Here is a 72,089-nt window from a genome sequence, read left to right on the forward strand (position 1 = left end):
ACGCAAGATTCTAATCTAGAGAGACAGAGGGTGCATGTGCTCAGTTTTTTAGGTACACCTATGCTGCTTGCAATGAAGATTGGCTTGTGTGTGACTGTGCATTGTAAGTTCTGTGATACTCTTTCATAGGCACTAGCAGAGATCTTTCATTACAGGCATTAACAATGAAGTTATGGTGTCTTCTAAACTCAATTCGGTGTAAACGTCCTAACATGTGCATGGTGTTCGTAAGTGAATTAATCAACATATCACATTGATTGACTCTGCATCTTCAGTGAGCACTGACATGTTCTTTTCTCAGCAACATCCTTTAAGTGAATCAGTAACTTATACAGCCACACCGTTTCTTCTGCTTATAGCAGAGGACAATGTCGGGAAGATGAATGTTTCACCCAATTTGCACTCAGTGTTACATATTCCAGGACTGCACTGTGATAGGAAGCTGTCTGTAAAAGGAGTCTGTTAGGGTATGTCTATACAACAACTAGACACCCTTGTCTGGCCTGTACCAGCTGACTCAGGCTCACAGGGTTCAGGGTGTGGGGCTATTTCATTGCTGTGTAGATGTCCAAGCTCAGGCTGGAGACCAAGCTCTAGAACCATGCAGGATAGGAGGGTCCCAGAGACTGGGTTCTAGGCCAAGCTGGGAAGTCTAAGCAGCAATGAAACATCCCCGCAGCCCAAGCCGCCTGACCCCAATTTGGCTACACAGGCCAGCCATGGGTTTTTCTTTGCTGTGTAGACATACCCTGAAGCATCTTCATTCTGGGCTACATTTTGCAAACTTACTCAATGAACACATAGGTTGCACTTTGTATGATCAGAGTAAGGCCATGGGGAATTGCAGATCCTGTTCTCTGCCTTAGACAAATCCTCAACGTTAGATAGCCAGAAAATATTAGAAGCAAAGTGCTTTGAAAGAAGAAACAGAAACTGATAGAACAGGAAATCACAGAATGAACATTAAAATGGCTAGAACACACATGGAGAAAAGACCCAAACAACATAACAAATTGGACATTGGACTGGTATCCCTATGGTAGGAGGTGACGAGGTAGAACAAAGACAACATAGAAATACCCAACAGAAGCAGAACTGAGAACCATCAAAAAGACATGGGAAAAATCTAAAACTGTAGCAAGAGACTGTCCAAGATGGAAGGCCGTGGCGCAGGCTCTATTCTCCACATGGAATAAAAAGGCATAAGTCAAGTAAGTACAGGAAGCACTGTTCCCTCCCTACTATTCTGTAGGTCCTTAGTACCCTCTGCCCAAAAAAACCTGCGGAGTACAATGGGGTGGAAAGGAGGCAGAGTCATGGATCTGGCCTGCTACATACCAGCCAGCTACATCCTCCCCACCTGCACAGCTTGGAGCTCTGGGAAGTATTCTGCTTCTTCAAGGCAGAACTGGGTCAGGTTCTGCATCACCCCTTGCTATGGGTTGTGTCTAAATAACACAATAAGGCCTCTCATAGCAGGTTTCTGTATTATGTTTCTCAACTAAAGTAGGACCAATTTATTACTTAGAATAAGACAGACCCCTATACTGTATATAGTGATACGTTTGGTGTTTGTTCTTTCCATGCTGTCACCCCATATTAAAAGAGAAAAAAAAACACATTTCAAATATTCCATAAAATGGATTACACATTTGAAGTATTGTGAAATTGGCACATTTCCATTATCATTAAAATATATCATGACAACATATTTGCATGGTAAGACACTAACTATATATTTTAGGAATCATGTGATCTGTCTACTTTCACCAATATATATTTTGCAAGAGACGATGATGAGAACTATCCACTTTTATGAGAGTTGTTTTACTCCCTTCCTCCATCCTATATAGCTATGGGGAAAGTGTTGCGTCTTCATTCTGAAGCTGATGCTGTTTTCTGCTTATTCTGCATGATCTCATCCACATACCTTTACAGCATTTAATCCTTTCAACTGGGAGAGGTGAAGATTGTGTCAGTTCTGAGATCGGTATTAATGCAGTTCTATTAATCAGCCAATAGAGGGAACTCCCAAACCTGGGTCTCCCACAGGATAACGTGAGGGATAATGGGCTGGTGCCAAGACACTTAGACAGTCAGTTCTTTCTTTCCAGTTTATTGTTACTGTAACTATTATGAATGACCTAGTTACAATCTGTATCCTCTCAAGTAATGTAGGAAAGTATCAGATCCAAAGAAGCTGCCAATTTAGTCTGTAATTTCCAATTTAGAAAGCAGCTGTATCCCTAAGGAAAAAATGTGGATCAGTTCCCTTCTCTAGTAGCATAACATAAGATAACTGGGACTGAAACATTATAAAAAAGACTTGAAAACTAACAGGTCATTTCCAACATAAGCATGAATGCTCTAACTTTTACATGGCTTCTTTGCCTACAAAAATGAAGCTTAACTACCATAACTTAAAAGGACTTATACAGAAAACATGGAGGTCTATTTCAAAACCCACACATAGACAATACTTACTGTGTGGAAATATTTCATTGAATTGACTTACAAGAGTCATTTATATGTACAGGTGGTGCACAATACTCCAGGGCTTGAGTTTCCTTTCCCCAGAACAAAACTTGGATAAGCAAAAGCATTTAATTCCTATTCATCTCTGTTTCCGACTGCCTGCAGCATCACTGATGTTCAGAGGGATTGAAACTTTCCACATTTTCCATCAGATGTCTCAAGTGGTGCAATATATCCCAGAAGTTTTCCTCCAGTGATTTTGGGACTGGCATTCAATAGCTTTCTGAATGAAGTGTTACATAAGCTGGATGAGCCCTGTTGTAGATGGTCAGGAACTAGTAAAACAGAACAGGTTTAAGAGTCATAAGGAAACACATAGAGAGTTCACATAGAAGACTGGAATTTTATATCTGGCTGAGAATATAAGGACAATTAAAATGGTGGGAGGATAGAGGAAATGTTAAGAGAGGCAATTTATATAAGGTGAGATGCTAAAGAGAGACATACAAAATGACAAACACCACAGAATTCATATCCTGATTTCAAATCCTCCAGCATCAGGGGCATTTCGATCTGAGATTTAATCCAGGATTTTGGTTCGGACCCATCTCTAGCAGACAGCAATAACAGAAAGCAGCTAATCTAGGAACACTTTAACCCATTGACAACTATATAGTTTTCTGTCTTCAGTTCTCATGTGTTTAATATTTTTACTGGGTGCTAAAGTTTAACTTCATAAATTGTTTTCCTGTGCCTGATATCTTCCCTTTCCATTAGAGCTGCGTGAAGTTTTTTCAACCTTTTTTTTTTTCAGGAAAAAACCTGCAGATTCTGTTCAACTGAAATATTTCATGAATTTATGTCAAATTTACCAGATTGCTGCAGTTGAAAAAGTTTCATTTCAGTATTTTCAAAATGGAACATTTATATTTTTCAATTAAAAATACATTTTTGCTTAGAACTTTATTTCACTTTCATTTTTTAAAGGGTAAAAAGATCAAGAACTAAATGAAATGTTTCAATCCAAAACATTTTCTACTTTTTCAGTTTGCTAAAAAGTTCCAAAAAATTCATTTCTGGTTGCCTTAAAATGAAAAATATTTTTGACTGTTGGTTGGCACAATGAATCAAAACAAACAAACAAACAAACAAACAAAACCACAGTAATTGCACTGCTTTACTTTCTATGCTTTTAGAAATCAGTTAGGAGATGAATCATTTTACTCCTTCTGGGGAAATCCTAACTCTGCATGCCTAGACAATAAGAAAAAGTACTAATACTTAGCTTAAAGTTATGAACAGGATAAGAGTATGCAAATTAATTTATAGAGTCTTATTTATTACAAGACTAATAATGACGTAAATGACAATTTATAGACTCTCATGCTTAAGGGTAATTTTTGCTGTGTGAGAGGTCACAAGATAAGAAAAAAAGATATCACCTTCAGCTCAAACAACACAAAAGGGTAGAAGTGAGTGTTGCCCATTACTGTACTTCCTCACCATATGTATTTAGTCCCACCTAACTTTGGGAAATCTAGCTCAGATGGTGGATCTGTGATCTCTTCATCCTCCACACCAGTGTTCAGAAAGCATAGGGACTTAGTCCATAACTGCCTCTCCTGAAGGTGCACAAGTTTAAGGAGGGGAGGGGTAAGGATTCTTGTAACGACTCTTCTCCCTGTTTTCAGACAAGGATTTACCAGGGCATAGGAAAAGACTTGATACTTGACATAACTTTTTCCTGGTAAAGCCAAATATTCCAAATCTCCAGCAAAAGAAGAAGAAATGAAATGAGTGCAGTCATTACCAGGTTACATCCTCTGCACTTCCTCATTCTTGTGTCTTTTATTATTATTCCAAGATCTGTTATTATCACTACTAGTGACTGCAGAAACACATGAAAGTTCCTGGAACACTTGCCCACATTCAGCTATGCAAGAAAACAAAACAAAACCCACACACCTTCTGCTTCAACTGGTCACTGAATGAAATAATGTGTTGAGAATTCTACAGAGTGCAGGGCTCATGGTAATCTTCATCTGGAAGTAGATATCCTTCAATATATTATGTACATTGGAATCAGAGAGGTCGCTGCTCCTAATTTTGTTCAATGAACCAAACTGGAAAAAATGCCAATTTGATGGAACCCCTTTTTGAATTTTATCAAAGAACTAATTTCTGCAAAGCATCATTAAGTCAAGTTATCACACTCAGCTATGTGGTATCCCCTCCTTTCTCCTCTTCCCTAAATAACTGACATATTCCAAATTACAATCATATGTTTTTGGTGGATGGTAGGATTGTATCTTAGTTGTTTTGTTTCAGCTAAGATTTTGAAAAGCATATAAACTATGAGGAACTTTAATGTACATGTCTGTCTCATCTTACGCTGGGGCTACGTTCTGCAGTCAGCGCCTAAAGCGAAAATCGCGTATAGTCAAAATTACATTGAGTGTAATGGCGGGCAGAATCGCCCGCACTACAGAAACAGTATTTAAATTGTTATTTTTCTCTTTTTGTGTTGTTTTTTTTGTTTTTGCTGACCGCATAAAGCTGAAATCGCACATGTTAAATGCGTCTAAGATGCGACAGACCTGTATCAAACTTCCAAACCTTTTCAGCTTTTTCCCTTTACAGTGTGCTACAGAAGGATAAACTCTGTGTAAGAGTTCATAGCTCTGGGAGCTTATACTTGAGATAACTGCTATCTAAACATGGGTACAGGGCATGTATTTAAAAGGATATACCAATTTCTTTCACATTATACCATGTTGAGAAATGTTCCCTCTGTAGATAATGTGTATAAACATGTTGGCTGTCTCAATCAAGCTGTTGTTTATCTATTATACTAGAACAACGAGGAAGGATTCAGTTATTCATAATCCAGGGGGGAAAATCAAACAAATCTGCTCACAGAGAATGATGAAACACTCTTTGTGTCCAAGCACAATACTCTTTTTTCAACACAAGGCATTGGTTCTCATGTTTCATCATCTTCTGAAATTAATTTCAAATATGCATTCACTTCAACCTTATTCCCAAAGTGCTGACAATGTCAAGTTGGAGAAAATACCTGCATACATCTTTCACTCCTTCAACAAATATGTTTATTTACACAGTGCATTTGTTGAATCTTCTTTTCTTTTGTTATATAGTAAGAATTACAGTTGATGGAGTTGGAGTACACCCGCAGTAAATAGCTCTACAGGAGACATAAACTGTCAGCATTCCCTTTGGCATTTAAAATCTCTCAAAAGCTTGATTTATGCCTTGTTCACTGCTCCATTACAAACAGGAGGCCAGATCCTCAGTGCTGTTAATCGGTATATTTCCACTGACATCAATGGAGCTATAATAACTTACACCAGCTGAGGACCTGGCTCAAAAGTATCAAGAGTATTAAAAATCCACATCTAAAATAACACGAGAGCAGTTTGCCTACACAGAGTAGAGTTGATGAATTTAGTTCAGTTTACACATACTTTCCAAGGTGTATATATATATATAGGGAAATCTTTGACAAAGCACACCATTCTGGAAGAAGAAACCCATCAAAATTGTGAAAGGAAGGACATAGCTATTAATCATTTCAATGGAAAAGAGATGAAAAATGTGCAAATTAATATGAAGCAGAGAGTTAATAAAATTGCCTAAAAATCAGGCCAAATTTAGATCAGTCTTTACAATGGATTGAATTATGTGGACAACAGAACATTTCAATCAGAGAGTAAAGTAATTTACGTACTTATCTGGCCCTACTACAATTTTGAGAAGACCCTAAGGAACCGGATTCTGGACACAGTTACCCTGATGTAAATCCAGAGTAGCTCTATTCAACCCATCAAAGTTATTGTTCATTTACACCAATATAAGTGAGATCAGACACTGGCTTCACACTTAAAGAAGATTTTTGACATTGTCCCAGAGTTCTCAACTCTATTGAAGTAAAGTAATTCGGGATAAATTCATACTTTGTATAGCAGTCTCCACAGTATTAGAGTATGAGACTTAAATTACATATATAATTGAAATTCACAAAATGTGTTGGGTGTGGTGAACTATGTAAACTAGTCCATTCCAACTCAGCCCATGGAGGTTGCACACAGGCAACAGAACATCCAAGATTTCAGGATTTACTCTTTAGTTACCAGGCTTATACTTCTGCATCTTAAATTGCAAGGAAAGGGTAGTTTTAGAATTTTAAGTCAATGGAAGGCAGCAAGAGGTATGAATCTCTATCTTCTGCAGCTGAACTCAGTACCAACGTCCAGGAGAATAAAAAACCCAATGCATGAAAGCAATTTCTCTGGGATTGCATATACTAGGGCTATTTTTCAGTCCTGAAAACTAAGCTTTTTTGCTGTGTTTTTTTCACAGCTTGGTGCTAATTTTAAAGTGCAGGTGGGTGTGATGAGGGACCAAACAAATACATTATGCCCATCAGGAAATGTCACCACACCTAGCAGTTTTTTGGGCATGGTATGTACAAATTAAAGAGTTTTACATCCATTCTGCCTGGACAGCCTATAATCCTATAATTAGATCTTGTGAATCTATTCTCTAGATCCTCTATCTCTTTAGGGATGCCTGTCATGAGATCTATCATAGAACCTCTTATTTCTTTCTGCTCTAGCCTCTTCCTCCTTTAATCTACTTTTATAACACATCTATTTGAGCATCTAGTTTCTTAATGAATATTTCGAGTTCTTGTACGGCTTGTGTATTACTCACTTTCAATTCTTTAAATCACACATTGGAGAAGAAACTATGATTCCAGAACTCCACTAAATGGCTTGTAGATAGTTGCTATATGTCTGAGGAATCATGACGCTCTCATAAAATTGAGTAACCTTTGATATACAGTACATGGTGCTTTTTTCTTATAATATTTTCCTCCTCATGCTAGCTGAAAAAGAAAGCAGATAACATTTCACTGTCAATACCTTCAGATATAAATCCCCATTAAGGAGGAAGATAAGCAAGAGTTTACCTAAAAAGTGTCCTAACTTTGTAGGTGGCACATCAGTGTTTCCCCACAGTCTACACGTACACTGAAAAAGAGATGTTCAGTTGTAATATAGAACTGACACACAAGGGTGCTCGTAAAACAGTGATCTTTATTTCCTGAGCCCAGCCACCAGACCCAGACAATACTTACTAAAGGTTAACATGTAATGGGTCAGTATCCTCTAACTAGTGGTTATTGTCATATCAATATATTAAGAAATCAGGTTTCTTTCTTTTTTCTGTAAACGAAGTTAATGTATTTCAGAAACAATTACTAAATTAACATCATGGAGATAAATGAAGAGTGCAGCACATTTAGGAAGAGCACCAGTTCAAATCCCAACAGGGACATAATTTGTCTGTAACTGGCCAGGTGAGAATTCCCCTAATGAAAGGGAATTCTCAGCTTTTGTAAAGCTAGAGGAGACAGCTCCTGGTGTATATTCCCTTAGAGACCACAGACATCTGACTTTATGTTAGAACATTTTCAGTCAAACTTATGTCAAGGTCTGGGCATCCTGAACGTCAAAGAGCCATAACCAGCTGCCTGATAGCCCTCCTCTTTTTCTTGTAACAAGATTTGTTCATTGTGTGAGTGACTCTGGGACTTGGGCAACAAACTGTATTTTCTGTAAGCAGACACAGATAGATAAAATAAGAACTCACCTAAAAAAACCAACAACAATTCTGAGGATTGAGATAGCTCAGTTAACATTTTGTTTAGTTTTATCTGTTCTTTAAACAAAATACACCTCTACCGCGATATAACGCGACCCGATATAACACGAATTTGGATATAATGCGGTAAAGCAGCGCTCCGGGGGGGGGGGGGGGGGGGGAGTGCGCTGTGCACTCCGGTGGATCAAAACAAGTTCGATATAACGCGGTTTCACCTATAATGCGGTAAGATTTTTTGGCTCCCGAGGACAGCGTTACATAGGGGTAGAGGTGTATACTGGTGTCTGTCCACGCCCTGGTTTTGGCCAGGACCAGAAGCGGCAATGAATTATCACAAGGAAAGCTATTTCCATTATATTCCAAGTTGTCTGAAACTACTATAAGATATTCTTGAGACTTCAATGAGTAAGTTTACTATTATGATTATTTTACTTTAATATGTGTGAGATTTCTATCCCAATTCACAAATTAAAAAGTGATTATGTTTGGATAAGTTTCAGATAAACATCTGAGCTTTTAGATGCATATCTCAGCCAAACTTATGAATTTCAACTTTCACTATCTTTAGATTCACTACAGGAATTCATTGACTCCAAAATGCTCACTACAGGGCCTGCAAAGAAATAATATTTTTCTGGAGTATACAATGTACTATGATAATTGAACAATGAAACATTTTTTTTCTTTACTGTGTGCTATGGAATCATAGAATCACTAAGAATACTTTTTAAAAAATAACTACAGAAGCCTTTTCCTATTTTTATTCATGTCTGTCTATTTACTGCAGGCAAATCTTTCACCAGGGTTATGCAAATTCAGTATTTTCCTTGTAGAATTTGCTATACTTCTTAGGATCTGTTCCAACCATATGAGAACCTGGGTATGACTTAAAAGCAATGAAAACATTACAAAACAAAAACAAGAAGAAATGGCTAAAATGAGAACATTATTCATAGACTTTTTAAGAAGCAAATATTACACACACCAATTTGACTTCTCACGATTTTAACTTGTGTGACCAGTGTTGACTCAAATAAAGAACCCACGTTTGACTAATCTTATCAGATTTGCAAGGATCATGTTTTCCTAGATAAGAAGTCTCAAAACATTTGTCCAGTGGATACATAATAGATATTTTGCCCTCTGGTAGCAGGTGTTATTCCTTCTGGGAAAGGATTAAGTGGTTTCTGCCTATTCACTGAGACAGTTGGCTTGTTATCATTACCTGATATAAGGAAGTAGTTCTCTTGGATGTATTCTGGACAGTCCTGAGTTAAGAATCCTATGAGCAGCCAAGCCTCAGGAGAAGGCTTGAGTTCAACTTTATTATCTCACTGTTAATTTCCTTTTTGATAAAGCCAAACCCAAGAACAGGGTGAGCTTTTCACTCTACACTTTTATTTAAAGGCAGGTTGAGAAAGACTTCTGCTCACAATACAAAGCCAAAATAAACATAGTGAGACATATGGAGGTCATTTCTTTCCATGACCTGCACATATGCAGGAAAACCCCAGTCTGGTAACTTTTGAGATCAACTTTGTTATTTTTATAGCAAAAATAAACGTAAAATTTTAATTAATTTTTATTTGCAATTATAAACTACGGTTTCAAACTTTGCTTCTTAGAGGAATATATAGTGTTTTCCTGTCTTTTCTCACTATATTTCACTACTCTGTGTTAGGAGATGCATTTAAAGTAGTGGAGAATGAATTTCAAAGTGTCCAAAGGTACAGTTCAGATGAGTATTTCAATCTGAAACTTATCAGAACCTGCAGCCTGTCATGCACACTGCATACACACAGAGAAGTTAGATAAAAAAACATAAATACTCTTCCTGGAAGATAGCAATGTAACACTACTTTATTGCTTAGAATTCAGAACAATAACACACAGGAACCAAAAAGCAGAGAGTGAAAGTAGACTGCTCCCTTAAAGTGAGAGACAACTCACCCCACCTTACTCTAGGCTGGCTGGCTGCAGTCTGCTACTCTTGGCCAAGATTGTACACTTCACTACAGAGCCCCTGGTCCAGAACACGCCCCCTACTATGAAACTGATAGCTTGCAATTCCTGTACAGTCCTCAATACACCACACAAACCTTCTGAGTCACCACCCTCCAATCCTGGCACTGGCCAAGGACATACTAAAATTATGCTATAAACCAGGGGTAGGCAACCTATGGTATGCGTGCCAAAGGCGGCATGTGACCTGATTTTCAGTGGCACTCACACTGCCCGGGTCCTGGCCACCGGTCCGGGGAGCTCTGCATTTTAATTTAATTTTAAATGAAGCTTCTTAAACATTTTAAAAACCTTATTTACTTTACATACAACAATAGTTTAGTTATATATTATAGACCTATAGAAAGAGACCTTCTAAAAATGTTAAAATGTATTACTGGCACGTGAAACCTTAAATTAGAGTGAATAAATGAAGACTCGGCACACCACTTCTGAAAGGTTGCCGACCCCTGCTATAAACACATCTCATCACACACTAGCTGCCAATCCCCACCTCACCTTTAAAGGGGAAGAAAAAAATCAGGGATGAATGTGTTAACTTCTGTTCTGCTATGATCATTATTGACCAATGTCATCAAATTTGATAATCTGTAGACTGAACCTTTGCTATTCATAGCAATACCAAATGGAGCAAAGCAAGGGTATATTTTAGCTCCTGGTTTCTTTACACTCATTTTTGCAATGACAATTGATTATGCCACCAATCATTTGATGCCAGGAGTTTATTAATGAATTGCAAAGTTTTGGCAAGTTTTTAACCTGAGCAGATTAAAAATATCCACATAAGTAAATGTGGTGGTTATACAAGCTACTATATGTATAGGACTGTGCTCTTATTACACATACACCAGTCATCTCCAGCTCACTACCAGAAGGAAGTATGATGACACATTGTTCTGAAGTAAATCAAGGTAACACTCAACCCAAACCTGGAAAATCATATGTAAGATACCATCATAATCAATTGAGGCTGAGTCAATGCAATAGCAGATATCAAGTTTTGTCAAATATCAAACAAATTACTGAGAAATCATTACACTTTTTGTTTTTAAGGGCTGCAGATAGCAGACTGTATCATCATGTCTGGAAGGACCACAGTATCAAAAAAGGTCAAAGTTCATATGTACTATGCCACTGTTATATCTTGCTCTACAGTTGTGAAACATGGACAAATTATCACTGCATATTAAAGAGCTGGAAACATTTCATAAATAGAACTTCTTAATCCATTCTTTAGACCAAATGGATGCTAAAACCAGTAATAATGAACTTGCAAAATCAGCATTGAAGCCATGCATACAAAAATACTATCATACTTGGACTGGTCCTCTCCCCCATAAGGAGGATACCAGGCTGCCAAAGAAAATGTTGTGCTGTGAACTTTTAACAGAAGGGGAAAGAAAGAGATCAAGGGCCACATAGAGGAAATGATAAGAGATGTCTGGAAAAAAAACAACTGTCACCCTTTTTGTCATAGATAGCAAAATATAGAAAGCTACAATGACAAGCAAATCCATTTGACAAGCCAAAGTAACATCTGTTGCAGAAAGTTTAGAAACAATATACAGTCTTGGGAACAAGAGGAGAGGACATTTCATAAATAGGGAGAGTCAGTGCTACAGACATAGTTAATATGTTTTCTCTGACCAAAAGTTTGTAGATCAAGAACTGGGTCCTTTATCTATAAATTCACGAAATGTCTAAACTGCTTAACTTCCAAAGTACAGAAATTACCCCTAACATCACTTGTCTGTTCTCAGGAATCTTTCTTTAGTGTAGAGTGAAAAAAATGAGTTTTAAATTCACTATTTCCTTTCCTTAACTTCATACATGTCACAGTTATATTAGTTATGTAGCTTGAAGTAATGATGATTCCTTGAATCAACTTAAAGAACATAATATTATTTACCATTAGGGTATTCACTATCTCTGGTAAGAAGGGATATGTGCCTGTTGTTGCAGGTATCAATTATGTCCATTTTTGTACACATCAGAGAGGGAGATTTCATTTTTAGGGCCAGATTGTACCACCATTATTTGCAATGGATACCGTTCTGTGCAAGTAGCCCCGCTGAAACCAGCAAGGAGGCACTAAACATGAATAAGGGTGGCACAATTTGGCCTTAAATGTCTTATTATTTTACTTTTATCATTTTGTCTTAATTTCTATAAAATAGTTACATCTGCAGGATGATGTAAGAAGAATTAAGATTTTTGGAAAGTCTTTTGCCAATTTCAGGTTCTTTAAAAGAACTGGTGGATTTAAAAGTGAAATAAGGTGGTAGGAACTGAGCATTTTCCCCTTGTTGTGCGAAACTTAGGCTTTGTCTTCACTACCCGCCGATCCAGCGGGTAGCAATCGGTCTATCGGGGATCGACTTACCGCATCTAGTGAAGACGCGATAAAATCGATTCCTGATCGCTCTGCCGTCGACTCCGGAAATCCACCACGGCAAGAGGCGGCAGCGGAGTCGGCGGCAGCGCGGCAGCGGTCGACTTTCCCCCGTCCTCACAGCCAGGTAAGCCGACCTAAAATACGCAACTTCAGCTACGGTATTCACGTAGCTGAAGTTGCGTATCTTAGGTCGGACCCCCGCTGTAGTGTAGACCTAGCCATAGGCCCTCTTGTGCTGATGTGGAAGCACTTTGCAGAGCACAGAACTCCTCTTGCATTTACACTGTATTAACACTGGGGAAAAGAATGCACGTTAATGCCCTTGATCAAGGTGTAACATCAGATTTTTCAACTTATTTACCTGAACCAAAAGTTAAATGTTAATATCTAGTGATGCTTTCTCTTATTTAATTATTTAGTGACTTTGCTCTGGCCTAGCATTGCTGATTTATTTAAGACAATTTTTAAATCAGCTGTTTTCTCATTGCTGACAGTGGCTTCAACCAGAGTCATGGATACTTCAAAGACAAAGAGAAGCTGAAGCTGAAATTGAAAATGCAGTTTCCTGTTGAAAGCACACAGTAAGTTTTAGTATATTCAAGTTCCTAAGGCCTCTAGTCCAAGGCTTCTTAAATTAAAATAAATTAATTAAAAAGAAGATAGAAAAAAAACAATCTGTTTTTGTTTCCTTGGCTCTGGGGAAGTTGATATGACTAAGAAGTTCTAACCTATGACATTATGACCTCATCCTGACATAAAATGGTTAGCTAGTATGGTATCAATCAGATCACACCTTTTAAAAATATTTATATTAAAATAATAAATTACAGATGGAAGAGCTATCTTAAATCACCAGTGAAGGACTGTTCCCTAAAACATAAGTCTTAGTGACAAGTTTATGTCTAACTATGTCCAGATTAGCTTTATATATTTCAAACAACGAGACCTCTACCTTTGAGAAATAGTTCCACAGTCAAAATGACTTAACTGTTAGGGTATTTATTTAGAATATTTAATTGTATATATCTTCAGTTATTCTTAATTTTCAACCATTATTTCTAAGGATCATGGTCTAATGGTTAGAGCTCTGAGATTTGGTTCAATTCCTGTCTCAGCTATAGACTTTCTGCAAAATCTTGGCCGAATCACTATTATTTTTTTAATCTATTTTGTGCCATATTACCCATCTGCACAGTAAGGATCCCTATTTCACTGGGTTATAGTGAAAATGAAATCAAATGTTTGTGAGGTGCTTATATACTACAGTGATGAGGGCCATATGAGTACCTACATAGACAGATACCCTGAACATTTCTCATAACTGATGTTTGTGCTCTTGAGATACAGTATATCCTTCTATTCATCGTTTGTCTAAGTTATACATAAATGGGGCCCGATCCTAAATGTATGAACAGAGGACCTAATTCATCATTGTTTTGCACCCATTATGGTCATTTACACTCATGCAAAGTAAGTAGAATAGTAGATAGAAAACAATACCAATGTAAACCTTGTTTTGCAGCATTTTACATTTTGTCACATTTACTTGGCAAAGGTGTAAATAAGCATATAAGGTATAAGATAGTGGAGACTCGGGGCCTATGCCTAAAAGCTAGCAAAAGCTGTTCAATACCACCTTTCAGTGACCAGTATCCTGCATGTCTCAGCCAGGGTATGGTGCAGAGGCAGAAATTGTTGCTCTGGTGGATGATCTCCTTTCTATCTACATACAAAGAAAATGCATTCATATGCATCTTACTGGGCCTCTCTGGAGCATCTGATACCTTTTTGTATTAAATACTCCTGTCCCATCTCCTACAGACTTTATGTTGAACTGAAACGACTAAAGTTATTCCTCTCAGACCAAAGCCACAAGGCCATTTTGGGCAACTGTTCCTCCAGCTCGAGAGCCCCCACCTCAGCTTTGGAATCCCATAAGGTTCAATTTTCTCTACTATATTATTCAACATTTTATATGAAACTATTCTGAGTTGCTGCTGAGATAATGCAGGTTGAAGTGCCAGCAGTGCATAGCTAGCACTTAGCTCTACATTTCCATCTTCCAGCTTGCTCAGTGCCTACCTGGTTGAAGAGCACCTACTTAAAGCTGAGGCCTGCATGACTGAGGTGATGGTGATGGGAAGAGGGAAGCACTTCAGGGAATTTACTTCCTGTATAATATCCCTCACTATTAAAGGCTTCTGTCCTGCTCTGTGGGTCTTTTGAACTCCTTAGTGCAACTGGACACCCAAAGAGCTGGGGAGCAGAAAATGCACATACTGATCTGTGAATGGCTGTAAGATATTGCCCATTCTGCAGACACATATTTGGCTATGATAATTCACGCATTTGTGATTTTCAGGCTTAATTATTGCCACTCCTATTTAGAAATGAAGACATGTGCATCCTGAAAAAAACTCATACTGGCACAAAATACAGCAGCCTCTATTCCCAGCAATTCAGAGCTCCACAGACGTTTGACCCTGGTTGACTTTGCACTGAGTGCCCATTAAATACAGAGTTTTATTAATGTCTCTGTCCTGATATTCACAGCCCTTCATGGAACTGGTAAATTAGCAAGATGAGAGATTGCCTCAACGTCTTCAACCATGACCTCCTATGGCAGCTACATTCCACTGGATCTCTAAAGCTGTTGATAAATAGACGAGACTTGCAAGTGCAGGAGACAAAATTTCAACAGGATCTGAAATAAGACTGTGGAATTCACTAACCAGATAAGTGTGTGTACTAACCTCACCACAGTCTGAATTAAATATACAATTCATCTCTTTGAATTTTGCTTTCCCTCAGTAAGGTCTTCTTAGTCACATACACAAATGATTAAAATCTAATCAGGCTTCTTACTCCTACCTAATGGGGAGGAGGGGCTCGGGGAGAGAGATAGAGAGATTTTTTTTTTCTTTTTAATTTGGGAGAGTTGCTTTGATACTATGGTTCCAGTAGTTTAGATAGGTCCCAAGTTTTGACTTTCAAATTAAAGCCATTGTTCATAGCTTTTTAAAAATATATAAATTAATGAATGAATAAAGTGGGTATAATTTTTTGAAATGGAAATAGAGTGTTTCTCTCACTCCCCTATAACACATAAGCCTCCGAAGAAATTTTGTTCCAAACTTTAAAAACAACAAAACAAAAACCCAACCACCACGATGGAAAATTTCAGCCCAAAGAATTAATGTTTTAGATACATACTATGAGATTAAATGGAGCACTATATTGGCAAGGGTTTTTGAACTTTATAGGAGTTGCTACAGGTGTGACTGCTATAATTTTGAATTATTCTATTGTCAGCTCTTTCAAGACTTTGGAGTTTTACACCATACGGAACTAATTTAGGTTTTTAAAAAACCCTGTATAGTGACATGTTTTCCTAATTTGAATTTTGGCATGCACTCGCATACCTATCCTTCAGTTCTTTACTATTGTTTGGTTTACATATGTTCTTTACGATAGTGAAGTTCAATAACAATTATTAAGCTGTCTTCCCTAGTTAAATATCAAATTTCCTGATACCAGTAACACATGGGAGTTATTAGGTATTATGATCAAACTACTTATTTTCATCGATGCTCTGTTATTTATCTTCTCTTCTCAGTATATTTAAGGTAAGGATGAATGTATTTTTCAGTTTTGTATTAGCCTGACCCTAAAAGGGTTTCCGAAATACCAGTGCCTGGCAATTTATCTTTCAGTTTATCATCTACAGAAGTGTTGGAGTTCAACAGGTTTCAGTGAGTCTCTTTGTAGCATGTCCCAAAACCTCATATTTTTGACTTGTTCTGTCTCAGATGGTGAATTTGAAAATATTCCATAACTGCAGGTTTTTGATTTCAGATGCTCTTTCATTGCTGCTTTATTAACTATATTTTACTTGGCTTTGTAGCATGGATTTCTCATTTGTGTATCAGATTAACTACAGAGAGATGTTGAACCTATTTTAAAGTAATCTACAATAAAAGCCTTTTGAGCCTTCCACCAACCAAGTGTCCCAACGAAAAGCTTTAGCTAGTAGAGAATGCAATTGCCTAACTCTTAAATGAGTTAGTAAGCTCTAAGCAAGTAACAACCCTACTTACATCTCTGCACTGGCTTCCTAGTCAATGCTGGGTGCAATTTAAGGAGAAAGAACTGAATAATCTGGGATCCAGTTATTTTACTAATTGCCTTTGGCCTTATAGCCTATCTTGACATTTAAGTTGAGATGGGATGGTCATGATATCAGTTACCTAGGTAAGACTCTCTGGGGCCAAAGGCAGGGCTTCACCAGCTGAAAGCCTTCATCTTTGTAATTTGTTCCCCTTGGTGGTTCACCAGAGACAAATCTGGTGAGTCTCAGGGTATCATAAAAGGCCCATTTATCTTGTTTAACCTTTAGTTGATTGATCTGAATTAGTTTGGATTTTGTGTGTGTTTGTAGCTTTGTTTGGTTTCTGTTCTGGTTTGCTTACTAATTTAGACTGGTTTACATTTTTTTTGTTTATTTTAATTTAGTTTTAGAATTTAATTCAATAAGTAAAATTGATATTTCTATATACACACGTATGAGGCCTAAATCTGGGGTGACTTACACTCTGTGCAAATCCTGAAAGAGAGAGTTACAGGTGGTATAAATCAGTGCAGATTGTGACCTTCTGGGCCTGATTCTCCATTTGTTACACCAAATTCACACCATTGAGCACTCACACATCCTATTGATGACAATGGAAGCTGCAGGTGTTCCGTATCTTTGAAAATCAAGCAACTTTGACTTAACTGGGTTTATGACCCTAACTTTATGTACTCTGGTGGCCTTATGCATTCTAACATTTCTTAAATTTACACTGAAGCCCCTTTCATTTCTAATAAAAGGAAAAGGATTTGTTTATTCCCAACACCCTTATCAGATACAGTAACCTCTTCAAGGCACCTGACTCCTGTTTCAATAACTTCAGTGTTTTTAACTAAGAAAACATCAGTCCTTCTTTAATAACAATGTTTTCAATGCCTCATTAGTCAGGGAGAGCAGAGATGGATTGGGGACTCCCCAACACTAGCAGAATCAAGAATCTGTTGGTTGCAGTATAGAGAACACTAGACTATAATGTCTGTTGTAGAGGTTTTTTTTAACTTATATATCAATATTGCATTCAACATTCTGCTCATAAAGAATGGTGCCCTTATTGCTGTTCACATCTACTTCAATACCATCAGGGCCAAACTGTGCTCTTGTGTATGCCTGTGTAAATCCAGAACTCCTCCACTCATTTCAATAGAATTACTCCAGATTTACACTAGTGTAATGAAGATCAGAATTCGATCCTCCGTTTCAAGTAAAATATTTTTTCCTGGTTTTCTACTTTCTCTTTCTGCCATGATGGGTCATATGAAAAATAAGGATCTATGTCATTAATAGCTTCTGTAATCCACCAGCAGAAGGAAAGAGAGCTCTATCTACAGGTTAAACTGGTAACCCAGATATGAACTCTGGATCTCTCTTGAGATAGCATAGTATGAGAGCCTGTTTTTTGTTTGTTTGATTTTTTAAAGAAAGATGGATTTAATGAAACTAAAAGTCTCTGAAATACTTTCAGTAACAGACTTATGAACAATGAAGGACAAAATAACCAATCTATTTGAAGTTCCCAGGAACATCAATGTCATCTCCATGATGCGTCATAGGCAGTAAAATATAGTCTAAATCAGGGAGTAGCCTACGGGCCCATGATTAATCCACCCCTGAATGTAGAGGTGACCTAGCTGACAAAGCCAAGCCTGCTATAAGGCAAAGAAGGAATTTCAAACAGATAATGATTTTGAAGAACTAAAGCAGGGCTGGACATAGATATGTAAATGTGGCCTTGAAAGAGGTAAAAAGGTCTCTGAACTTTGAAGGTCTTATTCTATCAGTGCCTGTTCCCTCAGAATCCACTTCCATCCTCCCCTACCTGCTGATACACCACAATCATCTTTCATCAGCACACCTTGAAGGGTGAACTTGAAGACCCAACATTTCCTCTGGTCATAAATGACAGTGTCCAGACACCCTCTTCAGCAAGGTGAGGACAAGAGATTTGATTCCCCCTTCCCAAGCTGCCAAATCCCCTTACCCAAAGTGTAGGAAACAGTCTACAGGCCTCTGTTTCAGATTTCCAACCATCTTATTTTATACCAGGTCCCTCAAATCCTAGGGCCTTTCCTGAAATAAATGTAAATGGTTTATAGAATTCAAACCTATCCACATTATATTTTATTTATTCACATACGTTTATAAATTTGTCAAAAAGGGCACCTATCTGTATACACTAGGTGTGCTTGACACAACTTAAAAATACATCCTGCTATAGCAATTGAAAATAACCCACACAAATTCCCCCATGCCACCCCACCTCCTTTAAAATGCTTGTGGAAGGGGGTGAGCATTCCAAGGTGCCCTGAAATTCATCAAGTTATTTTAACTACACAAACAACAACCACAAAACACTACTCCAAGAAGAGTATCCCAATATGGGAAAAGTTCTAGAGACTCCATTAAGTCCACTAAGGACTTAGCCATTGCTATCTGTTTTAAATGGAAGGAGCTCAGATACTACAGTGATGCACAGCAGTATAAAACTCTATGTCAGCACAGCAGCTCCAGTCTATTCACATCATGGGGTGGTATTTAAAAGGTATTACAAGCTTCTTTAACTGTTGGCACAGAAGTAAGACAATTTGGAGTGGTGGAGAGGGTGTTTGCCAGTCACTGGAAGTTAAACTTGATAGGTTAGTCTCCCATTTACCACCTCTGCAGAGGCTGCAGGTTCTACAGATGCTTCACTTCAAAGAGAGAGGGAGCAACCTGAGATATGAATAAGGACACCTCCATGAATATAGACTAGAGCATTTACAATATTAAAGCCCTTTCATCTCATCCTCCTTGAAGGACAGTAGCTTCAAAATGAGAGCTCTAGGGTGAATGGGAAGCTAAACAAACATGAAGAGAACTGACAACAAACTCTGGAATAAGGGATGGAGGATAGACTATAGAAAGGAGAGATTGAATGAGCAAATGCTCTGAAATTTATTAAACTTATTTGCATTATTTTTAAAAACAAATGTATCACTCTGTTTTCTTTCATTATTATTTTTATTTATTAGGGGTTGATGCACAAAAGAGAGCAGATAATGCCAGAGTTGAGATTTGCAATGGTAAGAAAGCCAAAAAAAAAGTTATATGGTTTTTGAAGGAGGAAAGGGAGAGCATGGAAAGAAATTAACTATCCAAAGCCTACTGGGTGGTATGAAAGTCTTATTTTTCTTTCACAGTCAGGCATGCTCCTATCATTAGATCCAATTATCTGGTAATTGAGAAAGACAGAGTGTAGAGTTAATTGCACACCTGCATTCAGAAATGGAACAGAAATATTGCATAATTTTTGCAAACCCCCTAATAAAACCCATCTCTTTCTTCCCCACTTACAAATGAAACTTTCCTAATCTGTAATATGGAAAAATTCTGTTATGTCTGTGACTGATCTGTGCCTGACATTATGTTGTTTTATCCTCCCACTGTAGTGCAATATTCTGTTTTTAGTTATGGGCTTCTCCTGAGAGTGAAAAACTGACCAACTCCTCCAGAAGCCATCACATATATTCTCCTGTTGTTGGTTAATGATGTGGACTTGATGTCTTCAGGGAAAGCAGGATCAGCCTCATACATGGTAAATCAGAAAACTGAAAAATATTATAGGTTAGAGAATGTTTAAGCCTTCCTTTTTATGAAGAGACAACTCACTCTCAAGGAGAGTGCTGCCAAAAAAAGAACTCATTTCACTATGGCTTTAGGTTAGACATAGACCTCATTTTGAGATAATAAAAGGTTGATTCTTTATCTACTAAGCCATGAACTCTCCTTAGACCATCTGTTTGCCTTTGAATTTGTGGGAAGAAGATATGATGAATTAATAAAAAGTAAACAGCAATAAATGTACAGCCTTCACCTAATCCCTGTAAGGCATTATGGGGCACGCTCTTATGTCTGAGCCTGCCTTTCCTATTACCATAAAGCACAGTAAGCAGGAAAGAATTGCACTTTGACCACATCAGTATTCTGGAAATAACATTTTTCTTTAAATATACTGGCATTTGCTAACCACTAGGACTCCAGGGTAATTTCCAAAGGTGATGATGCAAAAAGGACAACCCAGTATAATATAAGATGCTTAAGAAATGCTGCTATGTAATTTTCTCAGTACTTCATTCTACACAGTACATGTTTCAAATAGAGATGTTACAGGTTAGTTAAAAACCTTACCTTAAATAAAGACTGTTGCTTGACATCACTGACATACAACATAACTACCTCTGAAAGCTTGCGAAACATTCAGCAGGGCCATCAACATTTGGGTCTGTCACACAGATGCACACATCGACACACCATTTCCTATTGCCACTTTTTTATTGACTGCTTCTGTGTTTAAAAAAGACCCTATGGGCAGTGCTGTCAGGAACAGCAAAAAGCAATCTTTAAAAAAGAATCAAAATTGGAAGAAACTAACAGAGAAAAAACAAGTGTAAAGGACATTGAATCCACCCTTTCAGATCATAGCGAGTCCCTCCTGTAGACACTGTTTTATATTAACACTGATGTCCAGTCTCAACAAAGCAATGCAAACACATTAGTCACAGAAAACTTACAATAGAATCTGACTCACAAGGTCACATTTCAACTAGCTGATTTAAGAGAGAGTTTCACATTTTCTGCCCATTAACAGAATTCCAGTGAAGCCAATGGGAGTACATTGATTTACACCAGCTGAGGATCTAGTCCCGACAGTCTTTATTCACCTGATCGCATATACTTATCTCTGTTGCTTCATTCAATGTGCAGTCTAGAATGAACACTTCAATGCACACTTTCTGAAGGGGGTAAGGGCTAAGTAAGTAATATTGAAAAGTGAGCAACCAATTTACACCATTTTCTTTGTTTCTTTTTTCTGCTATTGAAGTCCCAGGAGATATGCCAGTTTTGTGCCAACTGACGGTCTGACCCTGTATTCTAATTTAATGTATTGTAATAATTAGACACAAAGGGGCAGAGTAAATTTTAGATGTGTAATTTTAATTTTGGCATTTCTGGACATTTGAGCACTTAAATTTGCAACTGTAGCACCAAATTCTACTCTGTCACACCAACAATTCCACTGCCTTTGCTGGTATAACAGAGCAGTCTCTAGGTCTTCATATTTTCCTTTTGTAGATTATTTGGAGGAGACTTCTTCTGAGCAGCAGTTAATTTGATTTGCTCTACTCCTGCTCAGGCATTACCTAGAAATATTTCTCAATGGAGAATGACTTCTTTCTGCAGTGACACCCGATAATTCTGGCCATCAGACCCTCTCTCAGCATCATCTGAAAGTCTCGAAACACACCACAGTGGTCATGCCCCATAGGAAAGGGTTAAGAAGAATAGAAATTAAGCTCTCACTACCAACCCCAGCAGCCAAGTGAAGGAGGAAATAGGTTAAGAAGGAAAGCCGCCCCCCGCCACACCCCCGATACAAACACCTTGATCCAGCAGTAAGGAGGAGGTATAGTAGAATCTAATGCCTTTTCTTAATTGTAGGAGGAAAAGGAGGGGGAGGAGAAGTTATTATCATCCTACCAGCATTAGGGAGAAGTCAGAAGGCCTATCCCAGCACTCACAGGGAAAGAGTTAAGTTCTATTGTGCCCCAATACTCCACATTACAGATAATGTTTTTTTGTTTTTTGTTTTTTTGTTTTTTTCTGAGACAGGGTAGGACGCATGGGGAAAACAGTCACAAACAAAGGAAAGTAAATTAAATATTGTAGTTTCATCTATTATTCATGTTCAAAATTCCTTCAGCATAAACCTCTGCTTTGAATGTTTCCCTAGACATCCTCCTAGTTGCTGTGAAATTATCAATCTGTCACAGAATAGAGTGCTACTGTGTACGCAAAATCCAGTGTGGTGGAAAAATGCTAGTGCAGAATTAAAGTCAAATGTCACAGGATATTTGGGGACCTGGTTAGAAGCGAACTAATATATAAATATTGTAAGATAGAAAAGGGTTAATTTAACTTAGTTTAATTTTTTTTTAAATGTTCTGTAGTTTGTGTGTAAAGTGAAGGGTTTTTTTAGCAGTCATGCAAAGGCCTTGAAAGAATATGACTTAGTTGGAAAAGTTGGAACTGAACAGTTACTGATAAAAGGAAGTAGTCCCAATTATTAGGGCTAGGTAATAATAAAGGATTTTGTATGTTGAACCAGCAATGACCCCTCCATGCTCCCCCTCCCCCAACCAGTCCAAATCTAATAGTTAGTAACAGGCGATGACATTACTTGTTTATTAAAAATTACAAAAGTATGAACTCTTGAAAGCTTCATTGCTAATACCTGTCTCACAGAGCTGCAGCCAACCAATATGGCATCCCTGGGCTTAGCCATTTTATAAAGATATTAATCAACTGCTTATAAATGTTTTGTTACTATTTGGATGTAGTAAATTGATTATTATTTTGTCTTTTTAGACATGTTTACAACAATTGTAGAAATGCCATTTGACCTGTAGATTTAATAAAGGAATTTATGGTTACATTGGTGTTGTGGCAGTATCCTGTATTATTAATAATAATTCCAACAGCTTCCAGGTGCAAAAAGTGAAAAATCACCAACAGTAACTATTATTTGGTGTGGTTAACAATTCTTACATGTGACTGGAAAAGGTTTGCTGATCGCTAGTGTGGCATTTATTTTACTTTATTTTTTTTTTAAAGTGGGTACAGTTAGGTTTCTAAGACAATATTAAGGCACCTAAATAAAAGAAGCATATCTTCAAAGATGTTCTATACCTCTAATTCCCATTAATGCTCAGCACCTTTGAAAATCAGATCACTTTTACTTAAGTCCTTACCAATGGATTTAGGGACATAACTTTAAGCACCCGGATTTGAAAATATGGTTCTAGTTGTATTTCTCTAAATCCAAGATTCAAAAACACTAGGTCAGATTTCTGTACCCATTCAGCTGGGAAAGCTTATCCATGAATGTTGATTTCCCTGTATGTATGATTAGTTACAGAAGCACTTTTTGATGTGGTTTTGTTTTGTTACTGTTATCTGTCTGTTCTCCTTGGAAATGACGGTAGCAGAGAGCTGCAGCAGTAACGGAATAACTAGGGCATCATCAGTCATGGGGAAAAGGGGCAGTTAACTATTTTCTAGGCCTCTTGTCCTATGCAGCATATTAGTCCTAAATTACATACCAGAGATCCTGGATACTTTCCCCCATTCCTCTTAACTCCTTTTTTTCTCCATTGCCTCTCTCCAGCATGCAATTTATCATATTATATTTAATTTATTCCATTCTGCTCCCAAATTTACAATTGGACATACCAGAGAGTTTTACACCAAAACCTTTTAACTGAACTATTGAATATGTTGGGGAAAATTGAAGTTTTTCTCAATTAGATAGGGATCAGTTAGGGATTTTGGCACCCAAGATAGCATGAGAGGCATTTTGGGGGGTTGGAACTCAGGAAGCAGTTGAGGTTTTATAAGATATGATACATCCTTCTCTCCTTCCACATTTTGGACAAGTAGCTCTGATGAGATGGAGCTCTGAATTCCTCATTCTCAACGCCACTAATCCTTGAGAGCAATTATCTGTCTCCCTGCTCCCCATCCCAAATACCTGCTACTACAATCAAAAACAAGACAGTATAATTGCTGGATGTTTCTGCTGACATAATCAGCAGTGACAGAACTAACTATGTGGAAATGTAATTATCATTGGGCTTCAGAGCCCACATGAAGTTGAGAAAAGTAAGATCAGTTTACATCTCTTTAGAGCTATTATTCCAGGCTGCCTATTGAGTCAGACATCACCACATCAATTACATCTGGTTCATGCTTTGAAAACTGATTTAAAAAAAGTTTAGATTCTAGAGCCCAGCTATATGGCAAATTTTTAACCCCTCCTCCCAAAAAATAAATTATGCATCTAGTTGAATAGCCACATAATTGTATTATACACAGGGGCCCTTGTAATTGTAATTTCTTAGCGGCAATAAGTCTAGTTATTCATTTGGACATGACTAAGGTGTCAGGGTAAGAAGGTCGTGGTAAGGAGAGCAGAGAAGGAAACTTGTGACTTTTTTGCTGCTGTGTAAAAGAACCCAACACTGGAGAACTGTCAATGTGGAGTGAATTATCTTGTTTACTCACATACAACCTGCTAACCAAGGTATACAGAAAAGGGCAGGTTAGTAATGGGGGTCTTACCATAATACAATACTCTCTTAGTACATTTACATATATTTGTATGTTCTCATGTGATAGGACAGGCTGGGGAAAGATTGGGCAGGTCACAGGGATACACATCATTCCCCTATGCACCTATTTCCACTTTCCATGAGCCACAGCAAGGATCTTCCTGGGACAGCTGTGGCCAGGAATGTCCCTGACAGTGTGATACCAATGGAGGTACACCATCAGGGGGCCAGAGCTTTGGTGGAGGTATAAGGTCTCCATACAGAGACCCTGTTTCCTCACTCCACCTCTCAGATCTGCATGTTTTCTGCTCCCAATACATGAATGAGGGGGAGGGGCAGGGGAGGCAAGCCCATAAAAAAGGGTATTTTAACTCATTTAATTTCTACTGAAGTAATACAACATGACAGGTAGTAAATTTCTAAGCAACTGCTACATGCCTCAGGTGCTATTCTGAGGCATAAAACCAAGTGCACTAAGAAATGCACTGGCTCTCCTATGGCCTGTGGTCTTCTGTATTTCTCCCTGACCCCAGCACTAATGTTGCACCTGTTTCCCCCCCCTCCCACAATATACATCCAACTGTCACTTCTCTAGGTGGGACCTTTTGGTCCCTGACCTGACATCACAACCCCATCTAGGTCAGGAATCTACATGACCCTCCTTACTGTACTATCTGAATGACTCATTTTTAAAAATACATTTATATTCTTAACGCCCCCAGAGATAGAAAAGTACAGGAGAACCTCAGAGTAAGAAACATCAGAATTACGAACTGACCTGTCAACCACACACCTCATTTGGAACTGGAAGTACGTAATCAGGCAGAAGCATAAACAAAACAAAAAACAATACAGTATTTTGTTAAATGTAAACTAATAAAAAAATAAAGGGAGAGTTTTAAAAATAAGATCTGAAAAGGAAAGGAAACTTTCTGTGTTTGTTTCATTGAAATTAAGATGGTTAAAAGCAGCATTTTTCTTCTGCATAATAAAGTTTTAAAGCTGTATTAAGTCAATATTTAGTTGTAACCTTTTTAAAGAACAGCCATAATATTTTGTTCAGAGTCATGAACATTTCAGAGTTATGAACAACCTGCATTCCTGAGGTGTTCATAACTCTGAGGTTCTACTGTACTGTTAACTCCATTTTACAGATGAGGAATGGAAGCACAGGGATGAAATGACTTAGCCAAGGTCACACAGAGAATCTCTGTTAGAACAGGGAATTGAAACTGGGTTTACTGAGTCCCAGGCTAACACCCCAACCACTGGATCTCTCTTCCTCTCTGGGTAGGTCTACATTTATGGTGGCACACACAGTACACAAACTGTACACCCAGCTAGCATGGGTATAAATGCAGCATAGTGAGGCATTGCTTAGGTGAGTAGAGTAGCCTCTCTACATGCCCAAGCAGTGCCTCCCACATTTATGCTGCTATTTTTAAGCTGTGTAGTGTCTCATTGCTGGACTCTTTCCCTGCTTTAGAAAAAAGGCTCCAGGAGCTCCCCCTCCACCAGAGCCTTTCCCGAATGCCTCCCACCTGCCAGAACCTATCACAGCCATGTGTAGCTACACAGCTCAGGGAGTATGGACACAGTCTGCCTTTTGTAGTAAGATGAGGCCCTGAAACATAAACCTTTGAATCAGAGGCCCAGTACGAGGCCTAAAGCCTGAGCTAAAGTAATGGTCCAGACTTTGCTAACATAAAACAAAGTTAAGCTGTGAGCCAGAGGCAGGCCCTGCTCACAGAAGCTGGCAAGGAAAGGGCTGCTGCTGCAAGAAGATACATACCTAAAAGGTACTGGACACTAGATATCTGAACACTCCAATACTTGCACATTCCACACACACATCAACAACGAACAAGCTGACCCATCCTAAAGACAGGGGCAAAAGGGTAATATGATGGATAGAGTTGTTTTGTTCGAACCAACATGTAGAAGGTGAGAGGCGGCATCTTGCTATGTAGAGGGGTTGTACCTTGTTACGTAGGGGATTGCACCTCAATACATCAGGAATGATGTGTAACTTGTTTATGCCTGTGTATAAGAATACATCCCTGGGGCAGTGTCTTTGTCCGGCATAGGGGGCAGTGGAAAGTCCCACCACTGACTGAGCTGTGTCCATTGTCAGGGGGCACATATTCGTAGTATGTCCTGTAGAGTCTGCTGGAAACTATTACTGTGCTTCATTTGACAATAAACCTGGCTGGGTGCCTTCGTACCTTATCGGAGTCTGTGGTCATTGGGGGTTCTCTCGGGGTCTGCTGTGTCAGCGATCTGCAGAGCCGGGGCAGCACACAGAGGGAACACAGCCGACTGTTATCAACATTGGATAGAACAGAGCACCACATTGGTGGCATCTGACAACAGAAACTTTCATTGTGGTATGTAGCTATACTTACCCTATATGCCACTGCAAGTGTAGACAAAGTCTCTGATGCTAGTCTTGGCCCTGAGACGATTTAAAGATGACCAGCTAGATATCAAATTCCCCACCTGCTAACCCACTTGTTTTCTTCAAAACCACATACCCACAGCTCAAAAGAAGCTCTAGGTGCCCCAGCTCCTTCAGTGGAACATTTATGGAGTGTCAATGATGGGGCAGCCCTCACCATTATGACCTTACCACTGGAAGCTGTGATACTCATATTGTGATTGTAGTCACTTCCATTTCTTCACTCAGTAGTACATTTGGTTTCTGAATCCCTGCATACTAATCACACCTTAAGGATTTTTGCTGTCAGTATCTCTTATGTTCTAAAGCTATGCATTCGTTGTTATAATCTGCACAATTCCTTTTACTTCATTTACTTTCTGTGTGTTTTGACTGTTTTTATGTTATCCATTGATGCTGTAAATGTGTGGATTATAAAAGATGTTCCCATTCATACAGAATTATCAATATTAATTTACCCCTAAAATAACAAATATTTTAATAATGGTGTTATTTTTCTAAGTCATTTTAATCATCTTAATTTAGCCCTTCTGTTCTGTCTGCAAATTATCCAGAAACGGAGATTGATGTTTTATGAGTTTATTCATTCTTCAAAGTTGTTTGACCACATTATGGAAACATCCAATCAGGATGATGGCCAGAAATACATAAGACAACACTATGCTTGCACTAAAAGGCTCACAACTGAAGCGCTGATCCTGTAAGCTCTTCCATCCAAGCACACCTCTGTGCTCACATAGAATTACATTGATTTCAATTTGGTGAAACTTGCAGAAGGCTCAGAGCCTAATTTAAGACTAGTAAAAGTGAGCATAATCCAAAATAGCATGAAATTGAAGTGGGGGGGTGGAGGAAAATAAATAAATAAAACATACATTATTGGATGTTAGCGATGAACATAACTTGTCTGAGGATCAAAAAAGTGCTTCTCTTAAATGTTTTTTTTATTCCTTTAATGTGCATTTCTGGTTATTTCCAAAATGGTGAATTGGATTTTTTTTTCATGGCAAATAACACATGAAAATAAAGGAAATGATTCCACGAGTTTTCTATTAGATACTAAATCAAAAGCCTTTGATCTACCTATTTCCCTAACCCTATTTTAGTGGGTTAGTTAAGACACTATCAGGTGAATCCATGCTGATTCTTGTCTAACATCATTTCTTCCTTCTAAGTACTGTACTCCGCTCATCCCACATAAGTGATAAGGAGGCCTGTCAAGATTACTGCACCAGAGACTCTGTATAAAATTTTGATTTCTTTTTCTTTCCACTCCCCTATTTATCAAGTCTGCCCTCTCTCAAACTAGAAATCAGAGGTTGTATGTTTGATCCCAGCATTTGCTATTTCTTCCTCTGTTATAGTCTATTTTGTCTTGGTTTTAAAAGTCACCTTCTTCTGGATTCTCTCTCATCAAGCAGCTGTGTCTGAATTCAAAATAGATGATGTGCTATTTAAAATAGACTCCCTTTACTTTTAAATGGATTATATCTGATTGTGCACCTCGATGGCATCCCCACCTTCCCACAAATAGATTTCTAATTCTGCAGAGAGCTCACGATAGGGGCCTGAAGAAAAGGGGTCAGAGATGATATGGTGGAGAGGCACCTAACCAAAGGCAGAAGAAGAACACTGTGTGGAGAGTCCCTTTAAGACAATAAAGCCCAGTGATTTTTATGTGAATTGTAAAACAGGAGAAATAAACACAACAGTGGAAAAAAATTAGTGAGTAGAAGGGAGGCTGGCATTGACCTGACACTACCTTTATAATCTGTAAACATATTGGGAAGAAAAATAATAAAAACCTTCAGAAAAAAAAAACCCTGATCAATAAAAAAGTAACACTGGATTCTGTGGTAATGGTTTATATTGTTAATGCTAATAATTCACTGACATTCAACGTATATGAAAACAGAGGTAGGGAAATGATTTCAATCAGAAGGCAAAAAGGAAGTGCATCCAAACCAGTCACTTTCAAGTCAGCTGAATAAACCTGAATTTTGAGAATGTGAGTTGGTTTGATACTCAGTAACACTATGCGCCTGATACTGACCCCATTGAAGCCAATGGAAGTCTCACCATTAATTTCAGTGGAAGGAGGATTGGACTATATTACTTTTTTTCCATATGGAAAAAAAAAAAGAAAGAACAACAACAGCTATATACTTTCAGCCTAAATGGCAACAAAACAAGAATGACACAAAATATAAGTTTCCATGATCTTTTTGAAGGAATCCTCTATAAGAGGTTGCATGCTGAGGGTCTAACTAATCTCCATCTGTGGGGTCAGAAGGAATTTTCTCCAAGGTCAGACTGACAGGGACCTTAAGGTTTTTTTGCCTTCCTCTGCAGGATAACGTTGGGTCACTTGCTGGAATTATCTAGGTGTCTCTCAATTAATAGTTTCCCTGAATATTGCAGGGGCCTTGGGCATTGGTACACCTTGCTTCTTCCTATTCTCTCCCTGTGGTCTAATTTTGGTTGTTGGGTTTAGTGTGTGGTGGCCTATTATATACAGGCGGAGTTCAGACTAGATCTGGTGGTCCCTGCTGGCCTTAGGATCTATGACTCTACTGTGCCTTGCAATAGTGGCAGCTGCCCTGCAGACAAGCACAGTCATTCAAAATTTAAGGTGTAGTATAGAGATTGTAAATGTTACAGTGGCTTATATGCCACACCTATGAAAATCAGCTGCAGGGAAACAACTTGTAAAAAGCCTACAGTCTTGGAAGTTCCGGGTTGGGGGGGGGGGGGGGGAGGGGGAATGAGGCCTGTGCTTCCCTAGGACAAGCCAAAATGAGTCCATGCTTCAGCATCTCATTCTGAAAGCACAGACAGGGCAGGAGGATTGTACAGATGGTGACCAGGAAGAACTTATTTAACCTCAGTGTTCAGGGCAAAGGGGAGAGCTAGCTGAATGGGGAATATGGCTAGCCAAGAATGGCCTTTCTCTATCACTAGAACATGAGTAAAGTCTGGGTCAGATCTGCATTTTGGAAATTCACCTAACTTCATGGTCTAGAGCAGAACCTGAATCTCAGCTTCATAAGGGTTCCACCATTCTCAATGCAAATATCATGACTTTACTTTTGGACAAGAAACTATCCTGTAATGTACACAGTGCAATATGCTTTTGGTTTTGTATACTGCAGGAATTAATTGTTTATTTTGAGGTCTGTACTAATAAGTACAACACTGAGGAAGTAAACATGTTCAAAGATTTACATCAACTGTAAAGGATTCACAGTGTTCATAATACCCAAATTAGACATTTTATATAATTTTAAACAGGAAATATCATTGATTTTATACCCTATAAATGTGAAAAAATTGAATATTTGTTAAGCATTACGAGATATGACATTATAAAATTCCTTTAATGGCTGCCAAAAATATTATTGGAACCCTAATCTGAGAGAATTTGTTTGTATGTATGGCATTTAGGCCTACACTTTATGAAAGACTCTCAAAGTGTAAGATTATGAATGGACTCTACTGTTGAAGTTACTATGAACTGTAAAATTCAGTGGAGTGCCAAAAACTGCCAGCTGGAAAGAAGACAGGGGAATATCAACAGCCTGCATTCAGAAGGAATCCTGATGCGTTGATGTAATAGACTGATAATGAAATGATTTGCCTGCCTTAATATTCTGCTTACAAAGAACTCATTTAGCCTTTGAAGTGGATGACTTTGGAGATCATATAAACATAGCCTACGATGAAAACAGTCTCTTTAATAGTATTACATTTGACTTTGTAAACATTAATTCTGATAAATCAGTTGCTAAGGTTGATGTATTTAGTATACATTTCCATTAGAGGTGTTTATGTTATCTTACTGTCTGAAAGTTTAAAAGTAAATCTCAGTCTGCAGCATGTCACCAGAAAAAATAAAAAGATGTATCTGTCTAGACTACAGCACATATATTTCCATTGCAAGAGTAACATAATACAGTAATGGAAAGGAGAAGTCCGCAGACACACTGCAAGGAACTCAAATCAGTGTATAGCTTGGAAATTAACATAAAGAGGAACAGCTTCAGTTTGAAGGGACTGGTCAGAAATAAGAGCCTGAGACAAAACCTATTCAAATCAAAGGAAAGACTCCTAGTGGATTTGGAAAGACTTTGAATTGGGCCATAAAGATTCAAGTGCCACCTGATAAGTACCCACAGCATCTCAATGAAACAACTGTATTATGGACAGTAGTCAAATGAATAAATCATCATAACTGCAGCTGCAGTAGCCATTATTTCCATCATCTCATTAAACATCTGTCTCCACTTCATTGTTTCTTAACTCCATATCAAGGAAGACTGGGCTCTTCCCAAATATCCTAGAAATGTAGAAGTATAAAAAGTGCTTTTGTAACATCTAGAAAACTTCTTGGACTCCACACTTGGCCTCTTTTGTTCACTGTTGTCACTTAGCTGGTATTTGTTAAATTCATCTGGTGGTTGTTAGCTATTTAACCACCAGGAAATTCTATGTCTCATGTAGACTGGGTTTTTTTACATAAAAATGGCAAAAATTCATGCTATCTAATGAAGGATACTAAATTGGCCCATAAACATTCCTTTTAGATTATCCCATGCTTTCCCATTCACAACACGAGAAATGGCTCAATTTGTAATTGCAGTTTTCTGTAAATATGACTTTCTCCAGATTAAACCTGTAAATATACTTTAAACATGAAAGAGCTCTCATCATAAAACGGAGAAAAAACAAAAACAAAAACCACCCATGCTCTCAGTTTCTCAAAGGGTCATTCCTTTACAAGAAATTCAAAGGCTAGAATGGTCATGTAACAAATGCAAATTACACAGAAATTGGACATATAGTTTTAACAATGGATCAGATTCACCCTTTTTGTAACTATGTTGACCTCAGTGATGTAACATCAGAGATTCACTTGATCCTCAAAATAAGACACTGTATTAATGTCTTAACTGTAAATAATAAATAAATTAGGAAACCTATTAGATGTTCCATTTTTATCATTTTATACATTGAAGGAGAGGTAACTGTGCAGCTACCAAATGTTTAGTCCTATATAATAATATTTCAGGCTCCAATTCTGCAATATGCATGGGTCAACACTTGTGCTCATGCAGAGTTCAAATGCTTTCAATGGCACTGTGTGCAGATGCAAAGGTCCAGCCTCACACATCTGATTGTAGGATCAGGATCATAATATGTTCTGTAAAAAAATGGTTCTCGAGTAATGGCTCTCCAGGATTTTGTACAAGGTATCTCAACACATGTGTCACAGATGGGGCTATTCCATATCTGCCCTCTACCCCCATGCTGTGGTGCCAAGAGGGGCACTCCATGCTTTCATTATGGTCAGCTGCTCGGCGCAGGGTGGCCCATGCCATGAGCTCAGCATCAGCATCAACACTAAACAGTTACATCAAAATAATGTGCCTGTCTTTGTCTTTAATCAACTAAAATCAAAGGAAAGCACTTAGTTGTAGCACTTGAAGACAAGGCCCTGATCTGGCCCTGGAGGGGTCTGGGGTATCCCTAAGCAGCTGCCACTCTGTGCCAGTCTAACCCAGCATTACCCCTGACAAGAAACAGGCAAGCCTTCATAACTTGCCTCCTGGCTCCCAGTTAGTCAGTGTTTCCTCCTGGCACTTTCTAGTCCTTTGGAGGATTAACTCTTGTTGGTAACCTGGCCTAAACAAGGGTACAGGTTGTGTGTGAGGGCACCAACAGGAGGCAGAGAAGGCCTGATAGACCCCATCACAACCAGTAATATTCCTCAGCAGTAACATAGTACAAAAACCCTGTGAGGTAGATAAGAATTGTGTCCATTTTTACAGACAGAAGGGTTTAGATTTGCACAAGACCACACAGCAAATGCTTTAAGATGCTATAAGAACTCAGGTGTCTTAGGCTCATTCATGCCATCTAACCACTACTCCACCCTGCCTTTCTAGTACAATATTTACTATGTACTTTAGTATGGGTGTTTAAGACATTTAACATACCAGGAAATAGGAAAATATGACCTTAATATTACTGAAAGCCTCAAGTAGGAGGAAAAGAAAAACAACCCAAAGACACCACAGCCAACAACTCCCTTCTAATAATTATAAACAAAATAATATTGTTTTTTTACAGATGTAAGCAGGGTCTGAATGAGTTCTCCCCTGACAGCTAGTTAGGAGGGGGAGAGACTTCAGGACCAAACTTTATTTAAATGAACACACCTATTCTGCCTAGATGTCCAGCAGATAGAGTGGGGTTGCTCAAAATGATCAACTATGGCTGGTGCTGGGTTACAATTGACTTTAATACTGAATGCAAGGGTAGTGAAATGTTGTTGTCTTTATTGTAGAGTAAAAAGGAGCAGAACTGTGCTTAACCTGTCCCGAATGAGGGGGTCACCGTCAGCTGAAATAATGTCATTAAGCCAAGGGCTCTAATGCCAGACATCTGTGATAGCAAGAGGGGTGGGGACAGGTGCCCTAGCTAGGAAGTGTGGATTCTCCCTATGGGTCCCCAGTCTGATTTAGCCTGTTCCTCCCCATTGTTCAAAAAGATAGAGCTAAATAGGCTCCATCAAAAGAGCTGAAATCACTTGTGGTGTGACAGTGTTTCTGCCCAGCCTGCTAAGAGCTGATAATCACTGAGAAATGACAATCACTGAGAGACTGACCTGCAGAAGTCACAGCAGAGAGGCAGGTGGCAGCAGAAGGTGACTGATGGTTGACCAGTTGGAGCAGCCAGGCAGTGAAGAACAGCAGCTGGCAGGGCAGCCAGCCAGAGCAAGTGCTTAGATGGCAGAGAAAGCCACTGTGAGTGGGGTATGGTAAGGGAGCAGAGAGCGGCACAGAAAAGGAATTTTGGTTGTAGAATTCAAGAACCTGAGGTGGAAGGCACTGCCTCACGCACTGTGGGGTGACTGTCCTGCTCATAGTTTTATGTTTATGAATCCTGCTTGCGGCATTTTCTTTAATTAATGTCAGGTGACTTCCCTCCTTTCATAAAATGTTTATTTTCTACACTCAGACTTTCTGTGCTTGTGAAAGGGGGAAGGATTGCCTCTCAAAGGCGCCCCTGAATGGTGTGTAATTTCCTCAGGTTACTGGGTGGGGCTCAAGCCAGTTCTGTGTTGTATTGTTGAAAAGGAAACCCTAGATATTGAACCTGGCCCTAGATGCTGCCAGGTCCACCTCGGCAGAAGAGTTACACAAAGAAAACTTCAGGCTAAAATATCAGAGTATTTACAAGGTTATAGTTCTTACCACAAATTAATATGGCTGAATTGCCCCCTTCTGTGAGTTCCTCCTCACAGCATTTCTCCCATGTTGTTTCGTTTGTGGAAGAGGTGATATATGAGGCACAGTGAATAACAGGGCCACACCAAAACGCAGGACTAGCAATTTGTAAGATGCCATGGTTAGTCATGAAGAGGTCTCTTGCATATGCATCAGCTCTAGATTCCTGCTAGGCCCTACAGTCCTGGAAGGTTGATTCCATTGAATCCATACAACCTGAAACTCCACCTGGTTTGAGAGCTACACCAAAGCTCCTTAAATAGGGATTCCCGCACAAAGGGAGGCCTGTGGTGGGTGGAGCAAGCTGGGGGGAGCATATCATCCTCCCACAGGCTTAGTGAAGATAGCACCCGGCTGTTTCCTAGGCAATGGTAAAACAGCCAGGTGCTATCTTCACTAAGCCTCTGGGAGTGTGATATGCTTCCCTCAGCTTGCTCCTCCCACCCAATGTGGAGCTGCCTGCTCCTCACCCCCTTTCATACACAGAGTCCAGCCCTGCAAAGAGGTTTGGGAAAAGGAAATCGTGTCATAGAGGAAAGCAGCTCCTCTTCCATGGCTGACGGGTGAAATCCATGTGAAGAATCCAAGTGTGAATTTTTAGGTCATGGTCTGCCCCCTTGACTTTTCCATAAAATAATCTGGAATTCGTGAGTTTTAATCCATTCATACAGCAAAATTTATTAGAGATAGGAAAATCAGTTCCAACAAAATAATAATCCGCTTTGAACCACAACTGAATCTAACCCTTAGCTGGGTTTTGAAAGATAAATGGAGCAATACATAGATATAAAATTCCATGCTTTCCTGCTGGGAAATAATGTGAGAAAAATATTCTTATGCTATTTCCAGTATTAAAGTAGGAAATAGCATGTTTAAGCCTCTTCCCAGCCCTATTTACTTTCTGCACCCTGCTATTTTAGGGAGGGAGATAGAGAAGAAAGTTGATTTAAAAGAGGATGATTGAGTTGCCTGCATTTCAACAGTGGCAGGACTACTTCAATGACCATAAAATCAGTCATGCAGCCCTAGCTGAATTGTATGGAAAACAAAAACAAAAGTGAACTGATTTATATTTTTGAAGGATTCAATAATGCAGCCATTAAGGATACGTCATATAGAAAATATAAATGTATACAGTATATGCACAATATATACACACAGATACAACTGTATGATCTGACATTAAATTATAAGATATTAAACTCTAACTAACCATAAGGTAATACAGCCTTACTGCATTATTACTGATTCAGAAATCATGATACATTGATAGATTGATCACTAAGTAGGGAGACTAAATGGTGGATCCCTCAGGCTGTCCGGTGCCTTTATGCTACTGAGAAAGCAGAAACAGATGCTTAAAGTACCTCACAACTGATAATAGCAGAAAAGAATTAAACAAAATCATAGAAGACTTAGCTGAGAGAGACTAGGAAATGGACGAATGATATGTTGTGGTATGGCAAATGCTAAAGGACAAATTCAGCCACTGCATAAACTCGTGCATCTCCAGTGATCTCAATGGAAGTCGTTAGGTGGTCAGCACTTTTGAAAGTCAGGTCAGTTAGGTGCCAAAATATAGACACAGGATACTAACTTTACATTGTCAATCTTGCCCTTATCCATCTCAGTGAAGAGCAGCTTCTACTTTGAACATTGCCATTACTAGCAATAATGCTTCTAGTGTATCAAGCATTTTTTTTCCATTCTGTGAAATAAATTAATCTCTGAAATGGCTTCACAGAAGTGGAGGATTCTCTGTGACTTGAAGTCTTTAAATCACGATTTGGGGACTTCAACATCTGAGTCAAGGGAGAGAATTATTCCAGGAGTGGGTGGGCCAGCTTTTGTGGCCTGCATCATGCAGGAGGTCAGACTAGATGATCATAATGGTCCCTTCTGACCTTAAAGTCTATGAGTCTATGAGTTACATTGTAAGGCTAAATTTGGCACAATATCTCTTGCTTCCCTAATCCGTTTCTCCTAGTTGCGCTAAGCGACATAGCAAAGCACCAGTAATGTCTTACATGCAATAGACATATATGGTATTCCCTTTAGATGAATGATCTGGGAACTCTACAGTCAGAGGTGCAGTCACCCATTAGAGTAATTATAATGGCACCATAAGTGCTCCAGAAAACACCTCATTCTTTTGTAAGGAAATAGAAGTCTCCAGAGTGGACACTGGAAAAGCTTGCTATTTGATGCAACCCATTGACACATCATTTCTGAATGCATATTTCTTCAGCTATGAAGGTTATTGCAAATTAATGAATACTACTAAAAATGTCAATATGAAATATCTAATGTTACTAACAGTAAAGCTGAACAATAATGAACTTTTTTTTGTTCTGTTAATGATCAATTTCTAAAAAGGAGGAGAACACAAGCACCGGAGATTCAGGATTAAGTAAGGGACATTTACTTGTAAAGAGGAAGGAAACAAACTATTTACTGCTAATTGCTGGGGAATAAAATGTTGTTTGCACTAACAAACCCCTACATTTACTTGCTAGAAGAACTGTACAGGCAACAATCCATCCCTCTTTTATATAAACTATACATAAATTACATAGGCCACACTAAGGATTTGGTAAATTTGCTACTTTGGCAGCATAAGATGGCCAAAGAGAAACATTCTGACATCAAAAAGCAATGGCAGGGGGATTAGTACCTCTTTTTTTAAAAATTAAATCTAAGTTTTGTTTTGTTTTGTTTTGTTGTTTTAATAAAGAAGGATTTTTGAGTACACCATAAACTTCAATCATTTCAGATTAGAAATGATACATAAGTGTCACTCAACCTACTACTTATACTACAAAATAAAAAAAAATAGTAAAAGATTAGACTCAACCACTAAACATATGGAATCATTTGACTAATATTTTTCCAATCAATAAGCATTTTCCCTTTAATCTATTCTTTTTAAGAGTTATTGGCATGAAGTTTTATAATCATTTTCTTTTGAATTTTCACTACGGGTGTGAAAGGACTTCAGCATGATGATCTATTGCATGTTTTCTTTAATGGATACTACAAAATTGTTAAAGCAACTCCATTTGCTCAAGGTTGAAACTAGAGTCAGAACTCACACAGTTACATCTCCTGGAAATGAATATAGAATTTTATATTTAGACTGGAGACTTCAGTTCCATTTACATTTAATCACAAGAAAGAACATAGGGTTTACCATAATGGATTAGGACATCAGCACTGGAATCTTCCCTGTCAAAGCCAGGTCCCAGAAGATTGGAGAAGGGCTAACGAAAATGAAATTCAGTAAAGACAAATGCAAGGTGCTACACCTAGGGAAGAAAAACCAAATGCACAAATACAAAATGGGGGATAAGTGGATTGGCAGCAGCACTGCTGAGAAGAATCTGGGAGTTGTGGTGGATCATAACCTCAACATGAGTCAGCAATGTGAGGCTGCTGCAAAACAAATAGATGCAATTTTAGATTGAATTTACAGAGGCATAACATGCAAGTCACGAGAGGTAACAATACCTCTCTACTCAGCACTGGTTAGGCCTCAGCTGGAGTACTGTGTCCAGTTGTCATCACCAATGTATAGAAAGGATTTAGACAAACTGAAAAAGATCCAGACGCAAGTGACAAAGATGATCAAAGGGACGGCATGCAAGCCATATGTGCAAAAGCTGAAGGAACTGGGTATGTTTAATTTGGAAAAGAGGAGATTAAGGGGGGATATGAAAGCAGTCTTCAAATACTTAAAAGGCTGCCATAAAAAAGATGGAGAAAAGTTGTTCTATCTTGCTACAGAGGGCAGGACAAGAGGCAATGGGTTCAAACTACAGCATAGCAGATTTAGATTAAATCTCAGGGAAAAAAATGTCCTAACTGTAAGAACATTAGACCAATGGAACGGACTGCCTAGAGAGGAACTAGAGGTTTTCAAAAGGAGACTGGATAGCCACCTGTCTTGGATGATTTAGACACAACAAATCCTGCATCTTGGCAGGGGATTAGACTAGATGACCCTTGAGTTCTCTTCTAACCCTACGATTCTATGATTCTAAAACTGCTTCAGAGGAAGGTATTACTTAACATGACTCTGACAAAAAACTCACACCATCCACTTGTTCACTGATGTACATGAGACAGGGAAGGAAATCCAGCCTTACACTACTTTTTTATTCCTGCTTAAGTTTGTATTTGGAGTTTGATTTGGTAGCTAGCAAGAAATTCTTGAAAGTCAGTGTAACAGCAATCAAAGTACTGGGCCTAAATCCAAATGTAAAAATCCATCCCTTTTGTTACAAAAAATTCCCTGTAACCTGGGTAAAAGACATCTGTCACCTTTAAGCAAGCCAAAGGACATCAACATATATCTTGCTCAAATTATTCATTCCCAGCATGAGAGGAAGAGCCTGGTTACCAACCGTTTTCTGAGTATTGTACTTTTGTCATGCCAGCCATGTCTGACATACAGTGTTCTCCTTGTCATTCACCAGCCCTTGAATACTGTCAAGCCACTGACAGAAATTTCTCCACTTGTGTTGCTATTGTATGCCCTTATCCACACTATACGTTTCATGCAAGGATAAAATGATATGTTCAGATACATGTAATTTTAGTGCCATGCTTGATGTTTTAACAATGTTGTCGTTTTTCTGTTTCTGTTCAGAATATTAGAAGGATATAGGCTTTAAAATTCAGTCTTATATCAGGACCCAAAGTATGGTATAATTTCCTAGAATGTACTGCCTTTCTTCCCATGCTGTGCAATTCTGTATCTCTTTTTGACTGCTGCTTGCTTTTCCAGTGGATGCTACAATAGGCATGTGGCCAAATTCTCAGTTTTACAAGCTATATCTACAGGCGCGCACACACATACACATACACACACATACAAACACATGAGTGCATTGCACCCTGATTTTATATTACACACACACACAAACACACAAAGTACAGGTAATTTTGCATTCAAACTAGGCACATAGTTACTTGAGTGCCCTATGTACAACTGAAAGATTTTGAGGGGGAAATTGGGTATGCACTCTTTTTTTTTTTTGGCAGATTTATCTTCTTCAACTATGTCTAACTATTTGGTGCATAATATTTTGTTTTGTGATATACCTGAACTATGATATGACATTTTTAAACTACTGAGTATTTTGATGAGCTCATGCATAACAGTAATATTTCAATTATATAGGTCTCAGTCATGAGCTGCCTTATGCACTCATGCAGATAATTAAGGTATCCCCTTGCCCGTTAAGTGAACTACACATATCACTAATCTGTACCTTCTGGGAGAGAAGAAGCAACCTCCATGCGACTGGAATCCTTCACGTCCATCACAGTTGGGCAGACAAGGCACAGCAAGAAGTTAGCTGAAGGAAGTTAGTTATGCCACATAGGTACAGCTCAACATAGGTTGATGTACTCAGTAGACTCATTGATTCTACTCAGTATATGGGTAGCAGAATCAGGTTCTTTATAAGGAGTTCTTTCAGGAATGAGATGGAGGTAAAGGATTATCTTTCTCTAAAGAGTGAGTATCTCATTTTTCCCAGAGATGCCTTCACATCTCATTTTGAGGCCCGTAGTGTTCTATAGCAGTGGTCTCCAAAGTGGGGTGTGCAGCGCCGCTTCAGCAGTTCGGGCGGGAGTCCGAGCGCCTTTATTTTATTTTTTTACTTCAGCTGTTCAGGCGGGAGTCCGCGTGCCTTTTTTTGTTTTTGTTTTTTTCGAATGGCGCGGCAAAAATGGTAGAGCTGACCCTGCGGCACGGCAGGGGGTGCGTGCTCAATTTTTTTTTACTGATAGGGGTGCGCGATCAAAAAAGTTTGGAGACCACTGTTCATAGAGTAGCCTTCTCAAGGCTACAAAAACTAATAATAGCATCCCCCAAGCATCAATTCATTATATTTAACTAACCAATCTTCTTTAATGCACCTATATTATGTGACAGAGAATTTTCCTGGTAGTTTTAGTATGCCATCGTTACCCACATATCATAAATATTGTAATGCATTAGGTTATGCTGTAGATTTTCTTCTTGTTTTCATTGAGATTTTTTACATGGTAATTTGGATAACTAATCTGTTTACCTCTGCAACTAAAGATAGACTGACCTCTCCTCTGTGTTATAGAGTTTACATACATCAGCCATCTGAATGAAGCCTAAACATTCAAATTCCAAAGAATACTTACACTTCTACTCTTTCCCCACTGTGAATATGTGCACTTATTCACATCAATAGGAGTTATGTTTTCAGAAGTTAGCCGCTTCCTACTATATTAAACAGATAGCATATATTCTATGATGACATGGTAGAGGAATGTGAGTAAGGATTTCCTCAAGGAGTAGGCAAGATGGATTTGTCTAGACCAGGGATCGGCAACCTTTGGCACGCGGCTCGCCAGGGTAAGCACGCTGGCAGGCCGGGCCGGTTTGTTTACCTGCTGCGTCCGCAGGTTCGGCCGATCATGGCTCCCACTGGCCGCGGTTCACCGCTCCAGGCCAATGGGGGCGGCGGGAAGTGGCGCAGGCCAAGGGATGTGCTGGCTGCCGCTTCCCGCCGCCCCCATTGGCCTGGAGTGGCAAATCATGGCCAGTGGGAGCCATGATCGACCGAACCTGTGGATGCGGCAGGTAAACAAACTGGCCCAGCCCGTCAGGGTGCTTACCCTGGCAAGCCGCGTGCCAAAGGTTGCCGATCCCTGGTCTAGAACAAATCATACCAAACCAAACCAATTTCCTTTTGTGACAGGATTACTACCCAATTGGATGGGGAGAAGCAGTAAGTGGACTATATTTTGATTATAGTGAGGCTTTTGACGCAGTGCCACATGATATTCTCAAAAGCAAATCAGGGGAATGTAGTCTAGATTAAATTACTTTAAGGTGGGTGCACAACTGGTTGAAAGACTGTAATCAGATTAGTTATTAATGGTTCGCTGTCTAAATGGGAAGACATATCTAGTAGGATGCCACAGGAGTCAGTTCTTGGTCTGGCCCTATTACATATTTTCATTCATAACTTGGATAGTGGAGTGGAGATTATGCTTATAAAATTTGCAAATGACACCACCCTGGGAGGGGTTACAAGCTCTTCAGATGACAAGATTCAAAGTGATCTAGATAAATTGGTAAATTGGTCTAAAACCAACAAGATGAAATTTAATAAAAACAAGTGGAAAGCACTAAGCTTAGTAAGGAAAAAAAAAACAAATGCACACCCACAAAATAAGGAACAACTGGCTACATGGCAGTACTTCTGAAAAGGATCTGGGGATTATAGTGAATCATAAATATCATATGAACCAATAGTGTGATTCAGCTGCAAAAAGGCTAATATCATTCTGGGCTGTATTAATAGCAGTGTCATATGTAAGAAGTGGGAAGTAATTGTCCCACTCTACTAGACACTGGAGGTAATTGTCCCACTCTATTAGACACAGATGGAGTACTGTGCCCAGTTATGGGTGCCATACATTAGGACAAATGTATACAAATTGGCTAGAGTCCAGAGGAGAGCAACAAAAATGATAAAAGGTTTAGAAAACCTGACCTATGAGGAAAGGTTAAAAAAACTGGGCATAGTTAGTCTTGAGAAAAGAAGACTGAGAGGGCAGGGGACTGCTAACAATCTTCAAATATGTTAAGGTTGCTAAAAAAAGGATGTTGATCAATTGTTCTCCATGTCCACTGAAGGTAGGACAAGAAGTAATGGGCTTAATTTGCAGCAAGGGAGATTTAAGTTAGATATAGTTAGAAAGAGTTTCCTAATAAGGGTAGTTAAGCTCTGAAATAAGTGTCCAAGGGAGGTTGTGGAATCCACATCATTGGATGTTTTTAAGAACAGGTTGGACAAATAGTTGTCAGGGATGGTCTAGGTTTACTTGATCCTGCTTCAGCACAAGGGACTAGCTTTTGTGACCTCTGAAGGTTCCTTTCATCCCTATATTTCTATTATTCTAAATGGGGCATTGTTAATTTTTTGGCTATTAATATTTTTAAGGGTATATAGTGTTCTCAGCTTTGTAAAAGGTAGAGGAAGATACTCTGTATGTGCAAATAACAGTAGAGCTTGTATTCCAACAACAGGTATTACCCATGTAATTGTAGTGCAACTGTGAGCTTCTACTTTGAGTTTCTCCCTCAAACTTTTATCAGTAGTAAGGGAAAGGTTTCCCACCCATGCAAATAGCAGGGTGCAGCCCCACAACTCACTGTGATTGTCTCAAGAATGTCTCATGATGCATTTCTCATCTGCATGGAGGCCCCATGCTTCAGCACTGGAGACTGGCCAGCTCTAGTAACTTTATCACCAGATTTGTGATATTTGGTGTTTTTCTTAATGCCCCAGCTCCTGGAGGCTAGTGATGACATGAGAATTTCAGATCAGCTTTCATTAAAAAAGGGGGGAACAGATTTCTAGCCCTAGTTTCTAGCCCTTATTGTTGGGGAGAACAGTTTGAAGACATGTCCTGAGAGCTCATTAAAGGCTAAGAAACCAGAAGGCAAAAAATGTACTGCTCAAAAAATTATTTTTAATTTTCACAACTTTTAAGCCAATCTCATGATTTTGGGGGGGCTGACTGGATTTGTACCATGATGGAACCATGTCCGGGCCTGTAAATGGGGCAAGCTTACCTAGTGGTCAGAGCTGCGAGGGGGGAGGAAGTCACGCCAAAGATCAAAGCCAGAGTCAGAATACAAAGTCATGTGAAGAGTCAAGCCAGAGTCTGAAGTTACACCAAGGGTCAAAGATGGAATCAGCAGTGCAGAGTCAGGGCAAGGAAGCAGGAACCAGGAAGAAGGAGCAAGGCATAGTAGCAGGAGTGGGGACAAAGCGTGGTAACAGGAACAAGGAGTAGGGCAATCAAAGGTGTAGGAGCAAGTTAAGAAGCAGGAACTTGGTCTCTGGGGTCTTGGCAGCACCACCCCAGCAACTGATTCCTCAGACAAGGATGGGGTGGGGAAGGAACAGAAAGTTTTATGCCCAGTGACTTTGAGTCAACAGTCTGCTTCTAGTCACCTGATCCATCTGAGTCAATAGGCATAGCCTCTGGCAATGAGTTTTTTTGCTGCTGTTCCCTCGTCTAACCCTGCACCACAGTGGCACAGAGGGTAAGTCTCTCACATAACAGGTCTGGATCTGAGTCCTGCAGCACCTGACAAACAGCTCCTGTAGCACCTATACTTCCAAATGGGTTCCCCATGATCAGGGGCCCCAAATCCATTGTAACCTGCAAAAGGGGAACATAAGCATAGTCCTGTTAATCAAGTCAGTGTTAACTTGCACCAGGATTTTCCATGGGACTAAGAAAGTAAGACAGTGCTATGGAGACTGACCATTGCCCAAGCACTGCCTGTTCCTACCTAGTTTCCTCACTCCAAAAGGGTGGAGGCCATATGTTGAGGACTGATGTAGGATTTAAGATGTCCATAGGCCTTCTGCTGATCTTCTTTCTTCTTCTTTCCCCCTTACTCCATTATCTGGGATTGGGTCATCATGCATGCATCATTGTCTGTCCAAGGTGGCACTAAGGTCCACCAGCTTACCATCTTCTTTCATGCAATCCATCCATTGCTTCTTCAGTGTATCTTTCCTACCACCCGTTCTTGCCATGCTATCTTCAGCAGTTCCTTTTCACTCACCCAGTGAAGTTGCACTTCATAGATTTTGTCAGGCACATCACAAACTTTGACTTCCATCCTAATGCTTTCATTTCATAACCTGTCCCTTCATGTAACACTTTGGATTGTGCAAAGACATCTCATTTCAAACACCTTTAAGTGTTGAACCTGCTGTCTCTTTACTGCCCAGGCTTCTGTGCCACACAGCATTGTGGAAGGCACCATTGTTCTATATAATTGGGCTTTCAGTCTCAGCAGCTTGTCAGGCACAACATCTGAGATGTTATTCTACACTCTTCCAGTACTCCCCAGTCTGGACTGTATCTCATGTTGAATCTCACCATCCCCTGTAACCCAACTGCCCGGGTCCTCTAGACAGGAATGAATTTCACCGAACATGATGAAGGCTCTATGTTCACCGGTGTGTAGATTTCTGATTTTGTCCTTTGAAGTCAGACAAATTTAAAACAAAAACGAAAACAAAATCTGATTCTACAGTTCTGCTCTAAGATTCCAAACTGAATAGGCACAAAAATAAATATTTCCAAGGTCCGAATGCAAGAAGTGCACCCATCACCCATTTTGCAAAACAACTTGCTATTGTGTGTGTGTTTTAAGACTGAGTTCAAATGTAGAAAATGGGAAACTAAGTTGTTGCTAACCAAAGCTACACTGCAACCACTGGCAGCAGTGTGTAGGGTATGTGTGTCTACACACCACAGTGATAAGCAAGCAGTGTATAGCTACACGTGTCAGTGAAAGGCTCGGTCAGGTGGGAGGCACCAAGGAAAGTCTCCACAGTGGGGAAACTGTGGGACATTACACAGCTAAAAATAGCAGTGAACGCAGTGGAGGCACTGTTTAAGATTGTAGAGAGCCATGTAGGGTACATATCCACAGTGTTCAGGCATGTCTTTACTCTCCTAAGCAGTACCTCACAGTTTATACTGCTATTTATACACATGGTATGTGTGTGGTGTATGAACTCTACACAACACCAAAAGCAGTATGCAGTGTAGATGTTTTGAAAAGTTTATAATTTGGCCAAATCTGGGTGGGTTTTCATGGGAATGGCATAAAGGCCACACCCTGCCAAATTTCAAGTCCCTGCTGCAAAGCATTGGGGAGATAGAATTTCTCAATTAAAAGGTTTCCAGCATGTTCTAACATGGGCAAAAAACAACATGTCTTCCCCAAAACCTGTTCTTGTAAACAGCTGACCAGTTTTGGCTGAAAGTTTCCAAACACTATCATAAGTAATAAAATAATAAAAATAATTAATAATTCAGACTGAGGCAGACACCAACCACGGAAAATTTCAGTCCAAGTGGTTAGAGTTTGATTCAGCAAAGTTATAAGCAACTCAAAATGGAGTCTTATTAAGGGGAAGTTTCAGGCAATTTTAAAAATAGGAAGTGACATCAGCCCTATATATGTTATATAATGTAAGCCTTCACCTCCTAACTGCAAGCATCCTCAGATGCCTGCAAATTTTGATGTACAAATCTACTAAATAAGTGTATGGCTGGCATACATTGTTCCTTCTTAGCCTAATTCCACTTAGGAAAAAAAATAAACTTAAGTTTCCAACCATCATGCTCTTTGTAAGCTATAAATTCCACATCAAAAATGACTTGTTTGAAGACTAAACAAGCATAATATTAACCATGAATGTTTGTGTTCTCTCTCTCTCTCTCTCTCTCTGTCTCTCTTTCTCTCTCTCTAACAGTTGTTTTTATGACAGTGTGTTGATTACAAAAGGACAGGCAATCATTTTAGTACTTCTGAACTAGCTCATGCTGTTAGATAGTCTGCATTAACTCTCTACTTCTAATATACACTGCAGTGCACAGTAGTTGTTCCACAATTAGCTTATGATATACTGCTTATGATTCAATAGAGAACAGAAAAAGTAGGCGAGGAATCAAGATTAAACATGAGCTACTGCAGAGAATGCTGATATTTGCATCTAATATTTGTTACCAGAGGTAATTGATTGAAACCAAGTTAAAATATTGACTAGTGAAGCATATGTAGGGAAATTACATACAGATAAACTATCCACAGTTGATTGGAAGTAAGTACTTTCAGCATTTCATGCATCTGTTCAAGTAAAGTGTGCTTAGACTGTCCTTGAACACATTTGGAGGGAAAAATAAACTACTCATACACCTTACAAGGTTCTAAAATAACTGTGTCAGCTCAGAAAAGGGAGCTGGATGTCACTATACATAGCTCAATGAAGACCTGTGCTCAATGTGCAGCTATGCAAAAAAACTAAGATGATATTAGGATGGATAAGGAAAGGCATAGAGAATATTATAAAGCCATTATAGTCATCAATATTGCAGCCTCACCTGGAATATTGTGTTCAGTAATGGTCACCCCATCTCAGAAAGGATATTGTATCATTAGATGTGGGTTCAGATAAAGGACACAGGAATGATCAAGGACATGAAAAAATTCCCATATGCGGAGAATTTGAAAAGACTGGGGTTGTTTACCTTAGAAAGGAGATAAGAGGGGACATGGTCTAGAGAAGGTAGATTTGGGAGATCTGTTCTTCCTTCCTAAGAACACAAGAACAACAACACTGAGAGGAAATAAAGTTAAAAAAATGAGAAAAAGAGGACTTCAAAAACATAGTGAGACATTATGGGCTTGAGCCAAAGCCCATTGAAGTAAACAGGAGTCTTTACATGTACTTCAGTCAGCTTTAAATCAGAAGAATAAATCTTATAAAAACCTTGACAAATGCAAATCTTTTTTAGCAAATGGGCTGCCCATCAGCTGAATACAACGTGACCTGTTGTAATTCAGGTGCTGGTTTTATTAACATCAGAATCGAGAATGACATCAGTGTCAGCATATTTCACCACATGCTATTCATGTGGTTTGAGTTCATTCACTCATCATTTATCTACTCTATTATGAAGAAACAGTTACTGTGGAGAATTTCAGTCAGTTCAGTTGCATTCAACTATACAATAAAACTGATATAATAGGAAAAGCAGTGGTTCTTTTTATTGTTCCATAATAAAGAAAGCATACTTTTCATCATAAAATCCCTCAAGCGGAACCAAGATCTAAAATCTAACTCTGCTATAATTAAGGGTCTGTCAGAGTTCCCAGTATATAAATCCCTATTATCAGGGGCTTCCGCAATTCAATTGTAAAATATTCTCATTGGTCTCATTGGACTGAACTTTGCCATTCAAAGTTCCCAGGCCGAAGCAAAGACATTTTACAGTTTTGCAGAACATCTGTTTTGCCATAGTTAAGAAAGAGGAGTTATGAAAAGAGATGAAATGAATACTTGCCCCAGTAGAGTTTTCTAAAAGAAACAGCTTGCAGATGTACAAAGGATAATTATATATTAAAACATATGGGCCAGCTTCGGGTCCTTGTAACACTTTATGGGCAAAATGACACCATTGACTCCAATGTTTAATGGGCAAATTGTTGATATCTGAAAACCAACTACTGTTTTTATTCATTTTAAAATACTGTGTTGCTTTTCTCATTATTATATAATACATTTATTAAATGGTGAATGAAATACGTAATTTACCTATTTAACCACACATGGGTGTTGCAAAGATTAATAGGTTATTGTTTGTACAGCACTGGAAATCTAAAGTGCTCTATAAGAGCTAAGTATTATTAAAGACCTGACTAATACTATTTGTATCTATAGATAGACATAAAATGTTGCTTTTAGTTGAATAGAAAAGCTGTACAAATTGGGAATTTATGCCATCTCTGTCACAATTTTTTTCCCAGTTCAATAGAAACTATGCAAGATCACAGTAAATGCTACAAACCAGCGCTACGCATTAGCAGAAGACAGTAGGTTTTGTAATATCTCCAAACCCAGCATGGAAATATGTTAGGCTGTAATGACTCCTTTAGATCCACCCAAGCCTGACATACTTTTCCTCTATAGTGCTTAATTTAATGAAGTATCATAATATTTGGTAATTGGTTACCCCAAAAGGTTTGGTTGCACTTGGATGCTTATCTGAAGTTTATCCAAGCTCACTAAAACTTTTGAGATTCCTCATAGCAACCTCTTTGTCAGCCAAAATCCCACTTCTCAGAGAACCTGTCACATTTTATTTGCTCATATATATGAGTAGGGCAGTACCCAAAGAGTTGCGGCATTACAGAAAATGGATGGGGGAGCAATGTGTGACAGCACTGGCAGCCAAGATGTTGGGGTCAGCTTGAGGTTTCCAGTGATAAACCACATTGCGGTGTTCATCTGGACATCAATAAGTCAAGTGTGGCTACTTCTGGTCCATATCAGGGCACAGTACTTGGCTACGGAGAATGCAAGGGCCATCACTGATGTCCGTAATACTGATGCTGATACTCCCCAGCTTGTGCATACCAGTTTCTGGACCTTGTCTTTGTCTTGGTGGCTACCTTCTTCAGATGGTCATGGAAGGTTAGTGTGCTCATGGGCAACCCTAAAGTGCATCCACACAAACCATGGCAGATGAGGATACTTGCTCCACAAATGGAAAATTAAAGACTCTCCAGTGTGCGACTGTGGTCACTCAGAACAGACCATGGAACATATAATAACTCAATGCCTGATTCACAAATATGAAGGAGGCATCACAGCGATACACTGTTATTCCTGACACAATTATCTGGCTTAACCATCTGAATGTAAAACTATAGTTGTTGCTCTAAATCTACATCAGCCATATGAAGAAGGGTAATGACACAAGTGTCACCACTGAGTTATGCTAGGTACATCAAATCTAGTGTAATGTATTCAAATCACACTATCTCTGTACAAGGGTGATGATAGGACCCTGAGCTCACCCTATCTCTGGTTTTCTATATCCAGGAGGTGAACACTGTTTGGGTAGATTCATCCCTCTGTCTTAGTCCATAGAAGCTGATCCACTTCCAGGGCTGCCAAAGTTCAAAAGGACTATTAAACCCAAATGAAATCACTTAAGATTGTGGCAGGACTGTTTTCCTTCAGGGAGTCTCTGAAGAGCCATAGTCTCATTCAGGGTTCACAGGCAAATCTCCATTATTGGTGTCTAAGGACTGTTTGGTGTTGGGACTCTCCTTTTCCTCAGGAGATGAGCCAACAGGCTGTGGTCATCTGAGGAACTCCAGCCTTCCACCAGGTCCTCCCCATGATCAGAGGACTGAAGGTCTGCTGCCTCCTCAGTCTACCACCAAGTGAACTGGGTTCCTGCCTTTTACAACCTCCCTCCAGGCTTGACATGCCCTGCAGATGTGGAAGAGTGTGGCTGGTATAGCCCAAAGCAGATCCTTAACCCTTGTCTGGGCAGTGTGGAGTTTGTACACTCCATCTCATGCATACCCACTATCCTCGTAGCTAGGCCATAAAATTGAGCCCTTTTTCATGTGGGGAAACCTGAAGGAAGACAGCCATAGGACTCAGATATGAGGGTACATGATCCTCACCCTGACTTTTGCAAAGTTTAAATCTGAACAGATTCCAAACTTTTCAAGGGGTGGACAAAATTCAGGAGGGTGTTTGTCTGTTGAACCAAAAGACCAATTCTTGCTGTTAAGATTTTAGCTCATATACTCAATGGGACTTGAACAGATATATTGCCTTTGGTCAGCTTTACAATATTTATAACTGAAAAAATATTTTATTCAACTACCATTTTAAAGGAAGTGAGTTAGTATGGGCATTATGATTTAGATTTACAGATCCATTTTTTCCTATCACTGAGTGAATTTCATCCAGTTGCAGAATACCACATTAAGCCCCTCAGTGCCACCTCAGGCCTGTGGCAGGATTGCTGTGGGGATTGGCTGCAGGTGCAGGGGCCCTACAGAGGGTTCTCTGCAGCCCACCACTCTGCAGAATGGGTCTCTTCTCTACCCCCAAATACACCAGTGCAAGGGTGGCCACTTAGAGACAGTGCAGGGGAAGGGCTATGGAATAATGGATATGGAGGGACTGTGGTGCATCCCTGCAGGCTGCTCATGGGTTCTGTGTATGCTACTTTCATCTAGAATACTGCAGAATCTCATACTCAGACACCAGGTAAATGACTTTTGTGTAGGGAAGAATTAATTTCACCCCAGTGTGCCTAGATAATACATCTACCCTTGTCCTATATCATGGGCTTCTGAACAGTGGGTGAACTTTTATATCATACTGCATGTATTACAGCACATCAGCACAGTAGAAGGAATAAATGATGGAATTCAAGTCTGATCTCTGGGTTTACTAGCTTTTGTTAATTTAAGCCAGATGCTCCTTTAACTTAGCTTTTATAGAAAATGGGAGTATTCCCAGCTCCTTCATAAAACTGTATTTAAGTGGATTTCCATTTGTGTTTCAAAGAAAGTGCTGAAACCGTTCGTGCTGAGTTCTGCTGCTGCCTCAGAAACACGCACTGGTCCGCAAGGCACAGTCAAGAGAACAAAGTATTCCCAGCACTGCTGGGAGAATATACAAAAAACACTCTTGAAAGAGAACAAGGAGGTAAGGTTATTAAAGCACATGTAGGGATTTATTAATCTGTAACCATACGCCTGTTTATTACTATATTCTCCATAAATAAAAGTAGCCATATAGTTTGATGAAATAAAATCACCCAATAGATTAAAATGCATTCTACCCCCCATAACACTGAGCAGAACTTTATTTCACAAAGAGATTGAGATCAATGGGTCTACTCAGAGATTAAGATGCTACACAGGGGAGTTTCTTATGATATACACAAGTGAGAGGAGAATCAGATCCACTGCATTGGATGATAAATGGAATATGAATCAGAAAAACGGCGTTGCAAAAAGAAAACAAACAGGAAAACAAAAGCATCTCATTGAGTTATATAGTAGGAGTATTAAAACCAGAAAATCTGTAGCAATTTTATTTTCTGTTTAGGTGCCAGACCATTGTGTTCTATTTGGGGCATATTTAAAAAAAAAAGTTAAAGTCAATCTGCAGAGAAGAAAACAACAAAAGTTAGAAAAGGTTTGGAAAAATGCACCCTGGGAAGAAACATTAAGAACAGTGGCCACATTCATTCTGGGAAAAGGAGAAAGGAAAACTTGCTTCAAATACATAAAGGTGAATCATAGAGAGGACGTCAATCAGTTATTCTCCATGGTCAGTGAGGACAGAACAATAAGGAATGGGTCTGAGAGGCAACAGCAAAAAATTACATTATGTAATCAGTAGGGCTGGCTGGAAAACAAGAATTCCATTTCAAGAAAAAAGTCAAGATTTCAAAGTCTGTTTTAATACCACATTGGAATAAGAGTGCGACCTTTTGAAATTTCTCATGAAGAGACCTGGGAGAGAGGGAAAGAATGAGAGATCCACCCCAGAATTGCCAATCACCCAATCGTTAGGACACTCACCTGGGATATGGGAGACCCAGCTTCAAGTTCATACTCTGCCTGATTCTTCAACCTGGAACTCCCACATCTCAGGGGAGAACTCTAAACATTCAACTATTGGCTATTCTGATGTGTGTGTATGTGTGTGTGCGCGCACGTGCATGCACACAAATGCGCTCTCTCTCCATCCACCGTCCCATCTTGCACCCCAAAAATTCACCCTGAGAAACCTTCCTATTGAAACTGATACAAATCTGCAAAATGTTACAGTTTTGATGACATTTTCTGAAGAAAAAATATTTCACCAAAAATTTCCCAACCAAGTCTAATAATCAAAAACCAAACCCCTAAGAATGGTTTGATAATGAAATATGCTGATGAGGGAAGGTGTGGAATTACAATAATAGGAAATATTCAAGGCTGAACTACTCTAATAGGTATGCTCCAGGAATCATTTAATCAGTCCTATCTTAATGAACTGGAGTATTCTTAAAGTCTCAATTCCACCTAAGGTGTCTATCACCATAGAATTAAGTCATCTGTGATTTAAATGATTCTGTGATAGGCTTATTTGCATACAACGATGTTATCTTCATTTCCAGTGATTAAGCAGGATATACTATTTGAGTTATGTTATAGACCCCAGCTCAGTAAAATATTTAAGCACATCTTTAACCTCAAGAATATGCTTATATCCCATTGAAGAAAATTAAGCTTTAACACATGTCAAAGTGCTTCACTGAATAGGGATGGACTGCTGAATCTTGGGCATAGACAGCAGTTATGTAAAAAAGGAGTAATATTTACTTATCAACCTCATAAGGGTATTGCAGGGATTAGCTGATGTGCTTAGAGCCTTTTGAAAGTGAAATACTAAGTAAGTGCTAGGTATTATTAAGAATTATGATTACTATATGCATCCTTTCATACAAATGTACAATTGTAGACATACTGTGTGTTCACATTGGAATAATGAATTAATCAGGCCTAATCCCATAATGTTTCAATGCTAACTATTAACTGGATCTGTTTAGCAGTATAACACACTGTATTTAGTCATACTGCAGTCAGTTCACTGTGTAGACAATTATCTTTTTACTTAATCCATTCAAATTCTTATAGACTTATAAAAATAGTCTCTGAACAAACTATGAATTTGTACATAGTTTTAAGTGAGTGAAATATATACATCCAGAAGGCCAGCACAAGGCCTATGCATAACTTAAGTCCCTTTGAGAGTTTAAATCTCTTGATGATTACCTGATTCCCTAGGAAACATCTGGCATTGGCCACTGTTGGAAGACAGGATACGGGGCTAGGTGGACTTTAAGTCTGACCCAGTATGGCCATTCTTAAGTTCTTATGGTGCTTAGGACTTGTACTGGCTCTCTACAAAGGGGTGAGTTGCAGCCATTATGTGATGCTCCACTGAGCTCTAGAATTGTATCCTCTGTTTAAATAATAAAAAACATATAAGACCTGTTGAACTGTCTTCACTTTTTAAGTGCTGAAAATACTAAATACAGGCATAATATAACAAGCAAATATAATTTAGCAAATACCTTTGTCCTGTCAAGGCGCTTACTTTGATCTTAATTTGTTAATTTAGCTTAGTATTAAAAGTCAGAGGAACAAACAGCTTTTTAAAAAATGTCTTCCATCTTTTTCTTAAAAAAAAAAAAAAGATTGGAATCTTACTATCTTGATTATTTATAATTTTTACATTAAAAAAAAATCAAGGGACCGTGTCTAGTCACTAGCTGATCCTGGATTGTCAGAGAGATGAGGAGGGTTCATGTAGGGCTATCATCTTTTAAATAGAAATCTCCATCAGTTTCAATGGGGAATTCTGCTTCAAACTGATGGCCTGGCCTTAAGCGCCTAAACTAACTCCTAGTGAAATCAATAGGAAGACTCCCACTATCTTCAGTAGGACTTGAATCAGGCTGTTAAATGAAAACAAAACTGACTTACAGTGAAGGTCCTTTCCACCTCTAACTTTTATGACTATTTGTGTGGGGCCTAGGCTTTGAAAACTCTCAGGCTTTCACTGGCTGGTAAGACATGTGGCTGGTGAGACGAAGGCAGCTGGGAGACAAAAGGAGTTAACCAGTTGAGTTTTGTTTTGTTTCCTTAGTACTCTACAAGGAAGAACCTGCCCTGGGAGGAAATTGGCTTTTCACCAACACCACAGCTAGCTCTTCTGCTGCCTTCACCTGTGGAGGTCCCTGCCAAACAGGCACCAGGACCCTGGAGGCTTCCACCCATGTTCTGGTCTTGCTTTGCTCAGAATGTGGCAAGCATATTCCCGCCAACAAAAGCCAAGCAGGAGGAACCACCAGGTATGAGAGGTGTCTGTTGGTGTAGTCCCTTGGGAAGCAGGTAAGAGAGCTGCAGGAGGAGGTGGCATCTGCACATCATCCAGGAGCACCAGGACTTGGATGTGACACACATAGAGATATCTGGTATGAAGGATGTTAGCCGATTACAAACGACTGCAGCATCACCAGGCCGCCTCGGTCAGTAGACAATGCTCCATCCCCCACTCTGGTCACCTGTCCATCAAGGTCAAAAACCGTTATGCTGTACTGACAACAGGAGGTGAGGACCAGATCCTAGTGGCTGAGGATGAGGAGCCATTCACTCTCAAGCCTGGGAGGCTCACTGCCATGGCACCTGAGAGGAGGAGACATAGGGTGCTGGTGGTCAGGAACTCCCTTCTGAAGGGAATGGAGGCATCCATCTGTGGTCCTGACATGATGTCCTGGGATGTGTGCAGCCTGCCTGGAGCCTGTGTATAAGACATTGCATAAAGGTTGTCAATGCTCATCCATCCCTCTCATCATTACCCTATGCTGCTTATCCATATGGACAGTAATAATACTGCCAGGTCTAACCCTGAGCAGATCAGCAGTGACTACAGAGATCTGGGAGCCAGGGTGAAGGAGTCAGGGTGCAGGTTGTGTTTTTGTCCATCCTCCCAGTTGAGGGTCAGGGCCCAGGCAAGGACATGCACATCCTGGGGATGAATGCATGTATATGGTGTTGCCATGAGGGCTTCAGCTTTTTTAAGCATGGGATGCTGTCCTGGGAAAAAAAGGTTTTCTGGGAAGAGATGGAGTCCACCTGACCAAGAAGAAGAAGATAATCTTCATGCACCGACTTGCCAACCTAGTGAGGAGGGCTTTAAACTAGGTTCAATGTGGGCCGGTGACAAAAGCTCACAGGTAAATATAAAAACCTTAATAGAGGGTAAGATGTTGGGGTGTGGGGGGAAGATATGGAATTACAATAGGATCAAAGAAGTAACAAGGAGGAAATCAGTGTGGGAATCTGATCAACATTGAAAATGTCTCTACACAAATACAAGGAGCGTGGGGAATAAACAGGAAGAACTGGAAGTATAAGTACATAAGCTAAATTATGATTTAATTGGCATCACAAAGATTTTGGTGGGATACGTCTATATCTGGAATATTGGTATAGAGGTGTATAACTTGTTCAGAAAGGAGAGGCGGGGAGAAAAGGCAGGAGCGTTGCATTATACAGAAAGGATATATACATTTGTCCTACCACTCAGTGCTTGTTCCCAAGATCAGAAACAGTGCACAACCATGTTCAGCTGATGTGCAACTGCAACCAGCAACAGCGAATTGTTTTGCTCTATGGTTTGCAGCAGGGCTGCTTGTGAGACATTGCTATGTTCTGTGCAGCGGCTCCTATCTCAGCTCTGGAAACCATGGAGGATAAGGTGAAAAGTTTTTGTAATGCTCACAACAAGAGTGCACAGCTGAGCGGGTCCATGCTTCTCGGGATGTGGCGTACTCAGTGGCTAACCCAGACTTTTGAAAAAAAAGGTGTGGAAAAACCTTGGTTTGTTTGCTGTTGATATCAAGGAGGGAGGGAGGAAAGTGCATCATGAGAGGCTAAGGTCATGCTCCCATTACCACCAATGACAATGTTTTGGTCCCATGAGGCATTGCAAGCCCTACCCAAAATCCCATTCAGCTATTTGCACTGTGGGATAGCTACACACAATGCAGTGCTCCATGCATCGATGCAAGTGTTGCTAGTGAGGATACACTCTGCCGACACAATGAGCATGGTGTGGACATAGAAGATAGACTTGCTTAATTCGGAGGCTGGATGTCAACATACATAAAGTCAACTTAACTTCGTAGCGTAGACATGCCCTTAGATAGGGGGTGCCAAGGGCACAATTTAGCATAGCATTTCCTGAAGTGGTGGATCATTCTTCCTTAATGCATCAAGTTAAAATGTTCAAAAAGTCAAAGAAAAAATGAGAAGGCTTTTTATTATTTGAGAGATAAAATGCGAAGCTGAATATTTCACAGAGGATGCAAGTCAGAACTGCCAGCATCTGCTAACAACACCAGCTGTAAGCATTAAGGTCACATTTGTCGTTTATTTCATTTACATTTTAACTTCAATAATATTGGCTTCTTTTAGGACAAGATGAGCAAATACCATTAATCAAGCATGTAACACATGACAGAATCTGCAATATCCAACTCACAGAAGACTGAGTACTCTTCATGATGTTGGACATTTAAAAACGATCTGCTGCATCTGTGAAGTCTCATGACATTGGAGTGTTTACTGAGGATGCAACTTTAAAATTAAACATCTTGAGAACTGGCACCATGCTTTGTGATGTACAACCATATTTCCCAACATTCTTGTTTTCCATGTGGAGAGAGTAGTTTATCTTCTAGTTTAACAAACACAAGGCCTTATTCTTCTCCGACTGAAGTCAATGGAAAAAAAACTCATTTAAAAAAGAGTAGAGTCAGGACCATAGTAATTCATTCTTTAAATGTTTACTTTAATCTTTTCTGCAATTGCAGACTCAGAAGCAAAGGCTATCAGTGCCATGGATTTCTACTATCAAAACTGAAGGATAATTAGCTGAATTTAGTACTATTTTATGTGGATACATCATATATTGACTTCAAAAAATAACTGCACTAACTTACGGCAGAGTGTAGAATTTACTACGCAACAGAGACGAGAGTGTAGTGAAAGGTTTAACACGCAGACTCATTTTCATCATAAGCAAGCAGTAAGGTTTTGTTAATAAAGTTGTTTAATTTTAGGTTAAGCTAGACCAGGGGCTCCCAAACTTGGTTCGTGGCTTGTTCAGGGTAAGCCCCTGGCGGGCCGCGAGACGCTTTGTTTACCTGGGCGTCTGCAGGTACGGCCACTCGCAGCTCGCAGTGGCTGCGGTTCGCTGTTCCCAGCCAATGGGAACTGCGGGAAACAGTGGCCCAGCTTCCTGCCAGGAGCTTACCCTGAATAAGCTGTGAACCAAGCTTGGGAACCCCTGAGCTAGACTCATGAAAGTTGTGGGTTTATGAGCTTCCACAAGACTTCTGGGAGCAGAGGTTTAACATGCTATTCACCTGAAAGTCAGAGCCACAACCAGTACTAGATAGGGAAAGTTCCAGTAAATCCAGATTCTGCTTAATTCTATACAGTCTCACCTTGCTATCATGAATACAGGGAACATGGTCAGGACAGCAGAACTAGGGGCAGTTCTCCTTTATGGGAGGTCCCAACCTCATCATTCCTTCCAACGAGGAAATCCCGTTTCCTGGCCAGAACCAGTGGGAATTTGAGCACCATGCTTATGGTGCTTCTGTATGTGAATTTCCAGTATCACTGCTGTCATACTGAGAAAAATCAAATGGGAATAAGAAGAGATTTGAGGGAAACAAACCCATAAATTAAGCTGCATGAGGGTTTCTACAATGTTTAACTGAAGTCTTTTGTTTGTTGAGACATTATGTCAACCCTAACAGGGATTAGTGGTTTTTCTCTGTAATCAAAATAGATACCACAAAACAGACTATGCATTTGCCTGAGTTAAACCACCCGGTTTAATATATACAATACATATACACACACAAAATATATGGCTTGTTTCTCCTCAAATCTCTCCTTATTCCCATTTGATTCGCCTCAGTGTGACAGCAGCAATACTGGGCATTCACGTACAGAAGAGCCATTAGGACGGTGCTAGCCCATCAGAGACATAGCATTCACAAGAGTTCTCTCTCTCATATTAACAACTTAAACTGAAAGGGAAAATACTCTTAACAATGGAGTCCCTTTCATGATCATCATAATCCCAACAAAACCCAATATGCTAGAATGCCAATTATGCTCTTTGGGATAGCATTGCTATGCTATTCGGGACAGCAAGCTAGCCTTGAAGAGGAATGGTTTTATAATTTCTTTGTGATGGGAAAATGTTACATGATATCTGGAAAACTGTTTCAAAGGGTTCAGTGTAGATAACACTGATTGCATGAATGAAAATATCACTGACACGTCACAATTCAGAGTTCTTGGGGGCACAAGAATGAAAAATAGCACTTTGTTGCCCCCAAGTTATTAGATAATCAGGTGCTTGAAGCTACCCATTAATGAAGTGAATAAAGTCAATCACAGCAGCGTTGATAATAACCTCTGGTAAATGATGAGCATGGACGTTTTAGTTAGTACTGATAGGCTTTCTCTCTCACCCTAGTTTTCTGCAAAACTTTTATGATCATTAATGCTAAATAATGCTTGACCTGAGGCTTAGAAAGAGAACAGATCTGTGATCCAAAAGGACAGTATGAATCACAAAAGTGAAAAGAGAATTATTTGTAAACAGGGAATGAGAGATGGCAATATTTATGGTTGATGAAAATGGAGAGATTGGCCTATTAATTGTACTTACTGGGCTTTATGCTTTGTTATGCATTCCAAAGGTCAATAGCTTTTGGAGAAATACCTAATATTTTCCCCAGTATTTGTATTTTCCCATGTTAGAGGGAGCAATCTTTCTGAGCTCTGTTCAGAACGAAAAACACTAATATTTCATCAAGGTCACCTCTAGGCATTACCAAAATGAAGTTGCAGCTTGCAGAGTTTTTAAAAAGGTAAATGCATTTTCATTCATGGTGTGCTACAGATATATTTTTAGGAGCTAGATTATGGCACCCTTACTTATGATGAAGAGTACCTTCCTCTCCCAGTAGTCTCATTGAAGTGAATGGCACTGCTCACCGAGTAAGCTACTACTTCACATGAGTAAGGAGGCAGAATTTGGCCCTAATAAATTGCACATCCATTGTAATGGGAAATCTTTGAATGAAGCTGTGCAATAATATAACATTAATATACAGAGAGAGAGAGAGAGATGCCAAGCTGCTCATGAAGTACGAACTTGTCAAAGCTGTAGAAACATTTTTTTTTCTTTCTAATCAAAGTTACCCACTGTGGAAACTAACAGTTAATTAAGATAATGACATATTGTAAAACAGTCTAATGTGCCAAAGTTCAGTGTTTTTATTTATGAAGGAGTGTGCGAAAAAAGCATAAAGCAAAAAAAAAAAAAAAAAAAAGGAGACATCATGATTTAATGTAATTAAAATGCTTTAGACTCCTGAGAAATTTGGTTCAAATCTCTTTTAGATTACAAGTGAAACTGATTTGATTTTTTGGACCCAGTCACTAGTGGAATTTATCTTCATCAGAAAACTGAACAGTCAGTTTCTATTGAAAATTCCAGCATCAGAACAGTAGCAGTAGCATGTTACAGGAGTGGGATGCATTGGCAAGACTGAGAAGCTAATAGCAGTTTCAAGCAATCTGTCTCTCACAGGCAGTGTTCAGCATATTGCAGATCCAAGCCCCTGGTGCTCAGCTTTATTTTATTTACTTACTTTTAATTGTTTAATTCAGTGTCCCCACGTTTATTAGGTAACAAGAAATGGACAGAAGGGAGAACCCTACTATGGAACTTACAATCTATAGTCTGGACTGAACCAGGACTATCCCTCTCCAACTACAATTCTCAAATATTTTAAAATAACTTCAAAGAATAACTTGAAAAAATTATAAGGATTTTTTTTTCTGAAAAGTTTTCTGCATTAGTTCATCTCCCCTAAAACACAACAACCAAAACCAGCAGTTTACACATCATTGTTCAATCCAGTCACATTTGGTTTAGCTTGATATGTTGCCAGCTCCTCTGGATTTATTAAAAGTTACACAACATTTTTTTTTTAAACTTAAAACTTCAAAAGGTAATAACCCGCCCCCACTCCAAACCTAAACTCTGCACAGCATTTGAACATATTGGCAATTGAACAGGACAAGACCTTCTGTTGGCTGATGTTCAGATGTCTGTGCAGAAAATTTCTGCTGACCTCTACAATGTCAATCTTGCTGAAGGAATTTTAGCTTAGTGAATCAAAAGTTTAAGAGTCCACTCAGCTGAAACTTCTTTGGGTAGAGGTCAGTTAAGATACACTGAAGATAAAAATAGCATGGAAAAAATAAAAAACAAAAATCAAGTACAGCCTGGTGTGTGTTTGATGGCAGGATGACCGAACCCCACCACTGTTTTGATTATCCTCTTAGGTCTCTATCTTTCAATCAGAACTATGTGGGGATAACTCCTTGCCCACCTGGAGACCGATTAAACTCAATGGGGTTCCATCTAAGCACAAATCCCCTGGCAAGGAGGAGCTTGCAGAGTCATGTCTTGAGAGTCTTTGGATGATCTTCCTTGTGTTTCTTCCTTGTGTTCTCTTTCACAGTTTATGAAATAGTTCTGAAATCTCTACTGAAAAACAACCAACAGCTTTGCGTACAATGAACCAAGTGCACAGCTCGTTGATTTACCAGGGATTAGCTGGGGCCAGGCATGTTTAAACTGTTAAAGAGATCTAGAAGAATTTGAAATCCCATAATAACAATGGCACAGGTCTGCAGTGTCTTCGGTTTACAGCTTTCAGTTCACATTTGCAAGACTTTGTTCACAGCATCAAGGGTCACAAACAAAGAAAATCAAATTTTCACAGGTGGCCACTGATTTTTGGTATCTTAGTTTGAGTGCCCAACTTGAAATAAGATGTCTTAAGTTGCATACCCAAGATCAGTGACCACTTTAAATTGTTGGCCATAATCAGTGGTATAGACAGACAAATTATGGAGCACAATTCTGCAACAAAGGGTGGATTATCGTGCAAATTCCACTTCTGCAAAATCATGAAATATCTAGGCCAGGGATCGGCAACCTTTGGCATGCGACCCGCCAGGGTAGGCCGGGCCAGTTTGTTTACCTGCCGCGTCCGCAGGTTCGCCCGATCGCGGCTCCCACTCCCGGGAAGTGGCGCAGTCTGAGGAATGTGCTTGCCGCGGCTTCTCGCAGCCCCCATTGGCCTGGAGCGGCGAACCACGGCCAATGAGAGCTGCAATCAGCCGAACCTGGTAAACAAACAAAGCACCCTGGTGGGTCGGGCCGGTTTGTTTACCTGCCACGTCCACAGGTTCGGCTGATTGCAGCTCTCATTGGCTGTGGTTCGCCGCTCCAGGCCAATGGGGGCTGCGGGAAGTGGCGCAGTCTGAGGAATGTGCTTGCCGCGGCTTCTCGCAGCCCCCATTGGCCTGGAGCGGCGAACCACGGCCAATGAGAGCTGCAATCAGCCGAACCTGTGGACGTGGCAGGTAAACAAACCGGCCCGACCCACCAGGGTGCTTACCCTGGAGGGTCACGGGCCAAAGGTTGCCAATCCCTGATCTAGGCCCTGCCTAAAAGAGCATGTAGATCTTAATCCTATGATCTTGCAGACCTTTTACATGAAGAATTCCAACTGTGGTCAATGAGTGTTGTGTGTGTGAAAGGACAGCAGGATTCTCTGCTAGCAGCCTCTCCTCAGCCACATTATGGCTACAGTGTGCATAGCAATATTAGAAGAAGAAGGATCTCCTTTTGTCCTTTCTGCAGACACCAGTACTCTTGGCATACTTGAGCTAAAGAGTTGTCTAATATCCTGGGACCAACATGGTTACAACAACACTGCATACTTGAACTAGGACAGTCATAATATGGTCTGAAGTATTTATACTCTCCTCCAATTACTCGGGCATTTCATGGTAAGAATATGCAATAAAACTGGCTTTTGATGGTATTTTCAGGGAAAAGATCAAAAAGCTGGTGCTGAAAATGGCTGTATAATAATATTTATAGGGGAAAAGAAACAGACACAGGAAAGATTTGTGAAGCCTCAGAAATAAGACTAGAAAAAAAGTTATGATAAATTAGGAGTGTTCCTCTAAATATCCAATTATTGTTGCATCTAGATGTGACCTTTTTCCATTTAATCATATTTTGCAAACCGAATAAAAATGCTTTTAGTGTAGCTGCACAGGAAGTTCAAACCCTTGACATAATTGCTGATGCTATAAAAAGAATCACTGCTACTTTTTAGCAAATGTGTCTGAAAATAAAACTTAAATAGTACTTTCATATGAAAAATGTTTTGCACTAACCACTGCTTCACTATTAACTACTTTGTTTCAGAATTATAAATATTTATTTGAACCTTTGTGCTCACAACATGTTGCTTCATACTGGAGCATATGATAAAGTTCAATCTAGTGTAATATGCTGCCATTCCATTTAAATCAATTAAAATTTTATCATTGACTTCAACGGACCCAAAAAGTCACCTAGATTGTTTGTGTCCATGTACATTCTCACACGAATCTACTCCTGACAATACTTTCTGCTTCAAGAGTAAAAGATTGACCAGGCTAATGATAAAATTAGAGAGTTTACCCATTCTAGCCCTACACATTTGCCTGCTCTAAATTCTGCCCTCAGATGTACACATGAGACTTCTATTTTAAGACACAAAGCATCACCATTGTGTCAGCATGGAGGGAAAAATATGGTCTATTATTCCAAACTTGGCTGGATTCATCATTCTTTAAAAAAAAAAAAAAATCATCTGCCAATATGCACAGCCCTTTTTGTCAGCTTTCAGAAATATGCATGTTTTTACATGTACCATGGCAAAATTGTGTGCAGGAGTAGAAAGGAAAACTGACAGAGGTTTACAGGGACTTGTATTGCCCAGGAAATATGGTCTAGAGAAGCATGAAAATTTAATTGGGATGCCAGCCAACAAAATCCTTCAGTTCTGTAAAGTCTGTAGAGCAGAGATTTTGGTCCCTACTGTAGATTTTGCTGTGTTCTGCAATCTAAGTGTATAATAAGCAATACTTCTTCTAGACTGTCTGGCTGTAAAAATAGCTTTAATACAGTATATCAATGCACTGCAGATTTTTTTGTTCTGGTGCCAGACACACGGTAGCAACATCACACCAACAGAGGTGTGTACCTCACTTAATCATCATAACAGTGTTGGCTTCAAAGCCTGGTTTTGCCCATGTAAATGCTTACAATTTTATGACAATTTGTCCAAAAATGAAACAGTCAGCTCCAGTCACTGAAAGTTATTTAGAAGACATCTCCATTGAGGTTGCTATATATCACAATCCAATGTTAACACTTTCAATCTTGTAAATTACAAAGTCCATGATGCTAGTAAAGGATTTCATACATAAGGAGGAGCACAATAAATAACGTCCTTGGTTTTAAAATTCCTCCTGTCCTTCAAGAGATTTTGTGCCCTCCAGGTGATTGCTGTTAAATAACACTGAATTCCTTTTAAATAAGACACTGAGGCCAGATCCTCAAAGGTATTGAAATCAGTGGGAGTTAGGGGCCTAAATACCTTTGAGGATCTGGGCCTTAGTTCCTGCTGGGACATATGGAAATGTAAGCCTCCATCAATTAAGTAAGTGAAATTCTGATGCCATAGGCATGGTGCAATAGTGCTCAAATATTTACATTTTTGGTGTGGATTTTTTTTTGTTTTTTTGTTCTTCACAAATAAGTCTGTCAATTTAAGTCTATATATTCCTCTCCATTTTGTATATTGAGGCAACGAAGAGTTATAGTGCCAAGGGGAGTAGGAGGGATTATGCCCCAGAAGAAATAGAGGAAAAGTACTGCAGCTGCACTGTCCCTTATGCTTCTTCTTGGTGTAGGGACTGTGACTTTGCTTAGCCTCAGTGTGATGGTGCACAAGGAGGGAGAAATGCTTCTACCAAGGACTAGTCAACCTATGATGGATGAAATAAAATAGATGAGATGAGCCAGAAAAGGATTCAGGGAATATGCTAATCTGTGGGGCATTTTCCCCTTTGAACATACTATACAGAAGGGAAGACAGTATGCTCAGAGCATCAATAATATATCCAGTATGTTATGTGAATCTCATCACAGGGATCACATGGGCACTGGTGGCAGTGAAGCAGGCAACAGGAGCGTGGCATCTGTACCAACTGTACTGTCATTGCCTGAAGAGATAGAAAAAGAAAATCTTATCATGTCAGGCTAATTCTGCTGATCTTTGGCCTCTGTGCATCCTGCTGCTCAACCTCCAAGCTGACACAGGTGAATTTTAAAAACAGGTGAGCTAACTATTTATTAAAATACTACTTCATATTATATGGGGATGAGTATTTCTGATGTGGGGTTCTTTTTATAGTATTGGATGTTATTTAGGTTTCTACATAATTCTGAAGGAACATTTTCCCTCAGTTTTCCCAATCTTTAGGTTTTACTCACTGCTGGGTTGAATAGTGGAATTTACGAAACCATCTAAGTGAGTTTCAATGGGACTTGTGTTTCCAACTTACTGAGGGTGCTCTTGAAAACCACACCTTAAGCTAACATATTTTTAAATAGTCCCTTCATTCTTCCTTTGGGAATTACAAATACAAACTTTATTTTACTTATGAAATGTAACCTTAAAAAAAAATCAAGAAAGGAAAATAAAGAAAAGAAGGTATGGAATGTATGTTGGGCAGCTGTAGTGAACAAGCTCTATATTAAAAATCTTCTACTGTAAACACCTCCACGTTACAGAAATGGCATATTTCCCCAAATTTTCAGTCTATAAACAATATTTCTGGACACACTTAAGCTGCTCAACTGAAAATAGTTCAAAAGTCCGATGTGCTGGAGTTTGATAGTCAACAATAGAAGTGAAGACATAACATCCTAACTGAATAAGTTTGACTTTTACACTCCAGCACTTGGGTGTTACGAGAAGTGTCAAGTGATACTGTGTGACAAGCTAAGGTCAAAACCTGTATCACATTCTGTAAAACTATCTGAAGAAGCAGCTGAAATTGTCTAATTCACTGGAAACTCTTGGAAAACACGAGAATTAATTATGAAGTGGGTGATAGAAAGATGCAGTTAAAGTATAGAGGTTATTACAGACTTGTTGATTATTACAGACTTATTGATTATTACAGACTTGATTTTCTACCACATTGCACATGGTGTAACCATTTTCTGAGTACTATTTTACACACACTTTACATTCGTTGGGCCAAGTTTACAGATACATGTCTTTGTACCACATCAGCCAGGGGAAGAGGTGAAAACCTATTTTATGGAGCCAAATCACCTGGACTTCAGTTCAGAAAAGCACTTAACCATGTGCTTAACTTTAAGCATGTGCCTTAGTCCCATTGACTTCAATGTGATTTAAGCATGCACTTAAATGCTCTTCCTAAATGTGTGATGCTTTCTTGGATTTGGGCATCTGGCATTCATTGGGGAGAATACAGAAACCATGGTAGGTTTTTTGGTACAGTCACCAAAGTGGACAAACAGGAGAGGGGAAGCACTGTTACCATGACAGTTGTACCTGTGAGTGAGGGAAGGAGGGAGAGAAAGCACAGCCAATAGGACTAGCTTAAGTGCAATTTGCACCTGTTTGCACCAGCTTTGCTGAATATGGGCTTCCATTCATAAAGGTCCATTGAGTCCTCATTTTGACTGCTTCATCCCTCCTTGCTGGCTCGGGACTGCAAATTCCACTTTGATGTGAGAAAGGGAAGGATGTGTTTGTGTCTGGGAGGCAGCTTTGAGATGCACTCAGGATTCTATAGAAGTCTCAACAGTGGAGGCTACCAGGTGATGTTGCATGTCCAGTTGCTGGACAACTCCACCCACTTTTAGGTCAGTGCTAAATAACACAACCCACGTCTTGAAGGATTTTATGCCAATGGGCACTGTGTGTCCTGGTTTACATTAGCTTGAATTATGTTGGGTATGGCCAGTCTAGTCCTGCGTGTTTTTTTTTTTTTGAGTAGTTTTTCAATGCATTATATAGCCAGACATTTTGATGGTCTATTCAGTCTAAGGGAAAAGAACGAGAGATGTTCCTTCATATATAAAGCAGCTTTTCAAAGACTGCATGGAATTACCACAGAGTGACAGGTAAAAATGGTGTTCCAATAACTAAGAGTACTGTTATAGATTCCTTAGGTTGAACAGAAAGTCAATTACATTCTTTTTCTAGGAGAGAGAACTTTAGTTTAAAGTCTCAAAATCCCTTTTTTAACAACACAGTGCAATCTGCTCTACCGGCAATTTAAAGAGACCAGCATAAAAAGCAATGACCGGAAGGCTGAGTAATACAGAACATAGTCTCTGACAGACTTTTGTTTAATCAGAATCCTCAGCTGTGAGGATTCTGATTAAACAAAAAATGCAGGGAGCCAGTACACAGGAAAGTAGCTACTACTTCAAAATATTTGCAAACAGAATTTCACTAGCACTTACAAGAGGAATTTATTTTCCATCTGTGAGGGGTAGAGGTAATCACCTTTGGGAAAATCCCCAGGCCAGGGAGGAAGAGCACAGAAGCATGGATAATGACTAACTGTGTGAAGTGCTAAGCTTGCTCTTTCACTCTCTTTGTTCTTTCTGACTGTTCTTCAGGCTAAATGCAGGCTGAATGGCTCTTCACAGGATTGCCTGTTCACAGCATTACTGTTCTCTAGGCTTCTAAAGACTATTAAAATGTATACCTACCAGCTACTTGTGCTTCTTTTGTGTGTCACTGTAGGAAGGCTCTTCCATCCCCCAAATCCCATCCACTGAGGAACATTATGATGGCAGAAAAGAAATTGATTGTGTAACCTCTAAACGATAACCCCCCCACCCACAAACACACAAACACAATGCTGTTGTCTAAAAGACATTAATTTACTTGTTCTGGTTCAGTGGAGATCAAATTAAACCCTGAAGAGACACAATCTTTGCTTTTAATGTGATCTTTTGCAACAACAACAACAAAAAAGGAATATACAATATGTGGTAAACTATTGTCTAGGGGCGTATTACTTTCATATTGTAGCAGCTGCAAAACCTCTCCCAATTCCAGTAATAAGAAACCTATCATCCCTCTTCCTGAGGCTGATAACTTTTTAGATCTGACAATAATAATTAAATATATGTAGAACTCATGAGAAATTAGTAATGGGAAACCTGAAAAACAGTATGTAGTTATCATACCCAGACCTCTTGACAATCTTTGAAAATCTAGGAATTTGGAGATTTTCCATGATTTCTGGGTGTCTTCCTGATTCCCCCAATAGAGTTGTTCATTTTCACTGTAGCCACTGGAGTCTGTGGAAACCCACACTTACCAAGTACCAGGGTATTATACTGGAAAATGACATATTGATAATTCCATCCTGAGGAAATCAATAGATTGCAATAAGGTTACCACTATTGCTCAGGCCAAAATTTCTTCCACTGTCCTCATACAGATTTAGTTGAGTAGTGTCTCCCTCCTCCCCACCCCAATCACTTCCCCCTTGGTCATATACACACACCACACTAGGGGCTGAAAGTCTCTTCTGCTCAGCTCCTAAAGTTTGTGGGCAGAACTATATGGTAGTATCAATTAAATGGTCCCATATTAGGAAGTTTACACACTTTTGCCAATTTTTTGAATGCCAGCAGTACTTGGAAGCCACAGATAATGGCTTTAAGTTTTCCTTACCCAACATTTTTCTTAAAAATATTCAGTGCAAAAACATCAAAGTTGCAAGGGAAAGATTGAAGAAAAAAAATCTTCCCCCTTGTGCACCTGTATTATAATACAGTATTTAAATACTTGTTAAATAACATGATGTAACACAATTGAAAACAACATTTTTTTCTTACAACCTTAGATACTCATATGTAGTATATATTGTATAGCTGTGTTTATGGGATTCAATCCTGTTCCTCATGTTGTTGGTGGGAGTTTTGCCATTGACATCAATGGAAGCAGAATCTGGCCATATATGAAAAACATTCATAAATTACTTTAAAAGAATAAGCACACAGTCATATTTAGCAAATGTACCAGATCATTTCTAAGTAGAGAGTCTAGAGTAATGTTTGCTGCCATGCCATCTAAGTTCACTAAGTAGTATATTGTCTCATAACTGCACATAAGGGAAGCTATGATATTGACTGAAGAGAAATCTCTAGTGTGTGGCTACTGGCAAAATATTTCAGTACATAAAGAGAAAATAACTTATTCAAACAAGTCTGAGCCAATAATGGTATTGTATATCCTTGTCCTGGATACCAAAGGAGGAAAGACAAGACACCAGGATTGTGGTTACCTGGGCTTCAGTCAGCTTCCCACTCCTTTAACCTGCTCTCAGCTTGATTGCTGGGCCCCCACTGCTCTCCCCTCACACAGTTAAGGGGCTGGGGAAAGTGGGTTGTTTCCTCGCAGTGCCAGACATTAGGAGCCACAATCCCATCCCCCACCTTCTTTAGGAGATGCCTTCTCCTAATCTGCTTCCAATTCCAATTTATCAGTGTCCAGGATGCCTGGTGAATAAATATCTACCCTGGTTCCTGCCAACTTGTGACAACATTAATTTTACATCTAACCTACCCACTGGCTCCCTGGGCTGCTGAATGGAAGGCAAAAACCCCAAACCAAACAAAAACAAAACAAAAAAAACAACCACACACTCTGCCAAGCCCAATCTGGCAGTGAGTACCAAATTTCTTCCCAGCTCCAAAAAGGTCACTAGCATGATGCCTACAGCAAGACCCCCCAAACACCAGTCCTACTCTAGTCCCAAGAGGGTGGGTGAGGAAAGGAGGGAGCTTTTCCTCCTGGCCTAGAAAGACACCCCAGGCAGTGGGGAGGGTGTGACACTCTGTACCCCAAAGCAACACCCTGGCACCCCATATTCACCACTGTCATATAATTATGATATATTTTGTACAAAGTATGCCTTGTGAGGTATCATTTCAAAAGTCTTGATCTGTTGAATATTAATATTCTGTTGGATCGTATGTGCTTTCATTGTATGGGAAGTTATAGAGTTTTGCTATGTGTCTGTTACTGAAATATATTGTGAAGTTGAAAACACCAACAACCAGCCTTTCAGATACAACAATGGAGAAGCCAGACAGCATTCATGGCCCATTAAGGAGAATGCATATGACCCAGGACTATCACAGGATCTGTATATAATGAAGACACGTAGACAATGGACACTGCTTGACTCACATCATAGCAAAAGAATAAGATCTTTCCAATAAGCTGAAAGAAGCTATAAAAGGAGGAAGTGACATCATCATGGGGCCTCCCTCCCCCCACAAATCAACACATGGAAACATGTCTGGAGGACAAAGACTGAACTGGGGAGGTAGTCCTAGGCTGGAAAGGAGAATCCCAGCTTCTGTATTAAGAAACTATACCATCACGGTGAGACACCGCTTGATTCAAATTCTGTCTAGTTTATAGAAATCAGATTGTTATTTTACTTTTATTTTTTTTTTAGGTAACCAACTTTGATCAGTACACTTTCTACTTATAATCACTTAAAATCTATCCTTTTGTAATTAATAAATTTGTTATATATTTTACCTAAAACAGTGGGTTTTGCTTGGAGTTCCTGGGAAAGCTGCTCAGTGTACAAAAACTGATGCATGTCCTCTCCACATTAAGGGCGGTGGAAAGTGGCAGCTAGCACATCCCTTGGCCCGCGCCACTTCCTGCAGCCCCCATTGGCCTGGAGCGGCCACTGGGAGCCGCGATCGGCTGAACCTGCGGATGCGGCAGGTAAGCAAACAGGCCTGGCCCGCCAGGGTGCTTACCCTGGCGAGCTGCGTGCCAAAGGTTGCCAATCCCTGGACAGGGTAATAAACTTACAGTGGTCAGGCTTCTGACCAGGGCAAGATGGTACAGCTCTGGGGTCCTAGGCTGGGGAGCTGTGGGGAATTGGCTGGAGCCTCTCTATTGTTAGTTCATGAGTGGCTGGTGAAAGCATTCATGTAAGTCAGTTGGGTGTGTCCCTGTCTGTGGATGTCTGTACAAATATAGTACCTGGAGAGGTTTTCAGCTTGTCACAGCATCACAGTGTGAGAGGGAGACCAGGTTGGTAAGACAGAGGGCTCAGCTGCATCTCAGTTCCAGGTTGCACCCTGGGAAACCCAACACAGAGGGCTTTTAAGTTCTCCTTTTGTTTGTGCAGGAGCCAACAAACTTATTCTGATTCTTTTGTCCAACCCATCAGCCACAGAGCCTCCTTCCTCAAACCCATGAAGGGGAGAGAGGGATATAATCCTTAAAATAACCAAGGTTTTTCTTTGCCCTGCTGGCCCAGAAAAAGCCTACCCACCTCTGAGGCTGCAGTGGGGAAGAGGGCATTATGGAATTAGTTTAAGTAAAAATGAATTGCAAGATGGTACACATGTATTTTTACACAGCAGCAGAGATGCTCAAGTGATCAGGTAGATAAACATTTTGTGTCATAAGGAACACACACAGGGTAGAACTTTAATTTAGCGTTTCCTGAGGTTGGAGTGCTGAACTGTACAACTTGAATTTTCTCTTAATGTAGGGGGGTTTATGCAATTATTCTGCATTTTATAGCTACATACTGTTATGACCCTGAAATAGTTATTAGTTTAAGTGGGTTTCTTTGTATATGCTTCTAAAAGCGGGGATAGTGTTAGATGAGAGAGAGGTTCATGCTGTTCAGGGAGGCACCTTAATTCATTTCAACAAGAATGAACCTAACTATGGTACCTTTTGCCATTTATATCTGGGCCCTGTTAAGGATTAAGATCTGTACTCTGCTGCTTTAATAATAAGCAGTGAAAGTGATTTAGAACTAATTTCCATTAAAGGCTCCCTATGTCTACACAGATCACTGAGTATTTTACCTTGATCATCCCACATTACTAATTTATTGAGTTCATTCCATGTGTGTACAGATAGCTGGATTTTCCTTTTATGAAGTCCAAGTCTCTTCAATGAAATATAAGCTACAATTATGCTGGAAGATCTAAAATTCATTGTGTTTTTCTGTAGACTTGTCTTTCACAGATTAATGGAGAAACTGACTTTCTAAGTGAGCCATGCACTTCAAGACCAGAAATTCAAGGAGAATTTAAAAGTAAAAAAAGTGAATAGGTACTAATGCTGGCCTTTTCAGATGAATATTTATCTTCTCATTGGTATATAGTTACATTGTTTGGATTATGATACATTTCCAAAATCTTTTAAACCACATGTAATATTTTTGTAGAGATGGAACAGAATTAAAACACCTGATAGCTGTGGATAGTGCCAGTCTACCACTGGATTAGGTGTCTTGCCTCATATGCAAAGCAGCTGCTGATCATTCTTAGAATGATGGGCTTGGCAATGGTATAGTTTCAAAGTTTAATATAGGTGCTACTGGAATTTTAAACAGCCTACTACACAGTGGGCTTGCTCCTGCACCATTAAAGTTAATAGGGTTTTTTTCCCACTGAGTTAAATGGGAACATAATCATACCTACCATATTTAGGCTGCTACAAAGTCTATTGGGCAGATAAACTCTTATTTTGAAAGAAATGTTTTCTGGCCTTAGCTTCGCCTCAGACCACAGGCTAAAGGGTTGATCTGCTTATTAAGGTCAAAGGTGTAGCCTAGTGAGAAGAAGTCTCCTTTTCTTGTGTGTGAGCAAACTGTGATTTAGCACTTGTGGTACCAACTAAAAAAAGCAGACCTATTGGTTTGATTAATATCTATTAGAATAATTTAAGGGGCAGTGTTCCCGGTGACAGAAATCTCTGCTAGGAGAGAGGCATGGATTTGGGGTGCTAAAGCAGCACAAAACTCTTGCTACCCTTAATCCATTATAGAGGGCCAACCCACATCTGGCATGTGTAACACTAAAAGTAGGTCAGGAATGGGATGTGGGTAGTGAGGGGATGTGTTCTTGCAGTGAATCCTTGAGTAGCCTTTTCATGCAATGCTCCAATAGCAAGCCAACCACAATTTCTAGATGCATTCTCTGAAAGAAAACACGGGGAAGGGTAAGCAGTGTAAATACCATCTGCCACCCTCCAGAGTAATTCTCCACAGTCCCATCATGCAGTGCTACCCAATGGTACATGGAGGTGCAATTGTCACCACCATTGGGCAATGTAAAAAGCTCTATATCTGGCTTATTTCAAAAGCTGCCAAGCATGGTCACCTCTATCTTCAAAACATTATGGCTGCCGCTGCATGAAAAGGCATGCCGAGTTTTCTTGCCTCTGTGCTGAAGCACTCATTGTAGACACATTTTGATTAAAACAAGGAAAACTTCTTTGTGCACTAAAGCATCCAACTTCATCCCCAAATTTCCAATTCTAGCCTTTATTTTTCCAGATCTCTGTTGAGAAATCTAAGCTTGATAAATTATTTTCTTTAAAATGATCACTAATGTGTTAGTTAATATTTTTGTTCCTTTCTTCCTGTGAGAAGTAGGCTTTCTTGTGTGCA

This window comes from Emys orbicularis, chromosome 1 (assembly GCF_028017835.1).
Source record: "Emys orbicularis isolate rEmyOrb1 chromosome 1, rEmyOrb1.hap1, whole genome shotgun sequence".
Classification (NCBI taxonomy): domain Eukaryota; kingdom Metazoa; phylum Chordata; order Testudines; family Emydidae; genus Emys; species Emys orbicularis.